At 43.8% G+C, this 72,089-nt stretch overlaps 2 protein-coding genes across 3 annotated transcripts; both read left to right on the top strand.

Annotated features, from left to right (window-relative positions):
* The first annotated feature begins 12,207 nt into the window (after positions 1-12,207).
* Positions 12,208-13,384, top strand: LOC123161473 (dormancy-associated protein 2). Its single transcript, XM_044579309.1, has 2 exons — positions 12,208-12,413; positions 12,613-13,384. The coding sequence occupies exons 1-2, from the start codon at positions 12,308-12,310 to the stop codon at positions 13,083-13,085; spliced, it is 579 nt and encodes a 192-aa protein (XP_044435244.1). The 5' UTR covers positions 12,208-12,307; the 3' UTR covers positions 13,086-13,384.
* Positions 13,385-27,736: 14,352 nt separating this feature from the next.
* On the top strand, positions 27,737-32,983 carry LOC123161832 (uncharacterized). 2 transcript variants are annotated; one of them, XM_044579655.1, is made up of 4 exons: positions 27,737-31,369; positions 31,446-31,524; positions 31,607-31,900; positions 31,966-32,983. In XM_044579655.1, the coding sequence occupies exon 1, from the start codon at positions 28,186-28,188 to the stop codon at positions 31,207-31,209; it is 3,024 nt and encodes a 1,007-aa protein (XP_044435590.1). In that variant the 5' UTR covers positions 27,737-28,185; the 3' UTR covers positions 31,210-31,369; positions 31,446-31,524; positions 31,607-31,900; positions 31,966-32,983. The 2 variants fall into 2 exon arrangements, with proteins under 2 accessions (XP_044435590.1, XP_044435589.1); XM_044579654.1 differs by having other exon boundaries at positions 27,737-31,524.
* Positions 32,984-72,089: the final 39,106 nt, after the last annotated feature.

Genomic DNA, 72,089 nt, shown 5'->3' with positions numbered 1-72,089 from the left:
AGATTGGTACATTGTACCTTCAAACGTCCAAACAATTCTCCCATCTGGGTAAAAATGTGTTGTGGAGTAGAATTGCATGATAAGTTCATCATTCCAATTTGTGAGCTTTTGCCCAACAAAATCTGCAAATCCACAACCAACAAAGCTGTCTTGCACTCCAGGATAGTGTTGTTCATTCTCCTTGATGTATTTCTAGTCAACCCACCTCATGTCACAAACTATGGGCTTCTTGTCCAATAAGATTGTCTCATAGAAGTCCTGCTGTTCCTTTGTATGGAACCTGTAATCAACAACATTTCTTCTCCTTGTGGCATATGGATCTGCCATTCTCCACAGTCTCAGCCCTGAATCCTTCCTGATTTTCATGTCCTCAGCCACAGGATGGGCATCATTGTGGTCTGGTATCTTGGGCTTGAGCTTTCTTAGAACCTGTCCTTCTTCATCTTCCTCCTCAGCAACATTGGGCACTGGGGCCTTGTTCTTCTCAACAGCTCGAATACTCCTGGTATTCCTCTTTGGTGCAGACTTGGCCTTGGGGCAGCTTTGGGTGCTTCCTTGGGCTTAGATGTTGCAGCCCCTGATCTGATTGCATCACCCATAAGCTTAGGTGCCTTTGGTGCTGGTGCAGCAAGCTCTTCCTCTTCCATCATGGAAGGTTGCCCAAAAACTCTGGCCATGGTCTTCTTGACCCTTTCCTTCCTCTTCTTGCTTTCATCAGCTGGCTCTTTGGGATCAGGATTTTCAGGTAGTTGAGTTGATGCTCTGGCCTTGGGCATAGGTTGCCTTCTTGCAGGCCTTTTAATCTTAATGCCTGGCTTTATATCCTTTGCTGAGCCATATTCCTTCTTGAGCACCACTTTCTTGGAAGTAGCCTCATCTTCCTCAGCCTTGTAGTCTTCATCCTCTGAATCTGAAGTTCTTTTCCTCCTTTGCCTAGTTGCAGCCTTAGGCAAATTGCTAGGAGTACTTCTGCTCCCTTCATCTGAAGTACTGGAGGGACTAGTGCCCTCACTCAAGTCCATCTGCTCTTCTGGACTGTTCTGGCTGTCATTTTGATCAGACATACTGCAAAAGCTGACTGTTAACCCTGTGAAGAGTTATAGATGAGATAGAAAAGATAACCATCACAAAATGCAGAAGTTTTTGCAAAAGAATGACTCAAAAGTTCAGTTTTAGTTTTTCACAGAAAGCATTTCGGATCCACCGATTTTGAAACTCGGTGATACTGAAGCAGTTTTGGAACCTAAACTGATGATCTCGGTTGGACCGAGTTTCAGTTCAGTGGTATCGAGACTGCTAGGGTTTCACAAAATCCTCAAATCGGTTGCACCGATTAGTAATTCTCGGTCAGACCGAGAGTCACTAGTGCAATGGCATAAGCCAAATCGGTGAGACCGATTTTTTCAACTCGGTGGGTCCGAGATGGTTTCGGCGGAAACCTAAACCTAAAAATTCGAATCACATCTAATCTATGAACTACTTTGGCTGGATAGAAGGGTTTCAATTGTGGCAAGAATCAATATGAAAGCAATGTGCTAGGAATCATACGTGGATAGCACAAAGATCAAGTCCATACCCTAACTTGGCGGTGGACTTGCTATGGCGGCAACAGCGGGGACAAAATCCGTTGACGGCAACGAAGACCAGCGACAGGAGGCTGCTGGCGACGAGGAGACAATCCGGAGACCACGATGGCAGAGCGAGCTGTTGCGCGGGCGAAGGGTTTCAGAGAAATTTCCAAAATTTTGCCCGTGGCTATATATAGCCCGACCCTGTCGGTGTGACCGAGCGAAACAACTCGGTGGCACCGAGATGCATTACTGCAAGCAGTTACTGCAACTCGTTGAGACCGAAATGTTCAAATCGGTTGCACCGAGATTGAAAACTCAGATCAACTTGATGATCTCGGTAGGACCAAAATGGAAGGATCGGTCAGACCGAGAATCACTAAGAGGTTTTGGAAGTTTAAGTCTATGACGAATCGGGGACTCCGAGTGCTCCTCACGCAGAGTGGTTCGAATCTAACTTGATCAAATTTTGTGATGTAGCATGAATAGAGTTTGAGACGAGAAAAGCATAGATAGCTAAAGAAGGTTCTTAGGCATTCTTGTCCATCCACTTGGCACAAAGGAAGGAACCAAACAATCAAAACAACAAGTGGATGTCCTTGAATGAGTAAAATATGCACCAACATGCTCACACAATAAGATGGCAATTGAAATATGTGCCAAACCATGCACAACCAATTCTAGCATCTATCAAACAATTGGCGATGACTAGGTCATCTATATATGAGTATATTGACTTAGGAGTCAAATGAGAACATTTGATCATAGGTCATACTCATCGTTTAAGCTCAAGTGGGGTTACCACTTTTACATAATGCATTAATGTGTTCACACCGTCGTTTAAGCTCAAGTGGGGTTACCACTTTTACATAATGCATTAATATGTTCACATGCTTTAATGTATTTTGAGTGCATAATTATGTACACGCGGCACAAAGTTCGCCGCTTGACTGGGACTAGGATGGAGGCCGAATTGCTAGGCGAGCTCTGGATGTGCCGGACGATCCTGTTGTAGGGTACTCCGGACTTGCTTGACGGTGTCCGGGGGCTTTATCGCCGAACTGGCAGTTTGCCTCAAGAGGCTGCTTTGTACTTCTGCTGCGAGGGCCGCAGTGTGCTCCTTCGTACGGAGCGAGCACTCTGTGTTTCCATTAACTGTTATAACCCCGCGAGGTCCTGGCATTTTGAGCTTGAGGTATGCATAATGTGGTACTGCATTGAATCTGGCAAATGCGGTTCGCTCGAGCAGTGCGTGATAGCCACTGCGGAAGGGGACGATATCGAAGATTAACTCTTCGCTTCAGAAGTTGTCTGGGGATCCGAGGACCACTTCCAGTGTGATTGAGCCCGTGCAACAGGCTTCTACACCTGGTATGACACCTTTAAAGGTGGTTTCTGTGGGTTTGATCCTTGAGGGGTCGATACCCATTTTGCGCACTGTATCCTGATAGAGCAGGTTCAGGCTACTGCCACCATCCATAAGGACTCGTGTGAGATGGAATCCGTCAATGATGGGGTCGAGGACCAATGCAGCCGAACCACCATGACGGATACTGGTAGGATGGTCCCTGCGATCAAAAGTGATCGGACAAGAAGACCATGGGTTGATCTTTGGGGCGACTGGCTCCATCGCATAGACGTCCCTTAGTGCACGCTTCCGTTCCCGCTTGGGAATATGGGTTGCATATATCATGTTCACCGTTTTCACCTGGGGAGGAAATTTCTTCTGTCCTCCTGTGTTCGACGGCCGGGGCTCCTCGTCGTCATCGCTATGCAACCCCTTTTCCTTGTTTTCGGCATTCAACTTGCCAGCCCGTTTAAACACCCAGCATTCTCTGTTGGTGTGGTTAGCTGGTTTATCGGGGGTGCCGTGAATTTTACACGAGCGATCGAGTACGCGGTCCAGACTGGACGGGCCTGGATTGTTTCTTGTGAATAGCTTTTTCCGCTGCTCGAACTTAGAGCCACTGAATCCGGCATTGTCTGCCGTGTCTTCAGCGTTGTCGCCATTGTTGCGATGCTTGTGTCTGTTGCGTCGTGGCTTGCCATTGCTATCTCTGGCATCTGAACTGTCAGGATTTCTTGATGTGTTGTTGCTTCGAGCCAGCCAGCTGTCCTCGCTCGCACAAAAGCGGGTCATGAGTGTCATGAGGGCTGCCATGGACTTCGGTTTCTCTTGGCGGAGGTGTCAGGTGAGCCACTCGTCGCGGATGTTATGCTTAAAGGCCGCTAGGGCTTCGGCATCCAGACAGTCGACAATTTGGTTCTTTTTAGTTAGGAACCGAGTCCAGAATTTCCTGGCTGACTCTCCGGGCTGTTGGGTTATGTGACTTAAGTCATCAGCATCCAGTGCTCGCACATAAGTGCCCTGGAAGTTGTCAAGGAATGCGTCTTCCAGGTTCTCCCAACTACCAATGGAGTTTGCCGGGAGGCTGTTCAGCCAATGCCGAGCCAGTCCTTTGAGCTTTAGTGGGAGGTACTTGATGGCATGTAGATCATCACCGCGGGCCATGTGAATGTGGAGAAGGAAATCTTCAATCCATACCGCGGGGTCTGTTGTACCATCATATGATTCAATGTTCACGGGTTTGAACCCTTCTGGGAATTCATGATCCATTACTTCATCAGTGAAGCATAGGGGGTGTGCGGCGCCTCTATGCCGGGCTACATCACGACGCAGTTCAAATGAGTCTGGTCTGTTGTATTCGGCCTGGCTGCACTTGTTTTTAGTATATCCGGCATGACGGTCCTCGTCACGCATTGGGGCGCGCCCCCGTGATCTGTAGATCGATCTTGACTGTCCTGCTTTGTTTTCCAGTACGTCTTGCATGTCCTGCATGTAGCCCCAGGCCTTAGTGTTTTTGTTTGATTGGCGATGGGGCGCGGGCTGGTGTTCGGGCTGATACGCTGCTTTGTCTCGGCCACGAGGTGGCCGGTCAGCCGCACCGTGCGCTGGTAGTGTGGGCTTTAATGCCTCCTCCTCGAGCTGAGGTAGCAACCTGCGCTTTGGGTAAATTTTGGTTGGGCGCTCGAGTCTATATTCCTCGGCTGCCAGGACCTCATTCCATCTATCAGTTAGCAGATCTTGATCAGCTTGAAGCTGTTGTTGCTTCTTCTTCAGGCTTTTTGCTGTGGCTATAAGCCGGCGCTTGAAGCGCTCCTGCTCGACGGGATCCTCAGGCATGATGAATTCTTCGTCGCCAAGGCTCACTTCATCTTCGGAGAGGGGCATGTAATTGTCATCCTCTGATTATCCATCTGTTGCCTATTCCTTAGGGCTAGCTTGCCCATCCTCCCGCTCGGCCTGCTTGAAGCCTGGCTGGGTGGGATTGTTTTCGTCTTTGGCGCCATCCGGATTGCTATCATCTCTTGTGCTGGTATCGCTATTTTTGCTATGGCGGGGCTTAGAGCAGCGCCTATGACACCGGAGCTTAGATTGCTTCTCAAGGGATTATCCTCCGTTGCCTCACTGCCATTGCTTTCTTTGGGGGTGTCCACCATGTATATATCATATGATGAGGTGGCTGTCCAGCGCCCTGTGGGCGGTGGTTCATGTTCCTCTCCAGCATCGTCGTCCATACCTTCGATGTCTTCGGAGTCAAAATCAAGCATCTCAGCTAGGTCATCGACAGTGGCTGCCAAGTGGGTGGTGGGTGGGCAATGAATTTCTTCATCGTCCGCTTCCCACTCAAGCCGGACATAGTTCGGCCAAGAGTCTCCTAACAGAGAGAGAGACTTTAATGAATTTAGCACGTCGCCCAAGGGCGAGTACTGGAAGATATCCGCGGAGGTGAACTCCATGATCGGTGCCCAATCAGATTCGATGGGCACGGACACACGTGGTTTGGAATCTATGGCCGGAGACGAGTCCGAGGGTCCGATGACACAGATCTCTTTGGAGGTGGAGTCTGTGTTCGGCTTCATTGTCGATGAGTGTGCGGCCTCCATGGCGGGGTCCATCCACCCGTCCTCGGATGGCACGATCTACTCTGGATTAAGGGCCGGGCCAGCCGCAGGTGTGATCTCCCGAACACCGTCTGATGGCAGATCTAAGTCATGCTCGTCGTGACTGTTCGGCGCACCTGACATGGGCTCGAATACGTCGAAGATCAAGTCTCCGCGGATGTCGACAGTATAGTTCAAGCTTCCAAACCTGGCCTGATGGCCAGGGGTGTAGCTATCGATCTACTCCAGATGGCCAAGCGAGTTGGCCCGCAGTACGAAGCCGCCGAATACGAAGATCTATCCTGGGAGAAAAATCTCACCCTGGATCGCATCATTGCAGATGATTGAAGGAGCCATCAAGCCTTATCACGATGTCACAGTGGAACTCTCAATGAAAGCACCAATGTCGGTGTCAAAACCGGTGGATCTCGGTAGGGGGTCGCGAACTGTGCGTCTAAGGCTAATGCTAACAGGAGGCGGGGGACATAATGTTTACCCAGGTTCAGGCCCTCTCGATGGAGGTAATACCCTACTTCCTGCTTGATTGATCTTGATGATATGAGTATTACAAGAGTTGATCTACCATGAGATCTAGAGGCTAAACCCTACAAGCTAGCCTATCATTATGATTGTTGTTGTCCTATGGGCTAAACCTTCCGGTTTATGTACACACCGGAGGGGGCTAGGGTTACGCAAAGTCGGTTAAAGAGAAGGAGATCTACATATCCGTATTGCCAAGCTTGCCTTCCACGCAAAGGAGAGTCCCACCCGAACACGAGACAAAGTCTTCAATCTTGTATCTTCATAGTCCAACAGTCCGGCCAAACTATATGGTCCGGCTGTCCGAGGACCCCCTAATCCAGGACTCCCTCAATGGGGTCGTCGTTTCCTTTGGAGTCCATCGGGGTATTATTCTTTCTTGTGTTGTTATCGCTGTTTTTGCTGAGGCAGGATTTGGAGCGGTGTCGACGTCGTCGCTTTGGTTGCTTCTCAAGAGGGTTACCCTCCATTGCATCCTCCATTTCTTCGCCGTTGTTTTCTTTGGGTGTATCAACCATGTATATATCATATGATGAGGTGGATGTCCAGCGCCCTTTAGGCGGTGGTTCCTGTTCTTCTCCTGCATCGTCGTCCATACCGTCGATGTCTTCGAAGTCGAAGTCAAGCATGTCGGTTAAGTCATCGACAATGGCTATTAGGTGGGTGGTGGGTGGGGAACGAATTTCTTTATCGTACGCTTCCCACTCAAGCCGGACATAGTTTAGCCAAGAGTCCCCTGACAGAGAGAGAGACCTCAATGATTTTAGCACGTCGCCCAAGGGAGAGTGCTGAAAAATATCCGCGGAGGTAAACTCCATGATCGGTGCCCAATCAGATTCAATAGGCACGGACGCATGCGGTTCGGAACCTATGGCCGGAAACGAGTCCGAAGGTCCGATGACACAGATCTCTTTGGAGGTGGAGACTGTGTTCGGCTCTAGCGCCGATGAGTGTGCGACCTCCGTGGCGGGTCTATCCACCCGTCCTCGGATGGCACGATCTGCTGTCAATTAATGGCCTGGGCGACCGTAGGTGTGTTCTCCTGAACACTGTCCGATGGCGGATCTAAGTCATGCTCATCATGACTGTTCGGTGCACCTGCCATGGGCTTGAATCCGTTGAAGATCAAATCTCCGTGGATGTCGGCAATATAGTTTAAGCTTCCAAACCTGACCTGATGGCCAGGGGCGTAGCTATCGATTTGCTCCAGATGGCCAAGCGAGTTGGCCCGCAGTACGAAGCCGCCGAATACGAAGATCTGTCCGAGGAGAAAAACCTCACCCTGGATCGCATCGTTGCAGATGATTGAAGGGGCCATCAAGCCTTATCGTGACGGCGCAGTGGAACTCTCAATGAAAGCACCAATGTCGATGTCAAAACCGACAGATCTCGGGTAGGGGGTCCCGAACTGTGCGTCTAAGGCTAATGGTAACAGGCGGCGGGGGACACAATGTTTACCCAGGTTCGGACCCTCTCGGTGGAGGTAATACCCTACTTCCTGCTTGATTGATCTTGATGATATGAGTATTACAAGAGTTGATCTACCACGAGATCGTAGAGGCTAAACCCTAGAAGCTAGCCTATGATTATGATTGTTCTTGTCCTATGGACTAAACCCTCTGGTTTATATAGACACCGGAGGAGGCTAGGGTTACACAGAGTCGGTTACAGAGAAGGAGATCTACATATCCGAATTGCCGAGCTTGCCTTCCACACAAAGGAGAGTCCCGCCCGGACACAGGACGAAGTCTTCAATCTTGTATCTTCATAGTCCAACAGTCCGGCCAAAGTATATAGTCCGGCTGTCCGAGGACCCCCTAATCCAGGACTCCCTCAGTGACTATGACCGTTCCCCTCTGCGCCAATCCGTTCTGCCGCAATAATGGTGGTCACAGTGCTCTCCTGGACGTGCCCTGTCCACCAAAGCAACTTATGGTTTTGCTGCAACAAGTCAAATACAGAGGCCACACCACATTCACAGCCACGCCGGCTCTGCCCAGCGTTTGCGAGGTGGATATCCGGTAGAGGCAGAGGGTTCAGTGGTGGCTTCAACATGTCTCGGTAATTTCCATCAAGGATGGGAAGAGGGAATACATATGCCAACATTGCTAGAGATCAACAAAAGTCTCATGTGGTTCAAAAATGCAAACCGACTTAGACGATATGCATAATTGTGGTACATCTGAGCTCAACGTTATGAGCTCTCAAGTGAGATGCGGCAATACATGGAGCCCCTATTTTGGTGGATATGAGCCACAACATGTGCCATTATATGTCCACTCCCTCTATCCCTATTTACATTGCGTTATCGTTAATTGTTATTAGACTTTGAGCATAAATTCACCGATAACACATGAATTATATGCCATACAAATTATGCCATTGGAAGTTGGTTTCCAATAAAAAAAACTAAGAAGATTATTTTATATGACATGTAATCCACATTTTGTTGGTCAATTTAATGATCAAATTAGCCAGCAAAATTATGTGTGAGTCACAATCTTCTATATCTAAATAGCTAGCCCCCACTAACTTTTCTCTATCAACATGCAAGCATGTCACATCATCGCACAACATGCATGTGAAAATGCCCACCCCCCACTATCATATGTCTCTTAACATGCAAACATGTCACTTCATCATGACATCCATGGAAAAAAGACCTATCTCAACATGCAACATACATGAGCATTTTCATTCTATTATGCTATATACATTTAATAAACATTTTACAACTACTCCCTCCATTCGGAATTACTTGTCTTGAAAATAAATGTATCTAGAACTAAAATACGTCTAGATACATCCATTTCTGCGACAAGTAATTCCGAACGGAGGGAGTATATAGTAATCAAGCACAATAAATTATATGTATTTTTAGTGTTAGCCTTTTATATTATTACTTCAAATATTCATGTTTCATGCAATGAATCACATTGAAATATGTTGCAAAATATTTCTGCAACAACGTGCGGAGTATCATCTAGTATAAATAGACTAAGTGAGTACACATCACAAACAATTTGTCGGTTGTGATCCATCTTTTGCTGTTTTCCTGGTTAAGCTGCATGAGATAGGTGTAACTCAGGTGGTCCATCAGATTCGTCGGCCAAAGATATGTTGCTAGAGATGGATCATGTTGTAGTGGTGTATACATCACTACCGGTACGTGGAAATTTGCAGGGGCATGCAGGTGTGAGGACACACACCTGCCCGACCGCGCTTAGCCATACGATTGCCTCGCGGTCCGCAAACTCGTTTAATTCCCTACAGTTCCCTGCACAATTTTAAGTTTTACCTTTCTGACTAGGCGTGGACGTACGAGCGAGCTTTTCGGCTCGGCCCGGAGCTCGCTCCAGCTCGGCCCGTTACAGCTCTGCCCGATAGGATAAACGAGCGAGCAGAGTTATGAAATGAGGCCCGATTCCCGACCGAGCCGAGCCGAGTTTCGCCCGGTCCAACTCGGTGACTCGCTCGAGGCCCAGCCCAATTCCCATCGGCCTTCGTCCCATTAGGGCACGAGCGACGCAGAGAGAGCGCAGTCCCTCCTTTTCTCTGTTCAGCGCCGCCGCATCCCTCTCCTCGCCGCGCCGCAAAACTAGACCGATGGCGACGAGCGACGCGGCCATTCCTCACCACCCCGAACACAGGCGGACGCTCCTCCTCTGGTTTCTCGTTGTACGTGACGAGTAGGTACTCTCTCCTTCCTTCCCATCCCTAGCAGTAGCTGGCGCACACACGCTCCCCTGCATGGCTGCGCACGCACGCGAGGGATGCATGGATGGATGTGAGGCACGCAGCTGTCGTCCTCCTTGCCGCGCGGGATGCCGCCGTCATCCTCGCCGCGTTGGACACTGGACAGCTTGCTCTCGGCACCGACGATGGACACGGCGATGCCGCCGTTCGTCCCTCCTATGGTGCCTAGCCAAGCGTCGGCTGCCCTGACGCACGCAAGCACACACTGCATAGACTTGTACACACATTAGCAGTGCACAGACGAGCTGCTCGGGCTGGACCGAGCCAGTGACAAATCGAGCCGAGCCACCAAAAACGGGCTCGTTCGACCAACGAGCCGAGCCGAGCTCGGCCCGCTTTAGGCGAGCCAAAGGCAGGCTCGGACTGAACTCGGCTCGGCTCGGCCCGTGTCCAGCCCTATTCCTGACTGGATGAATTTATCATTTGTTCCTACCAAGTTTTAGCAGGTGAAACTTAGTAAAGTTTTAAAAACTTGTTAAAAGGTATTCAAAAGTGGTTCTATTTTAAAGCCCTCGTTACAAGGAAACTGAACATGCAAACAAAATATAAATTAGACTTCTAAATATAACAGATTCAAATTTAGAAGTACAAAAATAGCATGAGAGATGGGTTGTGCCCCCGCATTTGTGTGCCACGAATCGCCTCCCCGCATGCTGAGACCTGTGCAACAGAGTGCAACTATTTTTGCAAATTGATCTGATATTAAATGCTTCCATGTCCCACTTTGCCGACCATTTTATGTATCACGTACCAGCTAGGGCACTTCATCCTTTCGACGTGTCCACGGGAAAGTGAATACTCCGAGTGCTGAGTCAATCCTAGCAAGCTCCATCACCGTATTAATTTAGCGGCAAATGGTCACATGCAGCTACTTGCTCGGACCGCGATAGAAAAGAAACCTATTATTCGTTCTTGATGCCCTGCACATATTGTTCGTGCCGACAGCCTACATCGCGTATGTATGGGCATGTAGTACACTTCTTGCAATTCAAAAATACCGGCACATTCAGCACCAAATACACACCGTTGATAAATTTTTCTATGCACACATAAACATTCTCGAAATACTTTTGATAAAAAGAGATTGTACTTTTCCTCCAAAAAAAAGAGATTTTATTTACTCTTAATGTTGCATCAATGTGATTTCTGGCCTCATCATATAATTTTTTTTGTGGAGCATAATATAGTTGCAGGCACTCACAAACACTTGCATAACTCACTTATATGAACACACACATGCATGGAGTCGGCACGTCCTGAACCCAGGTACATACGAACCTGCTTTTGAAAAAATGTACTCCAAACGCGTTTTGAAATGTCAACAAATTTAAAACAAAACCCCACGCATACATGTTTGCAAAAATATGTCTGTGGCATAAAGTTTTGTGAAAAATAGTCTTTTTGTTTTGTCACTGCAAAAAAGACAAATTTTAGTGCTTCTAAATAGTCTTTGTGAAAAATAGTCTTTTTGTTTCACGACACAATGTTTTATCTTTTTTGCACAGACCATAAAAAAAGTTGTTTTTTCGTGAAACTTTCTGTACAGACACATAGAATATGGAGATGTCCACGTGCACCTTTTCTCAGAAATTTTTGGCATTTCAAAATGTGATTTTCAAAGTGAGTTCATACGTATCCGGGTTCATCCATGCATTTCCCCGTATACATATACCCTATCTCTATGAGCTTATTCGAGAGACCGAGCCAGCGCGATGAAGTAGTAATATCCGCCTCATTATTGACGAGCGCACTGTTTACCACTGAAAAATAAAACCAATACACCCATTGCGAAATCTAGAATAGAACCTGACAAACCTAGGTGTACTCAATTCGCGTCCTCAGTGTAGCTACTGGTGGGCATGCCATACGGTAGGCTCTTACACATCGAGAACGCACATTATTGTAGCTCGACACAAAAGAAATACAGTCTAAGGAGGAGGACCAGTCCAAAGGCTAATCTCTCAATGCTAAGAATTTTTTATACTCCCTCTGATCCATATCAATTAACGCTACTTTAGTACAACTTTGGTACAAAATTGTATTAAAACAATGTCATTTAATTTGGATCAGACGAAGTACTTCATTTTCATGAATTACGCAAGTACTCTACAATATTTGCAAAGCCAATCAATTAAATTGGAGATGATATACTACTACATCGATCATTGGCAATTATCCATACATGCACGGATGCGCCACGGCGATCTCTACTTTTTTAGCTGCCCCAATCAGCAAGTTGGTCTTTATTCTCGATCACACGTAAACCCAGGGATGAATGTCAATGCCCGGCTCCATGGGCTACCTAATCAAGTTTGAAAACGAGATGTGCCAACGCCCAACCGTATTTGCTATGTAGTTAATGGAACTTTAGGTCCTACCATTATCTCAACTAGGCAAAAGCTGCATTGCTTCCTATAAATAGGGCTTAACTGGAAGCTTATACCATTACCAACTCATTCTAAGCTTGGTAGCTAGCTTGATCAATCTGATCACCCACAATGGCTGTTAAATGTATACTTCTGTTTGGTGTCGTACTAGTGTCTTTCCTGCTTCTCTGCCAGGATGGGGTAGATGCTAGAGAGCTCACCGAAGCTAAACCTAAAGGTCTCTCTCTCTCTCTCTCTCTCTCTCTCTCTCTCTCTCTCTCTCTACACACACACACACACACAAATAATATTTACCTACCCGCAACAATGGAAAAACATTTACCTAATATATATAGTCATCATTCATCCGAATATATATGGACACTGAGCGGCACCGCCACTTGATTGCTAAATGATATTTTCTTGTATGCATACAGAATTCGAGGAGAAGAATATGAAACCTGGGTATGGAAACAATGGGGGAGGATACGGAAACAACGGAGGATACGGAAACAATGGCGGAGGATATGGAAACAACGGTGGTGGGTACCAGCATGGTGGAGGATACGGAAACAACGGTGGTGGGTACCAGCATGGTGGAGGATACAGAAACAATGGTGGTGGGTATGGTGGAGGATCTGGAAACAATGGTGGGTATGGTGGAGGGTCTGGAAATCCTGGATATGGCGGTGGCTATGGCAATCCTGGCTATGGTGGCGGCAACAACGGTGGATATGGTAATGGTGGTAGTGACCCAGGAAGTGGTGGCGGGTACGGCAATCCTGGCTACGGTGGTGGCAACAATGGTGGGTATGGCAGTGGCTCTGGTGGAGGGTATGGCTCTGGTGGCGGGTCTGGCGGGGGTGGAGGTTACGGTGGAGGATCCGGTGGTGGTGGTGGCTATCCTTGAGCAGGATATTGTGGAAGAGGTCTAAATGGTGGATGTCACCAAGGAACAACTAGACATATATATGTGTTTTAAATAAAACATGTCCAGTCCCCCAAAAACATGCTTGATGTGCTTGAATAAAAATTGCTCATTATGCTCGCATATACGAGCAAGGTACCTATAAGAGCAAGAAATCAGAAGGATGCGTGATATGTCAAATAGATTCTTGATATTGTAGCACATGTTGTAAGGGGTTCCATAAAGGAATAATTGTCTAGTTTGTTTTCCTCTAGCTAGATAAACCATTTCATTACCGTGTATATTTTTTTCCATGATTTCCTAACAATTCAAGTTGGTCCGCGTGCTGAAACATGTGCGCTACAAGTTTACTGTTAGGGTGCAATGTATAGACGTGGAAAAAGATAGTTGAGATCGATGCTAGACAACACAGTATCAGGAATATGTTAAAATAAAAATAAACCTTATGTCACAAATGAGAAAAAAACATATATATGACTTTCTTTGTGTAAGAGGATATTACATACTAGCCTCTCAGCAACCCAAATTGAACAACGTGAACAAGCATAAGGACTGATGAAATAGACCATCCTGACTATTGCCCTTTATAGGAAGTATATAAGGTGGGTAAGTTCCTCAAATTCGTACCAACGTATTCCAAAAGTCTTGTTAATAATGATCTTCCATAGGAGTAGTAGTATGTGAAATCCGAAAGGGCATGCAGGTGCGGAAGCATGCATGCATATGACAACAGATCATTTGAGACTGGTGAACTTGTTTGGTCTTAAGCCCCTTCATGCATGTGCATGCTTTCGTCAAAGTTGCATCTGTCACCCATTCCGCCTCCCATGTCCACTAGTAGAAAACAGAGCTTTGGTCCTGGCCAGATCAGAGCATTAGTCCCGGTTGTGTTTTGAACCGGGACTAATGGAAGCATCAGTCCCGGTTCGAGCGGCCAGGGCGCCGACCGGGCCATGCTAGGCACAAGTCCCGGTTCGGCTGGGACCTTTAGTCCCGGTTCTAGCCACCAATCGGGACTAAAAGGCCTCGCTCCTGGCACAACCCCTTTAGTCCCGGTTGGTGACTGGAATCGGGACCAGAGGTCAGTCTTCAGTCTCAGTTCTAGACACCAACTGGGACTAAAGAGATGCCTATATATATGCTCGGCCCTACCTGCTCACTCCTTTGTTTTTTGTCCGGCCTGCGTGTGGGAGGTGTGCTGCTCTCTGTTCTCACCTCCTATGCACATGAGGTGTTCGATGAAATGCCCGAGTAATGACCCACAAGTATAGGGGATCTATCGTAGTCCTTTCAATAAGTAAGAGTGTCGAACCCAATGGGGGGGGAGGGCTGAAGGAAATGACAAGCGGTTTTCAGCAAGGTATTCTCTACAAGCACTGAAATTATTGGTGACAAATAGTTGTATGATAAGATAATTCGTAACGGGTAACAAGTAACAAAAGTGAGTAAGGTGCATCAAGGTGACCCAATCCTCTTTGTAGAAAAGGACAAGCCTAGGCGAACTCTTATATAAAGCAAAGTGCTCCCGAGGACACATGAGAATTATTGTCAAGCTAGTTTTCACATGCTCATATGATTCGCGTTCGTTACTTTGATAATTTGATATGCGGGTGGACCAGTGCTTGGGTGCTGCCCTTCCTTGGACAAGGCTCCCACTTATGATAAGCCCCTCTCGCAAGCATCCTCAACTACGAAAGAAGAATTAAGATAAATCTAACCATAGCATGAAATATATGGATCCAAATCAGCCCCTTACGAAGCAACACATAAATTAGGGTTTAAGCTTCTGTCACTCTAGCAACCCATCATCTACTTATTACTTCCCAATGTCTTCCTCTAGGCCCAACTCATGGTGAAGTGTCATGTAGTCGACGTTCACATAACACCACTAGAGGAAAGACAACATACATCTCATCAAAATATCGAACGGGTACCAAATTCACATGATTACTTATAACAAGACTTCTTCCATGTCCTCGGGAACAAACATAACTACTCACAAAGCATGTGCATGTTCATAATCAGAGTAGTATTAATTATCATTAAGGATCTGAACATATGATCTTCCATCGAATATGTTAAATTGTGATCCAAATTATACCATGTTGGACTAGACATAGTACAACCGGTGTGGGCCTTTGCGTTGACGTCGACGCGTACGAGTACAACTCGTTTACTTGTCCTCCAAGGACTCTCATGTATTGCCCTCTTATATACCCCATGTAGTCGCACCTCAGACGGTCTATCGTCTCGTGCTTGTAATACTCCTCCTCATAGTGATTGCGCCTTCGTGCGTCCGTGGTTTTCTCCCGTAAGGGTTTCCACGTAAAAATCCGTGTCTCTTTGTCTCGTTTATTATCTTTATTATCTAACAAGTGGTATACAGAGCCAAGTTTGCAGATACGAGATTTTTGAGACGAGAGATTAGGGTTCCGTCGTGTGCGCCGCCGCATGCGACCAGGCGATCCATCAGATGGATTTTGCTGCGCAGCCCTACGTATAAGCCGAGTCCGACAGGAATTCAATCTACCGAGCCGTCAAATCACAAGTCGCCAGATCTGCCGCTGCTACTACATCAATCGAGCCGTCCCTGGCCGTTTCGCCGAGTTGCAGCTGTTGGTAGCTTCAAGTCCCGAGGTAAACAACGATCAGCCGCCGCTAACTCCACGGGAAGACCAAAAGCAATCAAGTACTACTACACCAGCAGTATTAGTTCTCACGTGAAGGCTGCAAGTCCAGTTTTTTTTATTTCCCTCCATCAAGTGCTACGTCCACCACCCGTACAATATCCAGGTGCTATTTATCTTATTTTTTGTCTGCTTCGCATATTAAATTCTATCAAGAATTTTTCTACCGTCTTGTACTACTTTGTACACAGATTTATCTACTCATGGCTTCCATGAAGTACGATTTTCCGCTGCTGGACCGTGATACAAGGTTTACCCTATGGCAAGTCAAGATGCGAGCGTTGTTGACACAGTCCGACTATGATGAAGCACTGGATAGTTTTGGGAAGAATAGAATTCAGGACTGGACTGCTGAGGAGAAAAGAATTGATTGTAAGGCTTTGTCAAAAATTCAACTCCATTTGCATAATAATATCTTGCAGGAAGTTTTGAGCGAGAAAACTGCCGCCGCTCTATGGTTAAAGCTGGAAGAGATTTGCATGACTAAAGATCTCACTAGCAAGATGCATCTGAAGCAAAAATTATTCCTGCACAGGTTACCCGAGGGAGGTAATGTTTTGAATCATATTTTAGAATTTAAGGAGATCATATCTGATCTAGCTGCAATGGAGGTTAAGTATGAAAAGGAAGATACTGCTTTAATGTTACTTTGTTCACTGCCAAGTTCTTATACCAATTTTAGAGACACCATATTATACAGTCGTGATACTCTCACACTTAATGAAGTTTATGAAGCTTTGAACTCTAAGGAGAAGATGAAATTAATGGTGCCTCATGATGGTTCAAGTTCATCCCAAACCGAGGGATTATCTGTTCGTGGCAGGACAAAGGAGAAGAACTCCAATAATGGAAATAGAGGCAAAAGTAAGAACGGCCACAGGGGCCGGTCGCAATCCAGAGACAAGAAGTATTGCAGATATTGCAAGAGAGATGGGCATGACATCTCAGAGTGTTTCAAGTTGCAGAATAAAGAAAAGAGGAAAGGTAACAAACAAGGTGACAATTCTGCTAACGTTGCTCGTGATGATAGTTCCGATGATGCTCTTGTCGTTATTGCTGGATGTGTTGAGACCAATGATGAGTGGGTACTTGATACTGCATGCACTTTCCATATGTGCCAACATAGAGATTGGTTTAATACTTTTGATTCCACTACTTCTGCTGGTTCTGTTTTGGGTTTTGATAATTCACCATGCAAGATTGAAGGCATAGGTTCTATTCGAATCAAGATGTTTGATGGCATAATCAAAACTTTGGCAGATGTTCGGTATATTCCGAAGATGAAGAGAAATCTCTATGAGTGCCCTTGATGCAAAGGGGTACAAGTATTCAGGTGGAGATAGTGTTTTGAAAGTCACCAAAAGGTTCCCTTATTGTGATGAAAGGTGATTTAAGTTCGACCAATGGTCTTTACTACCTTCGAGGTTCTACCATTTCAGGTAACGCTACTCCAGTTGTTTCAAGAATTCTGATTGTGATGATGCTAACCTTTGGCATATGCGTCTTGGACATATGAGTGAACTTGGTTTAGCAGAGTTAAATAAGAGAGGTCTTCTTGATGGATATGAAACTGGTAAATTGAAATTTTGTGAGCATTGTATCTTCGGCAAGCACAAGAGGGTGAAGTTCAATACTTCGACCCATACAACCAAAGGTATTCTTGATTATGTGCATTCTGATTTATGGGGACCATCTCGCAAGAAGTCATTAGGTGGTGCAAGTTACATGCTGACTATTATTGATGATTATTCGAGAAAAGTTTGGCCTTATTTCTTGAAGCATAAATATGAAGCATTCTCAGCATTTAAGGAGTGGAAGATTATGATTGAAAGACAAACTGAAAAGAAGGTAAAAATACTTCGCACTGATAATGGTATGGAATTCTGTTCTAAGCAATTTAAGAATTATTGCAAGTCTGAAGGCATTGTCAGACATTACACCGTTCCTTATACTCCTCAACAAAACGGTGTTGCTGAGCGTATGAACAGGACCATTATTTCCAGAGCCCGTTGCATGTTGTCCAATGCAGGTTTGCATAGGCGTTTTTGGGCTGAGGCCGCTTCCACTGCTTGTTATCTCATTAACCGTTCACCATCTATTGCTCTTAATAAGAAAACTCCAATTGAGGTATGGTCTGGTTCACCTGCTGATTATTCACAGCTGAGAGTTTTTGGTTGCACTACTTATGCTCATGTTGATAATGGAAAGCTGGAGCCTAGGGCTGTTAAGTGCATCTTTCTTGGTTATAAGTCTGGTGTTAAAGGTTTTAAATTGTGGAATCCTGAAACCCAGAAGGTTGTTATTAGCAGAAATGTTATCTTTAATGAATCTGCTATGTTACATGATGTTTCATCTACTAATGTTCCCGTTGAGAGTGAACAGCAGTCTATTGTTCAGGAGCCTACTGTTCAGGTGGAGCATGTTATTGATTCAGGTGGTACATCTGGTAATGAAAATGTTGATGCACATGATGAACCCGTCGTTGATGATGAACATGTCACTCCCACTCCAAATCAGGCTATTGTTCCACCAAGTTGGAATCTTGCACGTGACAGAGTTAGGCGGGGTATTAATAAACCTGACAGGTTAATTGAAGAGTGCAATATTGTTTCTTTTGCTTTATCTGTTGCAGAAGAAATTGAAGGTAATGCTGAGCCTTCTTCATATTCCGAGGCTATTATTTCTGGTGATAGTAATAAGTGGATGACCGCTATGCATGATGAGATGGAATCACTTGAAAAGAATGGCACTTGAGATTTAGTAAGATTACCTAGAGAGAAGAAACCTATTCATTGCAAGTGGGTTTTCAAGAGGAAAGAAGGTGTTTCTCCTAATGATGAGACAATATATAAAGCAAGGTTAGTTGCTAAAGGTTATAGCCAGATTCCAGGTATTGACTATAACGAAGTCTTTTCTCCTGTTGTGAAGCATAGCTCTATTCGCACTTTACTCAGTATTGTTGCCATGCATGATCTTGAGCTTGAACAATTGGATGTTAAAACTGCATTCTTACATGGAGAATTAGAAGAGGATATTTATATGGAACAACCTGAAGGTTTTGTTATTCCTGGAAAAGAAAAGCTTGTCTGTAAGTTAAAGAAATCTCTTTATGGATTGAAGCAATCCCCTAGATAGTGGTACAAGAGATTTGACACCTTTATGCTCTCTCAAGGTTTCAAAAGGTCTAATTATGATAGTTGTGTTTATTTGAAAACTGTCAAGGTTCAACTATTTATTTGCTCCTTTATGTTGATGATATGCTTATTGCTGCAAAGAGTATGTCAGAGATTAATGAACTAAAGAAGCAATTGAGTAATGAATTTGAGATGAAGGATTTGGGTGCAGCAAAGAAAATTCTTGGCATGGAAATATCCAGAGATAGACCGTCTGGAAAAGTATATCTAAGTCAGAAGGGATATATTGATAAATTTCTTCGTTGTTTTAATATGCATAATACCAAGCCGGTGAGTACACCGTTAGCTGCACACTTCAAATTGTCATCAGCTTTATGTCCTAAGTCAGATGCAGATATTGAGTACATGTCTAGAGTTCCCTATTCAAGTGCAGTTGGTTCACTTATGTATGGCATGGTTTGTTTTCGTCCTGACTTATCATATGCATTGAGTGTTGCCAGTAGATACATGGCTAATCCTGAAAAAGAGTATTGGAAAGCAGTTCAGTGGATTTTCAGATACCTGCGTGCTACTTCTAATGCTTATTTACAGTTTGGGAAAACTGGAGATGGGCTTGTTGGTTTTGTTGATTCTAATTTTTCTAGTGATTTGGATAAGAGAAGATCACTCACATGTTACGTTTTCACCATCGGTGGTTGTGCTGTGAGTTGGAGAGCAACTTTGCAGTCTATTGTGGCTTGTTCCACTACTGATGCCGAGTATATGGCTATTTCTGAGGCATGCAAAGAAGTTATCTGGTTGAAAGGTTTGTATACAGAGCTTTGTGGAGATTTATCTTGCCCTACCATATTTAGTGACAGTCAAAGTGCTATATATCTTACCAAGAATCCAATGTACCATGAGAGAACAAAGCACATTGATGTCAGATATCACTATATTCGAGATGTTGTTGCTGAAGGTGATTTGAAGGTATGCAAGATAAGTACTCATGATAATCCTGCTGATATGATGACAAAGCCAGTTCCTACCAATAAGTTTGAGCTTTGCTCAGGCTTAGTTGGTATTTCTCATTAGTCCTATGGACTTTGACGCACAGCGTGTTTATGCTGATTTGGATGGTGTTATTCACTTTCTTCGACTACTGGAGGGAATTTGGATCAAGGTGGAGATTGTTAAATTGTGATCCAAATTATACCATGTTGGACTAGACATAGTACAACCGGTGTGGGCCTTTGCGTTAACGTCGACGTGTACGAGTACAACTCGTTTACTTGTCCTCCCAGTACTCTCATGTATTGCCCTCTTATATACCCCATGTAGTCGCACCTCAGACGGCCTGTCATCTCGTGCTTGTAATACTCCTCCTCATAGTTATTGCGCCTTCGTGTGTCTGTGGTTTTCTCCCGTAAGGGTTTCCACGTAAAAATCCATGTCTCTTTGTCTTGTTTATTCTCGTTATTATCTAACAGAATAAACCAACTAGCATCAACTATAAGGAGTAATCAACACTACTAGCAACCCACAGGTACCAATATGAGGTTTTCAGACAGAGATCGGATACAAGAAATGATCTAGGATTTGAAAGGAGATGGTGCTGGTGAAGATGTTGATGGAGATTGACCCCCTCTCGATGAGAGGATCGTTGGTGATGACGATGGCTTCGATTTCTCCCTCCCGGAGAAAAGTTTCCCTGGCAGAATAGCTCCACCGGAGCCCTCGATTGGTTCTGCCTAGGTTCCGCCTCGAGACGGCGGCGCTTCGTCCCGAAAGCTTCCTTCTAAATTTTTTCCAGGTCAAAAAACACCATATAGCAGAAGATGGGCATCGGGGCCTGCTAGGTGGCCCACAAGGCAGGGGGCGCGCCCTCCACCCTTGTGGATGGTAGGTGCCCCCCTCTGGTGCTTTCTTCGCCCAATATTTTTTATTTATTCTAAAATGATTCTCTGTGAAGTTTCAGGACTTTTGGAGTTGTGCAGAATAGGTCTCTATTTGCTCCTTTTCCAGCCCAGAATTCGAGCTACCGACATTCTCCCTCTCCATGTAAACCTTGTAAATAAGAGAGAAAAGGCATAATTATTGTGCTATAATGTGTAATAACAACCCATAATGCAATAAATATCAATATAAAAGCATGATGCAAAATGGACGTATCAACTCCCCCAAGCTTAGACCTTATTTGTCCTCAAGCGAAAGCTGATATCAAAAAATGTGCCCACATGTTTAGAGATAGAGGTGTCGATAAAATAAAATACGAACATGAGGGCATCATGATCATCTTTAGAACAACAACATATAATGTCATATAATTTCTTATGCCAAAGTAACAATTCATTCACAAGGTAAAGTATGAATCAAAAACTTCATTGAAAACTAACAAACTATGATCTCAATCATTGAAGCAATTGCAATTTATCATAACATCGGAAAGATTCAATTCAAGAGCTTTTCAACAAGTCCACATACTCAACTATCATTTAGTCTTTCACAATTGCTAACACTCACGCAATACTTATGGGTTCAAATCTTCAATCGGACACAGAGAAAGATAGGGGCTTATAGTTTCGCCTCCCAACCTTTTACCTCAAGGGTAATGTCAACAATAATACTTTATGATAACCTACATCCGAGTGGATATATATATATATATATATATATATATATATATATGGATCTCTCCAACACATAGTGCTTGCCAAAAGAAAAAAGTGTAAAATGGAAAGGTGAAGATCATCATGACTCTAGTATAAGGATAGAAGATTAAAGTAAAAGATAGGACCTTCACAAAGGGAAGCATAGGTTGTCATGCACTTCTATGGTTGGATGCACAAAATCTTAATGCAAAAGAACGTCACTTTATATTGCCGCTTGTGATAAATAACTATATTATGCAGTCCGTCGCTTTTATTTTTTCCATATCACAAGTTCGTATAAAGCTTATTTTCTTCACCCTAATAGATCATACATATTTAAGGAGCAATTTTTATTGCTTGCACCGATGACAACTTACTTGAAGGAGCTTACTCAATCCATAGGCAGGTATGGTGGACTCTCATGGCAAAACTGGTTTAAGAGATGTTTGGATGCACAAGCAGTATCTCTACTTGGTGCAAAGAATTTGGCTAGCATGAGAGAGAAAATCAAGCTCGACATGTTGGAGGATCCAAGACAATATAACTTCCATTAGGATATAAGAAAACATAAATCATTATGTTGTCTTTCTTGTCCAACATCAACTTTTTAGCATGTCATGTTTTAATGAATGCTCACAATTACAAAAGATGTCCAATATAGTATATTTATGTGTGAAGCCTCTCTTTCTTTATTACTTCCTATTAATTGCAACAATGACCAAAACTATGTTTGTAAACTCTCAAAAAAATTTAATTCATCATACTCTTTATATGTGAAGTCATTACTCTCCATAAGATCAATATATGATCCTTTTCTATTTTTCTTTATTCTTTCTATTATTCCCTCAATATCATAGTAGGATAGCAAAGCCCTCAACTCAAAACTACTCTTTATTATATATAACTCACAGACTCAATTACGTAGATAGAGATCAAAACAAAACTTAAAGCTGGATCATGCTAAAATTTTATTCTTCTAGATCAAAATATAACCAAAAGGATCGAACTAATAAAAACGATAAAGGTAAGGGTGTGATGGTGATACGATACCGGGGCACCCCCCCCCCCCAAGCTTGGCAGTTGCCAAGGAGAGTGCCCATACCCATGTATTTATGTCTCTTTCTTTGGAGGTGGTGATGATATGGAGTTGTTGATGTAGTAGGCTTGACATCCATCTTCCAAGGCATAGGCTCACCATCATAGAAAGATGAACGAGTCTCCGGGATCCTCAAATCTCCAGCCAAACTCATCCTCTTAAATCTGTATTCATACTCACAGTTTTGGTTTTGCAGGTCATAGATCTGGGCTTGGAGATGCTCGATTTTCTCATGAAGCTTGAAGATGGCCTCCCCGATGTTCTCGGCATCCAGCTTGTGATTGTTGGTGAACTCCAAGATCATCAAGTGATTGGCATTGAGTCCACGTTCCACCATCCCTTGACATTTGAAAACTTGTTGTTCAATTACTTCGAGTCTTGTCTCCATGCTTCCGGTCTTCTTCGGCCCCTCAACATCGCCGATGTGCAGCACCCCCTCACACATCTGAATGGTTTGAGGGTGTTGCAGCACCTCCGCGAGGTAAGGGTTGATGACCTTCTTGAAAAACTTGTCATTGGGGCGCTTGGAGACGTCATGGTGATCTAGAACTGTTAGAAATATAGTTTGAAACAAGAACAAAGGATTTTGTCGTGGTACGGTAGCCAAAAGCTCTGGGAGATTATATAATGAATTTTTACCAACCAAAAGAAGTATTGTGAAAGAAAACAGAGTCCGGAGGGCACACGAGCTGGCCACAAGGTAGGGGGCGTGCCCTCCACCCTTGTGGTCTCCTCGTGCCTCTTTCGGACTACTTTTAATTTTCCTATTTTTTTAAATATTCTAAAATAGAGAAAATTTTCCATTAGAACAGTTTTGGAGTCGGTTTACTTACTGTACCACATACCTATTCCTTTTCGGAGTCTGAAATGTTCTGGAATGTACTCCTCCAATGTTATGGTATTAATTATATTGGTTTCAACATTTATGGGAGTACTTGAGATATAATGTTTGATTCTTTAGACATTTACCACCTTTGGGTTTGTGCCTTTGGCATTGTTGGTTTTTATGGCACCGGAACAATAGACCTCCTCGACAATCTAAGGACCTTCCCATTTAGAGAGAAGCAACTTCCTGCAAAAAATCTTAAACGAGAGTTGTATAGCAAAACATGATCACCTACAATTAAACTCACGCTTTTGTATCCTTTTGTCATGCCATCCTTAACTTTTTCTTTAAACAACTTGGCATTCTCATAGGCTTGGGTTCTCCATTCATCAAGCGAGCTTATGTCAAATAACCTCTTCTCACCGGCAAGTTTGAAATCATAGTTGAGCTCTTTGACTGTCCAATAAGCTTTATGCTCTAGTTCAAGAGGTAAGTGACATGCTTTTCCATAAACCATTTTATATGGAAATATACCCATAGGGTTTTTATAAGCAGTTCTATAAGCCCATAATGCATCATCAAGTTTCCTAGACCAATTCTTTCTAGATCTATTAATAGTATTTTGCAAAATTAATTTAATCTCTCTATTGCTCAATTCTACTTGACCACTAGACTAAAGATGATATGGAGATGCAATTCTATGGTTAACATCATACTTAGCAAGCAATTTACGGGAAACACCATGAATAAAATGTGAACCACCATCTGTCATTAAATATCTAGGGACTCCAAACCTCAGAAAAATAACTTATTTAAGCATTTTAATAGAGGTGTTAAGATCAACACTACTAGTTGGAATAGCTTCTACACACTTAGTAACATAATCAAAAACAACTAAAATACGAGTATACCCATTAGAGGAAGGAAAAGGTCCCATATAATCAAAGCCCCAAACATCAAATGGTTCAATAACAAGTGAATAATTCATAGGCATTTCTTGACGTCTACTAGTATTACCAATTCTCTGACATTCATCACAAGACAAGACAAACTTACGAGCATCCTTGAAGAGAGTAGGCCAATAAAAACCAGATTGTGGTACCTTGTGTGCAGTTCTATCTCCAGCATGGTGTCCTCCGTAAGCCTCGGAGTGGCACTTGCGTAGGATCTGTTCTTATTCATGCTCAGGTACACAACATCTAATAACACCATCTACTCCTTTATAAAGGTGTGGGTCATCCCAAAAGTAATGTCTTAAATCATAGAAAAACCTTTTCTTTTGCTGGTATGTGAAACTATGTGGTATAAATTTAGCAACAATGTAATTAGCATAATCAGCATACCATGGAGTATTACAAGAAGCATTTATGACAGCTAATTGCTCATCAGAAAACTATCATCAATAGGCAGTGGGTCATCAAGAACATTCTCTAACCTAGGCAAGTTGTCTGCAACGGGGTTCTCAGCCCCCTTTCTATCAATAATATGCAAATCAAATTCTTGCAGCAAGAGAACCCGTCTAATAAGTCTAGGTTTAACATATTTCTTTTCCATAAGATATTTAATAGCAGCATGATCAGTCTGAACAGTTAATTTGGAATCTACAATATAAAATCTGAATTTATCACAAGCAAATACAACTGCTAAAATTCTTTTTCAGTAGTAGCATAATTTCTCTGAGCGTTGTGTAGAGTTTTACAAGCATAATGAATAACATTCAATTTCTTATCAACTCTTTGCCCTAGAACAACACCAATAGCATAATCACTAGCATCACACATAATTTCAAACGGTAAGTTCCAATCAGGTGGTTGAACAACAGGTGCAGAAATCAAGGCTTTCTTAAATATTTCAAATGCTTCTACACAATCGTCATAAAAAACAAAAGGAACATCTTTTTGCAAGAGATTAGTGAGAGGGCTAGAAAATACCCGAAGTAATTTCATAATAAATATTTTCAGTAGGCGCAGTAGGTTGAGGAGCAACTCTTTGCCACTCCGGTCGGGGTGAAAATACCCCGAACAAGCCCCTCAAAGGATTATTTTCCATAGTAACAAGTGACAGTAAATTTTAGCACGTAATAAAAATGTTTCCTTACCAAATTCCACTTACCAAAGACGCTTCACTCCCCGACAATGGCACCAGAAAAGAGTCTTGATGACCCACAAGCATGGGGGATCTATCATAGTCCTTTCAATCAGTAAGAGTGTCAAACCCAACGGGGAGCAGAAGGAAATGACAAGCGGTGTTCAACAAGGTATTCTGTGCAAGCACTGAAATTATCGGTGACAGATAGTTGTATGATAAGATAATTCGTAACGGGTAACAAGTAACAAAAGTGACTAAGGTGCAGCAAGGTGGCCTAATCCTCTTTGTAGCAAAGGACAAGCCTGGGCGAACTCTTATATAAAGCAAAGCGCTCCCGACGACACATGGGAATTATTGTCAAGCTAGTTTTTATCATGCTCATATGATTCACGTTCGTTAATTTGATAATTTGATATGTGGGTGGACCGGTGCTTGGGTGTTGCCCTTCCTTGGAAAATCCTCCCACTTATGATTAACCCCTCTCGCAAGCATCCGCAACTTTGAAAGAAGAATTAATATGAATCTAACCATAGCATGAAACATATGGATCCAAATCAGCCCCTTACGAAGCAACGCATAATCTAGGGTTTAAGCTTCTGTCAATCTAGCAACCCATAATCTACTTATTACTTTCCAATGTCTTCCCCTAGGCCCAACTCATGGTGAAGTATCATGTAGTCGACGTTCACATAATACCACTAGAGGAAAGACAACATATATCTCATCAAAATATCGGACGAATATCAAATTCACATGATTACTTATAACAAGACTTCTCCCATGTCCTCAGGAACAAACGTAACTACTCACAAAGCACATGCATGTTCATAATCAGAGCAATATTAATTATCATTAAGAATCTGAACACTTCCACCGAATAAACCAACTAGCATCAACTACAAGGAGTAATCAACACTACAGCAACACACAGGTACCAATCTGAGGTTTTGAGGCAGAGATCGGATACAAGAGATGAAATAGGGTTTGAGAGGAGATGGTGTTGGTGAAGATTTTGATGGAGATTGACCCCCTCTCCATGAGAGGATCGTTGGTGATGACGATAGCTTTAATTTCCCCCTCCCGGAGGGAAGTTACCCCGGCAGAATAGTTTCATCGGAACCCTAAATTGGTTCTCCCCAGGTTCCGCCTCGAGGCGGCGGCACATCGTCCCGAAAGCTTCCTTATGCTTTTTTCCAGGTCAAAACACATCATATAGCAGAAGATGTGCATCGAGGGTGTAACATCCCAAAATTCTGAATTTTGGAATATTAATAATTTAAATAGGATTAATTTTAAAATTTTGCTTGCGTTGCTTGTTGTTAGTTAAATTTGACTAGGACTTGGAACTTTTGGTAGTTTAAATGAATAATAAACGAGAGGGAATAAAAGGACTTTCCCATATATTCATTTGGTTCTTACTTTGTATTTATTGAATATTCAAATGAGAGGGTATAAAATGACTTTCCCGAATATTCTTCTCGGTCTTATTTTGAACTTTGAGAATATTCAAAAGTGTTTCAAATTGGATATGAGAGAGGATGACATGACTTCGTCAAAGAATAATATTGGTGATTGATTGAATATTCTCCCATTTTGGATTTTGAATATTTGAAACATTCTAACTCAAAAATAAATTTTATGAGAGAAGGATATATACTCCTTCAATGTTAAAAAGAGTTGGATATGTTTCAAATGTTATTTGCATTTTTCTTCGGAGTTGATAATTATTGAATGGGACATTTTATAAGTGTCAAAGTAAAGTTATGAAAATATTATATGTATTCTATACAAGTATTTTGGACTGAAAAAGTGATCACTATTTTTCTATATTAGTATATATACTTCTGTAAATGTTTTGGTATTATTTGTAAAATGATTTGGTTCATTTTGGAACCATAGTCATTTCTGTAAATAAAAATAAATATAGAAAATACTACACCTTTTCTACCCGGCAGTCCAACTGCCCACTCGCTATCTTTCGCTCGCGCGCAGTGCTGCGCACAAGCAGCACATCCTTTTGGCCCAGCCCAAGAAGCCAATCGCGCCAGCCCGCGTCAGCGCTGGACCCCCCTAAAAAAACAGATGCAGGCCCACTTGCAAGCCTCTCTTACCTCCTCTGTTTGACCGACATGCAGACCCCGCACGCGTCTTCAACCTCCGCTCGAACTTCCTTCCTGTACGACAACGCTGCCACGCCCAGATCGGTTTCCGGCGATTTTGTGCGACCCCGAACCCGTCGCGCGATCCCGCTTCTTCCTCTCGTCCGATTCCCACATCCATCCTTCTGTTAGCAGCCCTCCTAACATGTATGCACATGGGCTTGGCCACTCGGCCACTCATGGACTTGGCCCGCCCGCTACCCCATTGCTGCAGCTACAAGTACCAGATCAAACGCAAGGAAGAAGGTACCCAGTGGATCACAGACGAACCCGGCAGCGGCTACCTTCCTCTCTTCTCCTACCTCTGCTCCCCAGTTCATCTGTAACTCAATTCTTGTATCAGATCGTGAGTGTGTGAACTATAATCTAGTGGAGATATATCCCGTACCTTACATCTGGTATCAGAGACCAGACACCACTCCTTCCCCTGCGTTCCGTCAAGCTCGTCCGCATCGGGCAGCCATGGATCCATGGATGCAGGAGTATCTCGACCGGATTGACGCCATGCTCGACGCCTACACCGACGCCACCAGGTCCCTCGCAGAGAAAGTGGACGCTCTGGTCGTCGCCTGGCGGCCAGACCTCGAGAAGAGGTCCTCCCACACCGCCGTCGTCCACGATCCACCATCGCCGATTCCTTCGCTGGAGATCACTACTGAGGCGTCGGCGCCCATCCCAGGCGTCTCCTGCTCCACCACCAAGGCCCATAAGGTACCAGAGGTCATCCACAAGGCGGCCCCTGACTGCATCATGGCGGCGCCTGTGACCTGTTCGACGGATTGTTTGAATCAAGTTGTCGCCCACGCCAGCGTCAACGAGGTCCGAGATGTCGCCACCACCATCTTCCCCGTGGACGCAGTTGACCTCCAGGAAGCCTCCGACACCACCATCCACATCGCCAAGGGTGTAGGACCCATCCCTGACGACGCCACTCCAGAGCTCACTTCCCTGGAGGTGCGTGGCGCAGGCCTGGGCCACGAGGTTGTTGCCATCGACGTCCACGTGCCCACCGCATCGGCATTCACCGGGTCGCCGGTGTGGCCCAGCTTCAACTCTGGCACCTCTGAATCTTCATTGCCATCTACACACAAGGATGTGCAAGAGGTATGGAAGCCAATGCCTGGGCTATTTGACAAGCCTGAAGCTGTTGTTGCTAATGTGAAGGAGCACAAGGATGATGCAAAGCTGTTGGTAATTACACTCTTCATGAACCCATCAACCTGGTATGAACATTTCAATACCCGAGACCCTTGCTTGGTTTCGTTGGATGCCCAGTTGGTATTTGCGGAGCATATGAGTCCTGAACTGCGTTTAACATGGCCGACACTAGTGGGAACTAATTTCAGTGAGTTCTGTTCAGCAGGGCTGTCTAATTCATATTGTACATTATCCTTGTTCCCTTGGAATCCAGGTGGTTATTTTCTCATGCATAAGAATCGGGTGACCATGATGCTTATCACTACTAGTAGTAGTTCTCATTGGCATGTTACCCGTGTATTTGAGGAGTCTGGTCAGTGCTTTTCTCAGATTGCAAAAATACAATGGTTGTTTCCTATTTGTATGAAGGCGATGACACAGTGCTTGGTAATACTACCTCTTGTTAAGCTGGATTATGAGCTATGGCATCCACCTGATCAGCAACCAAGGATGAAGAGGAAGTTCCCTTGGACGTTCAGAACACATCCATTTCTGAATACCCAAGCGCGGGACAAGGAATTGACTAGTTACCTTTCTATGAATTTGTTCCATCTTGGAGATCTTGTGTACAATACATGGGGACGGTGGCTCAGTGTACTTGGACACTGCATCAGGATACTCCTAGGTCGGCTCTTGTGCTTGTGGTATTTGCAACAAGACGATGCTGATTCATGCTTCATTACACATGTGAAACTCTTTCATTACAGTGAATGGTGGTTTTCTGAACTCTGTCTGGTTACTAGCATTCTCACCCTTGAACTGTATCATTCTTGCCCGGCTGCTACGACTGTCCATCCATTTAGGAGCATGACAAAATGGGGTGCTTGGAACACGGCAAGAAGTTTTTGTTTGCGGTTAATACAGCTTGAGCCAGTACTACCTTCTAATCTAGCTAGCAGAACTGAACAACGGCAGCTTATCTCTGACACGTATCCATGGCAACATGTAGTGTTTGGGCTGCTATATGAACTAGCATACTGCAATGAGGCCAATCATTATTATTGGTATCTGAAGATCCTTACAATGCTGGTTGTTCAGACCGTACAAGTTGCAACAGAGATACGAGATTCAGAGTTAAGTTTGTTTGTTGCTGGTGCTTTCCTGCTTGGGCATAAACAAAAGTTTCTCTGGACTCCATACACTGCAAAGTTTTTGGTGTTTCACAGGACCAACTCAGCTCCTAGTTATTTTTCAGTCTCTGACAGAAGATCTTGCTATATTGTTCTGCTTGATGTGTTTAGAATTCTGTGCTATGAACCGATGCTAGCTACCGGTATTCAACCTAGACTCTCTGAGTGTCAACCTGGCGATTGGTTTCATGATGTTTTTCTCAGTGTATGCAACACATATACTCCTGAACCCACGCTCGCCAAATTTCAGGCTTTAAAAAAATGCGATTGCGAGCATCTTATATCAACCGGGGCTTGTAATCTATTCATGGACAAAGGATGCCTCAAGCGTCACATGGTTCACGAAGAAAACGATTCAATAGTAGTGCAAACTTCAAGGATTCAGTGTGTACAGCCAAGATGCTACTTGGAGGTTGGCTCTACTCAAGCATATCTGAAACTGAAGGAAGTTGATGTTGCTGTTACTTACATGTTTGAGCTTAGAAACAATTCGGATTGGGAGTTGCTTACCCATTTCAACCGTCCACCTGATCCAGCAAGTATTTGGGAGTGCATCACTGGCCGAAGCTTTCCCCGGGACCAAATCTTACTGATGATTTTTCATCCATGGCCACCAACTCATGTTACTTATCTGATAAAGTTTTGCTGTTGTGGCAGCCGGGCAGTGACTCGACAAATGGTTTTTCAAGGTGGGCAAGGTGTCGTTGCTATCACTGTCGGTTTTCCACAAGGCTCCGTCGACCACAAGTACTACCACGGCTTCGACAGCGACTACTTCGGCTTCTCATGTGATTGGATCGCCATCGGCCACGGCTACTACAACCCTGTCATTCAAGTCAACCCCGACTGTGGCTACCACAACGACTTCGAGCTAGTCAAGGAACATCGAGTGCAATGGGATCCGGGCGGTTCTCGGTGGCTTCGGCTTGGGGTCAAGCCGGATCTTAAGAATGGGGGGATGTTAGCAGCCCTACTAACATGTATGCACATGGGCTTGGCCACTGGGCCGCTCATGGACTTGGCCCGCCCGCTACCCCATCGCTGCAGCTACAAGTACCAGATCAAACGCAAGGAAGAAGGTATCCAGTGGATCACGGACGAACCCGGTGGCGGCTACCTTCCTCTCTTCTCCTACCTCTGCTCCCCAGTTCATCTGTAACTCAATTCTTGTATCAGATTGTGAGTGTGTGAACTATAATCTAGTGGAGATATATCCCGTACCTTACACCTTCGGATCCTTGTTCGAGATCAACCACATGGACCTCTCCGAGCTCCGCTACCCGAAGCTCCATCGGTCGTCGATTCCGTCACCACCAGCGGTGATGTTCTCCTCCCTTCTCTATATCGTTGCCTTAACTCACCCTTCTCTCTGAACTCTCTTTTCCCTCCAAGCAGTACATGAGCGAACTCACTGACCTCCGCCCGAACAGAACACTGCCGCCCGAGCCTCCCTCCAAGGCCAATTCCGGCGAGAGTAAGAAATCTTCGGCCCCCTATTTTTCTATATGGACCTCCACCACTCTCGGCTCCTTCCTGACCGAGTTTTCCCGTCGCAGGAGCTCGGATTCGAGCTATCCCGCCCACACCAAAGATCGCTGCTGCCGCCGTTGCTCTAGCTGAGCAGAGCGATGCTACCTGAAACTTCCTGTCACCGCCTCCTGTTCGTCCTCTCGTGCGGTCGTTGCAGGACCCACCAGAGAACTCACGACAAATACCCTGAGTCTGTCATGCCGCGCTTCATCCTCGTGCTATTCCCGAAGTCGCCCCCAATTTTTCCTCCGTGGAGACGAGGGCACGGATTCCATGAAGCTCCGCCACCGAGCTCCCTTCGTCGGTTGATTATGATGACTGTATGCATCCTCGAGCACGACTGATTCTGATGACGCATCCCCCTGAACCATTTTGCCTCTCGCAGATTGACACTGGAGCAAGCTACCGACGCACTCTCGATCCCATCGGAGTTTGGTGGCACTACCGAGCGACGACACCACCAACAGAGGGTACTTCCTTCGTCATTTTACGCCACCATCACCACCCACGTCGAACACCGCATCTACAATGCCGCCTCAACTTCGCCGGAGGACCACCGGAGTAGTGCCACCGTCCCTGCTCGTACCGCCGCCATCGTCCTTTGGCTCACGGTGAGCACACCACGCACATGACATCTCTCGACGAATCACAAACTGCCACATGACACATGCACAACACATCATCAGCATCTCCAAAACGCTGCCACGGCAGAGTTTTTAACACAATCTATGCACATATTGTTTATGCTATAATTTTTTGTCTACGCATCCAAACTCAGTGAAACTTTTCCTATGTGTTCATCTTGATCTTACCTATCCATTGGAATCAACAGTTTTAACTCCTAAACTCTTCAAATTCTAGCAATTCAAATTTGTTTTCAAATAATATGTTGACCATATCTTGCAAACCATGTGTTGATCCGGTTGATTCTTTTGGCATATGATTTCTTGTATCAAATACTTCCTAAACATATCATTTGAACTCCATATTGAACTATTCCTTGCCCTGTTTTGAATTTAAATTAAAGTCAAACTTCATTCTACTATAACTTGTGTTGTAGTACTTCTTTTCAAGTAATTCTTTTTGCAAATGAACCCATATGTCATATGCAGTATGTCAAACGACACATGTGTTGTTTTCAAAATACTTTTGACCATGTTCCATCTTATCTCCAATATAATCTTATATATCATCTTCTTCATGCTTTGACTCTTGTGAGTTGATTTCTTCACTTGTCCTTTATAGCACATAAAGACCCTATATAATATTTGTTGTTGTTGCTGTTGCTGTTGCTGTTGTTGTTGCTGTTGCTGTTGCTGTTGCTGTTGGTGATGGTGGTGGTGTTGCTGTTGCTGTTGCTGTTGTTGTTGTTGCTGTTGTCGGTAATGGTGACACGCACAGTACTTGAGGATTTATAACAGAGTTTCAATCACATACTTATTACATCGAATGTCTCAAAAGAGAACTTATTACAATAATATGGCTTAAGGCCAACTAAATAAGATAACAACGGAAGGCTTGGAAGATAAAGTGAGTCCATCAGCTCCAATAGCATAGTTGAGTGAACGACAACGACCTATGGCACCTTACTCATCGTCTGAAAAGTCTGCAACATGATATGTTGCAGCCCGAAATTGGCCAGCACATGGAATATGCTGGCAAAGTAACACATAGAGTAATGAACAGAATAAATGCTATCACTAAAGGCATATATGGCTGGTGGAAAGCTCTATGGTTAAAGTTTTTGCATAAAGCCAATTTTCCCCTAATACGAAGGAATGAATTTTATTTAACTATCATGGTGGTTGTTAAACATTGAGAAGGTTCCTCCAACTCAATCCCAATTAAACAGTATCAATTAACCCAACAAATTAATTTAGAGTGATGAGATCAACATGATAATCCAGGAACTAGATACTCAGGGCATCTCCAGCCATTGGCCCCCCCCAGGACGCATACAAATCGCCCCCTGGGGGCGAGCCGACGATACACTCGGCGCTGGGGACGGTTTTGCGCCTAGTCGTCGCCCCCAGCTCGCCCCCAGGCGCCGAAATTGGCCTACTTTGCAGCCCAATTTCGATGAATAAACGGCCCATATGGGCGAGAATAGGCTCATATTCGGCGTGGTTTCGCCGTGTCTCGGCGTTCAATTATGAACACAATTATTCCTTATCACATATTTCATCACAGAAAAATCAAATACTTCAACAGAATACTACAACAACAAATAGTTCAATACAAATTATATAGTTCAACAAATAAAAACTCGTATTTCATCACGCGGCGTCCCCCTTGAGCCTCCATAGGTGCTCAATCAGATCTTTCTGCAGTTGATGATGCACCTGTGGGTCTCGGATCTCCTGATGCATACTGAGATAGGCAGTCCAAGTTGCCGGTAGCTGGTGATCAACTTCGGCTAGAGGACCCTGCCTGTAGTATGGTTCAGTGTCAAACACTAGGTCTTCTTGCTCGCTCTTGATGATCATGTTGTGCAAGATGACACAGCAAGTCATGATCTCCCACATTTGATCTTTCGACCAGGTCTGAGCGGGGTACCGAACAACGACGAATCGAGATTGGAGCACACCAAATGCCCGCTCGACATCCTTCCTGCAAGCCTCCTGAAGCTTCGCAAACCAGGCGTTCTTGCCTCCTGCCACAGGGTTTGAGATCGTCTTCACAAATGTCGACCATCTCGGATAGATGACGTCAGCTAGATAGTACCCCTTGTTGTATTGGTGCCCATTGATCTCGAAGTTCACCGGAGGAGAATGGCCCGCAACGAGCTTGGCAAAAACAGGAGAGCACTGCAACACCTTGATGTCATTGTGAGTTCCTGGCATACCAAAGAAGGAGTGCCAAATCCAGAGGTCCTGTGTGGCTACCGCCTCAAGCACCACACTGCAACCGCCTTTGGCGCCTTTGTACATCCCCTGCCAACCAAATGGGAAGTTCTTCCATTGCCAATGTGTCACGCCCAATATGCGACCCTATCCAAAAGGAACTCGAAGGTCCCACCAAGGATAGACCCGCATATTGAAACGCTTTTGCAAGGTGGATATCATTACATCAACATTACATAATAGATGGGGATACATACAAGAGGCATACAATGCCACACGAATACAACATCACAATACAAAAGATGATCATCCGACTATGGATGAAACACAAACAGAAACTCAAACGACATCCACCCTGCAAGCCCAGGCTGCCGACCTGGAACCTATCCCCTGATCGAAGAAGAAGCAGAAGAAGAACTCCAAGACAAGCAAACATCTCTCTCGCGTCATGATCATCGCATAACCTGTACCTGCAACTGTTGTTGTAGTAATCTGTGAGCCACGAGGACTCAGCAATCCCATTACCATGGGTATCAAGACTAGCAAAGCTTAAAGGGGAAGGAAGGGGTAAAGTGGTGAGGTTGCAGCAGCGACTAAGCATATATGGTGGCTAACATACGCAAATAAGAGCGAGAAGAGAGCAAGCGGAACGGTCGTGAAACTAGCAATGATCAAGAAGTGATCCTGAACTCCTACTTACGTCAAACATAACCCAAAACCATGTTCACTTCCCGGACTCCGCTGAAAAGAGACCATCACGGCTACACACGCGGTTGATGCGTTCTAATTCGGACCTGGTGTCAAGTTATCTACAACCGGACATTAACAAATTCCCATCTGCCTATAACCGCAGGCACGGCTTTCGAAAGATTATACCCTGCACGGGTGTCCCAACTTAGCCCATGATAAGCTCTCGCGATCAACGAAGGATATACCTTCTCCTAGGAAGACCCGATCAGACTCGGAATCCCGGTTTACAAGACATTTCGACAATGGTAAAACAAGACCAGCAAAGCCGCCCGATGCGCCGACAATCCCGATAGGAGCTGCACATATCTCATTCTTAGGGCAACACCGGATAGGTCAGCCTACGAGTAAAACCAGCCCTCGAGTTGCCCCGAGATGGCCCCGCAGTCTGCCCGGTTCAGACCAACACTTAGACAAGCACTGGCCCGGGGGGGGGGGCTAAAATAAAGATGACCCTTGGGTTAATTACTCCCAAGGGAAATATAGGTGGTGGTGAGGCAAATGGTAAAACCAAGGTTGGGCCTTGCTGGAGGAGTTTTATTCAAAGCGAACTGTCAAGGGGGTCCCATAAATCACCCGACCGCGTAAGGAACGCAAAATCCGGGAACATAACACCGATATGACGGAAACTAGGGCGGCAAGAGTGGAACAAAACACCAGGCATAAGGCCGAGCCTTCCACCCTTTACCAAATATATAGATGCATTAATAATATAAGAGATATTGTGATATCCCAACCAAAATCCTGTCCACCATGGAGCAATCTTCAACTTCACCTGCAACTAGCAACGCTATAAGAGGGCTGAGCAAAGCGGTAACATAGCCAAGCAATGGTTTGCTAGGAAGGGTGTCAAAGGTTAGAGGTTCATGGCAATTTGGGGAGGCTTGAAGAACAGGTGATAGGTAACGCAGCATAGCGATAGAACGAAACAACTAGCATAGCAATGATAGTAGTGAGATCCAGGGTAGCGGTCTTCTTGCCTGAAATCCCGCTAGGAAGAAGAACGAGTCCATGAAGAAGACACACGGACGTAGTCGAACGAATCCTCACAATCGCAACATTACCGGAACTAAGAAGCAACACCGGAAAGAAACAAACAACATGGTAAATGCACGAGCATAATCATGGCATGATGCACAAACAAGTATGATGCATGTCCGGTTTAATAAGGCATGGCATGGCAAAGTGCAACAGACAATACTACAAGTTAAGTGGAGATCAATATGCAACGAGTTGCATATTGACGAAACACCACATCAATTATTTAGTTCTCTCTCGGATTTGTACCCAGCAATATTAAATGTTATTAAACATGGCAAGGTGTGAAGCATATGAAAAACTACCTATCTAGACAAGTTTAAATGAGGCCGGAACAACAAACAACAAGTCCGGAAAATCCCCATATGCATATTTTAGATTCGGTACTGTTCTGCCCTAAACACAATTTATTGTTGTTAAACAGGAAAATAAAGTGCACCATGTTAATCTAGGCATTTTTCCACCCCATTTACATATAAAGTTTATTTAAAACCGAGCTACGGTTATTTAGTTATGAAATAAATCATTTTAGCATGGCATTATGCAAAATAAACACAAACAACATGTTAAACATTTTTAACATAGATGAAAGTTGCATATTATTAATCTACACAATTTTCTGAGCATTTTACATGTTTAAACCATTTTAATCCGATGCATGGTTATTTACTTGTGAGCAATTTAAAATAATGGCATCCTCCTGTAATTATGCATGCACTGGATAAAAGACAAATTCGCAGATCTGAAAAAAAACTACACTGGGACGAATTTGGTTTGGCCAAAGTGCACAGGAGAGGGGGAGGGGTCTGCTCACCCTGGGCCAAGGCCCGGTTGGATCTGGATGAGTCCGGCAGGCCGCGAAGGAGCGCGCTGGGCCTCGCATGGGCTGTTTGGCCCACGCACGGAGGCGAACGGGGCTGGAGATCGCCGTCCTCCTCTGCTCGCTACAGAGGCAGGAACGGGCGCGGCGGCGGCTACCGGCGATGTGGAACGACGACGCGACGGGGAAGAGCTCCGGTGAGGTCGGGGATGGATGGATCCGGCCTCGGGGCGCCGGATCTGGCCGGAGTTAGAACAAGGACGGCGGGGAACCAAGCTTCAGGCGGCCATGGCGGCTTGCTGCGAGGAAGAGAGCGAGCTGGTGAGGAGAGGAAGGAGAAAGGGAAGGGAGAGAGAGGGGACCGGGCGGCAGCGTGACCTGCGGCGGAGGTGGTCGCCAGCGGCGACTCCGGTGAGGCGGCGGGGTCGGGCAGCCGGCTCGGGGATCTCGGGGAGGACGCGAGCGCTCGGGCGCTGGAGGCTGGGGCGCCTCGGGCCCAGATGGGCTTCCCAGGGCCCGATCTGGGTTCCTGGAGGGCCGCGGCGGCGGGGCTGGATGGGGCGACGTGGCAGCGCCTGGTTGGCTGCGCGCGTCGCCGGCGGTGGGGGTGGACAATGGGGGCGCGACAAGTGGCGGCGGGGTACTAGTTGGGCACGGATTTCGAGGAGAGGAGGAGGGAGGCGGCTGGCTGATGATTGGGGGGCATGGATTTCGAGGAGAAGGGAGGAGAAGGCCAAAATGGCATGTGGGGGGTGTATAAATAGGCAGGGGTCTAGGGTTTGAGGGGTTAGGAGGGGTTTCTGGACCCTCGGATCGCGATCGTGCGCTCCGGACAGAGAGGGGGACTAGGTGGCTGCAGGTGGGCTGTGTAGAATGCCTCGAGCTGAGAAGAGAGAGAAATAGAGCGACCCGGTGGCAGCTTCCGGATACCGAAAACGTCCGACGTAAATACCGATAACGGTGCCGCTATATATTTAACGGTTGGGCTATCAAACGAGCTCCGAATGTGACGAAACTTGACAGACGGTCTGTCTACACTATAATAAGACCGCACGACAAGTTGCAACCCATTCCGAGAATATTTTTATGCCACTTATAAAAAAATATTTCGGAGGTGCCGCGGGCGCGTGCGAGTGTGGTCGGGCTCAGAACGGACAACGGAGAGAACCGGCAGAACACGAACGGATGCAAGTTTTGAAAAACATGCAGATGAAATGCAGATGATGACATGAGATGAGATGCATAACAAGAACAAAATGCAAAACAACAGATAAAACCCAACCACGAAGGAAAAATCATATAGCATCTCCGAAAAAGGCAAGAGTTGGAGTTATGAATATGGAAAATTGTATCCGGGCCGTTACACAATGCATGCAGTCGATGCTTCCAAGCATCCCAGGAAATCCTCTTGCTGCATTCTGGGCTAGGATCCGAGCAGTGTCTTCCGCATTGGGTGTTCTCAAGTATTGTGGCCCAAACACTGCCACCACTGCCCGACAGAACTTGTAGAAACACTTTATGCTGGTGGACTCGGCCATGCGCCCATAGTCGTCGAGTGAATCACTAGGAGCTCCATATGCAAGCATCCTCATCGCTGTCGTGCACTTCTGCATGGAGGTGAATCCAAGAGCGCCAGTGCAATCCATCTTGCACTTGAAGTGGTTGTCGAACTCCCGGATGGAATTCACAATCTCGAGGAAGAGCTTTCGGCTCATCCGATAAGGGCGACGAAATGTTCTCTCGCCATGAAGTGGAGCATCGGCGAAGTAGTCAGAGTAGAGCATGCAGTAGCCTTGCAGACGATGCCAGTTCTTTGCTTTCACCCGCCCCGGCGCCAAGCCACCTCGACGCGGCTTTTCATTGCTCGCCAGCAGCTGGGCGAGGGCGGCGAGCATCATCAGATGCTCTTCTTCCTGGACGTCGGCCGCGGCTTCCTCCTCCAGCAGCGCGGCGAGCTCTTCCTCCTCATCCGAGTCCATCGCCGAGACAGTCAAAACACTGAACACCTTGCGCTCGGTGGGTGTGTACCCGCCGTTAAACCGCACCTCCGCGGCCGGAAACGGCGGCCGGAAACGCCCAGCTGCTGCGGGAGGGGCTGCCGCGGCGAAGCGCTGCTATTTTCCGGCGGGGAATGACTATCTAGCGGAGTAGGCCGGCGGCCGTCGCCGGGATATAGCTAGTGGTGGCCGAGGGCGCGGGGGGTGCGAGGCGAGTCAGGGGAAGAAAACCTTGACTTTTCCCCTGTCGGTGTGGGCCAGGCGTGCTTTTCCCTAGCGCCGGAGCCCCCAACGGCTCCCCAGCGCGCCAGGTTCGGGCTGGGTCTGCTAGCGCTGTTTTCGGCCCAAGCCGGCGAAAATCGGGCTCCTGGGGGTGCGACTGGGCCGTTTTTTCGGCGCCAGCGCGGAAAAAACACCTGAGGAGGCCTTCCTGGGGGCGCAGCTGGAGATGCCCTCAGGATGTCCATAACCGCGGACATGGCTAACCATGATTAGTTTGTACACTCTGCAGAGGTTTGCACACTTTTCCCCACAAGACTCGATCTCCTCTATTAGATTTCTCGCACTACATGGTGTTTGAGAAACAGATGACCGAGACACAGTCTTTCAGAAACATTAACTCTTTACTCTGGATGGACAGTTACACCTACTTTCCCCTACATCTGCTAGCCCATCGCTGAAAGAGGTCATGCAACATACTCAACTATGCTAGAGCCCATAATAGCTTGTGGCTGCACACGGAAGTTTCTAGCATGAATAATCTTATGATCCCTTTGAGCCTGGGTGGCGAACCATAAGATGATCACACGGGTACTTCGGGATCTCCTAGGACAACACTGGATTCTCCAGGTGCCCTGACAACCACTGGGTACTCCAGGGTGCCTCAACCAATCCACCCAGGTGTGTATTTAAGTAGCCACCTTAAGTTAACCATTAATTAACAATACTCATATCTGTCATGGATACACTCACCCAATCCACGTCTACGAGCATAGCATAGCAATCCTGACCATAACGTAGAAGTAACTCCCAAAGGTTTGATAATAAAAGGGCAATAGGTTCTACCTCAACATCTACTTCCCAAACCCACATGTTATTCAGATCCTAACCATGCAGTGTTTGAGGATTGAAACTAATGCATAAAACTGGGTGATAAAGGGGTTTGATCAAAGTGTTACTTGCCTTGCTGATGATCCGCGAAACCTAGAGACTCGTAGTAGCACGCTTCGCACTCCGGGTATTCTATCGCAAACAAACAAAGCATACATAAGCACTCGACTAGAAGCACGATTAAAACTCAAATAAGAAGATCTAACCAGTAAGTTCAACTGTAGAACTCTAGTTTGCAAAAGGAATCAAATCAAACGGAGCAACGAAACTCAAACTACGAAAGAAACAACATCTGCTTACTAATCTGGACTAAAGTCAAATTTTACAGTACCAAAATCTTGTTCAACTTGGTTAAACAGAAAGAGGGTTTCTAGATGAAGATCTACGCGCTTGTTTCATCTGATTCGGATAAACGAGCCAAAAGATAAACTAGAACGAAGATCAGGGCAGAATCGCGATCGAAAATAATCGCGGAAAGACCCTGGAAAAATAAAACGAGACGAACAGGCTAACGAATGAACGTTCGTTGCTGCGACTAACTGATGAACAACGTTCCTTAAAACGAACGTATGGACGAACGTCCGCTAATTAACTAAACCGGAAAAGCCGAACGATCTAATAAAAAAACTAGATCTAGGTTTCTAAAAAAACCGAACGGTTTTCCGAGAAAAACCGGGACGGCGGCGGCGGCGTCTACCTCCGGCGAGTGGCGGCGGTGGCGGTAGGATCGGGGCGGCGGCGCTAGGGTTTGGCGGGGCTGGCAGCGGGGTCGGGCATTGCCCTACAAAGGCCGGTCGGGCGGTGTCCGGGTCGGGCACGGCCCATTTGGTCGGTGCGTTGTTTTTGTTTAAAAAAAATAACTCTGACGCGAAACAAAAAAGAAATACTAAACGGGGTCCAAAAATCCTGAAATAAATTTCACGGTCCTCTAATAATATTACGGACAAAGTGAACATTTATTTGGGCCACTAATGCAATTTTGAAAAACGCATTTTTTTCCTAATTCAAATAAAATAGCAATAGAAGTCCAAATACATTTCTTATTTTATTTTAACATTTTTCCTCCAATAATTTTTTTTGGAGAAGTCATTTTATCTCCTCTCTTTTATTTTAACATTGGAAATATTTGGAGAGAAAATGATTAAAACCAAATGATCCTCTTTTCAAAATTTGAGAAAACTCAAATATGAAAATAACGAAATCCCCAACTCTCTGCGTGGGTCCTTGAGTTGATTAGAATTTCTAGGGTCAACCAAAATGCAATAAAATATGATATGCAATGATGATCTATGTATAACATTCCAAATTGAAAATTTGGGATGTTACGAACCTACCCCCCTTAAGATGAATCTCGCCCTCGAGATTCGGGTTGGCTAGAAAATAGGTGCGAGTGGTCCTTCCGTAGGTCTTCCTCTCGTTCCCAGGTGGCTTCCTCCTCGGTATGGTGGCTCCACTGAACTTTGCAAAACTTGATAACCTTGTTGCGTGTGACTCGGCTGGCAAACTCGAGAATCTTCATTGGTTTCTCCTCATAGGTCAAATCACTGTCCAGCTGAATCGCTTCGAGTGGCACTGTATCTCTGAGAGGAATATCGGCCATCTCTGTGTGGCACTTCTTCAACTGGGAAACGTGAAACACATCGTGAACTCCTGACAATCCTTCTAGCAGTTCCATCTTGTAAGCAACTTCTCCCATACGTTCCAAAACTTTGTATGGTCCCACAAAACATGGTGCTAACTTTCCCTTAACTCCAAAATGCTTAACTCCTCGAAGTGGGGATACACGAAGATATACTCTGTCTCTAACTTCGTAAACTGTCTCCTTGCGTTTAGAATCTGCGTAACTCTTCTGCCTGGACTAGGCTACCTTGAGTCTGTCGCGAATCAACTTAACCTTCTCTTCAGACTCCTTAATCAAATCTAGTCCAAACAACTGACGGTCTCCAACTTCATCCCATAACAACGGTGTCCTGCACCTCCTTCAGTACAAGGCTTCGAAAGGGGCCATCTTCAAACTGGCTTGATAACTGTTGTTGTAAGGGAACTCTGCATACGGCAAGTTGTCATCCCAACTAGATCCATAATCTAGCGCACAAGCTCTCAACATGTCCTCCAGAATCTGATTGACTCTCTCGGTCTATCCATCTGTCTGTGGGTGAAAGGCTGTACCAAACTCCAGCCTAGTACCCAAAGTTTCGTGTAACTGATTCCAGAACTTTGAGGTAAACTGGGTTCCTCTATCTAATATAATGGTCCTCGGAACTCCATGCAGGCATACGATCCTGGTCATGTATATCTTTGCCAACTTAACACTCGTATGGGTGGTCTTCACTAGGATGAAATGAGCTACTTTCGTCAACCGACCGACTACAACCCATATCAAGTCATAGCCTAAACGAGTCCTGGGTAATCCAGTGATAAAATCCATGCCAAGCTTGTCCCACTTCCACTCGGGTATCGGCAATGGTTGTAGCAATCCTGCTGGTTTCTGATGCTATGCCTTAACTCTCTGACATACATCACACACTGCTACATACTCGGCAATATCCTTCTTCATTCCTGTCCACCAGAAACTTTCCTTCAAATCCAGATACATCTTAGTGTTTCCTGGGTGAATTCTTATACGGCGAATCATGGGCCTCCTGCAGAATCAACCTCCTGATCTCGGGGTCATTAGGCACATATACGCGATCCTCAAACCATAAAGTATCGTGCTCATCCTCACGAAATCCTTTAGCCTTTCCTTTGCTCATCTCTTCCTTTATCTCAGCAATCTCCTTGTCAGTCTTCTGAGCTTCTCTGATCTTATCCATCAAAGTGGAATGAACTTCCAATGTTGCTACATAACCTTTCGGGACTATTTCCAAACATAGCTCGCGAAGATCCTCAGTTAACTCCTTGGGTAATTCTCCGGTCATGAGCGTATTAACATAACTCTTGCGACTCAACACATTTGCTACTACATTAGCCTTTCTGAGATGATAGTGCAACTTCATATCATAATCCTTAATGAGCTCCAACCATCTCCTTTGCCTGAGATTCAACTCCTTCTCCGTGAAGATATATTTCAAGCTCTTGTGGTCCGTGTATACCTCACAGTGGTTTCCGATGATAAAATGTCTCCATGTCTTCAATGCATGCACCACGACTGCTAACTCCAAATCATGAGTAGCATAACTTTGCTCATGAGGTTTAAGATGTCATGAGGCATATGACACAACTCTTCCCTCCTGCTGCTCGAAGTCCTCGACGTGAAGCATCGCAATACACTTGATAATCCTTTTGTTGATCTGGAAGAATCAGCACTGGGGCTGTAACCAAACATTTCTTCAACTCCTGAAAACTGGCTTCACACTCCTCAGTCCATTTGAACTTGGTATCCTTCTTCAACAACTCCGTCATGGGCTTTGCAATTTTGGAGAAATTCTCAATGAACCTCCGGTAATATCCTGTGAGTCCAAGAAAACTCCAGATCTCTCCAACTGATGTGGGTGCTACCCATTTAGTCACAAAAACAACCTTGGTGGGGTCTACTGCTATTCCTTCTCCTGATATGACATGTCCAAGAAATCGAACTTCCTTCAATGAAAATTCACACTTGCTGAACTTGGCATACAACGGATGTTCCCTGAGCTTCTCGAGAACCAAACGCAAATGCTCCTTGTGCTCCTCTTCATTCTTTGAGTGGACCACTATATCATCAATGAACACTATGATGAACTTATCCAAAAACTCCATAAACACCTTGTTCATCATGTTCATGAAATAGGCACGCGTGTTAGTCAGACCAAATGACATAACGGTATACTCGTATAGCCCGTACCTTGTGGTAAAAGCTGTCTTAGGTATATCCTGCTCTCGAATCTTCAGCTGATGATATCCTGATCGTAGATCGATCTTGGGAAACACTTTAGCTCCTTGCAACTGGTCAAACAAATCATTGATCATCGGCAGTGGGTACGTGTTCTTGATCGTCACTTCATTCAATGCACGATAATCAACAACCATCCTCAATGATCCATCCTTCTTCTCCACTAGAAGTACTGGGGATCCCCAAGGTGACGAACTTGGTCCAATGTAACCTTTATCCACTAACTCCTTAATCTTCTTCTTAATTTCTTCCAAATCCTGTGCGGGCGTCCGATACGGTCTCATAGATATTGGCCATGTGCCTCGCAAAAGCTCAATCAAAAACTTGATGTCTCTATCCGGTGGCATGCCTGGCAACTCCTCTGGAAATACATCAGGGAAATGCTTCACCACTGGTACTTCCTCCTGTACAACTGCTGATAAGGAATTCACTTGAGTCCTCTTCGGCATATGCCGGGATACATACTTAATCCTTCTTCCCTCTGGGGTGGTGAGCATAGTCGACTTACTGGCGCAATCAATGTTTCATCCATACATCGATAGCCAATCCATACCCAAAATCATATCCAATCCTTGCGACTCCAAAATGGTCAGATCCAAGGGGAAAACATGCCTACCTATGGTCAATGGCATCTGAAAACATCCTTGGCTTGCCATATGCTCCGCTCCTGGCGAGCTTACTAACATAGGTGTCCTAAGAACTTTGGTGGGCAACTTATACTTATCCACGAATCCCCTTGATATGTATGAATGCGATGTACCAGTATCAAAAAGAACAATTGCAGTAAATGACTTAACCAAAAACTTACCTATAACTGCATCTGGCTGCTCTTCAACCTCCTCCACGCTAACGTGGTTCACTTGTCCCCTGTTGAAAGGGTTGGGCTTCTTCCTAGAGCTTCCATTGCCATTTCCATTCTTTGCTTCAGAACACTCGATGGCGTAATGTCCATTGTTCCCGCACTTGAAACAAGTAATGTGACTTAGATCCTTCTTGGTGGGTGTTGCTGGATTGGAATGGTTTTTACCGTTGCTTCTTCCATTCCCATTCTCATTCCCATTCTTGGGGCCACTATGGTTATGCGAACTTCCTCCATTAGCATTATGGCCTCCATGGTTATGGTGAATGTGTCCTCCTGAGTTCGGGGGTAAAACGAGGTCTCTGCTGAGCTCCTGAATTGTACTTACCTTGTCCATACTTCCTCTTGCGGCTGTCTATCTGCTGCTGCTTCCCTTAAATCATGAGAGCTCTATCTACCAACTCCTGGTAGTTGTTGAATGTTTCCACCATCAACTGCATGCTTAGCTCATCATTCAGTCCTTCCAGAAACTTCTCTTGCTTAGCAGCATCTGTAGCTATGTCATTAGGGGCATAACATGCTAACTTACTAAACTCATCCACATACTGGCCCACTGTGCGTCCTCCTTGGTGCAAGTTGTGAAACTCGCACTTCTTCATGTTCATAGCTCCTGCTGAAACATGGGAAGTATGGAAAGCCTGCTGAAACTGGTCCCATGTAACAGTGTCAATGGGGTAAGTGGCTATGAAATTCTCCCACCATGATGCTGCAGGTCCATCAAGCTGATGTGCGGCAAAATGCACTCTCTCCGCATCTGTGCATCCTGTAGTGGACAACTCCCTTCCAATCTTGCGGAGCCAATCATCTGCAACAATCGGCTCGGTGCTACTAGAGAACACCGGCGGATTCAACCTTAGGAAACGGGCTAAGTGATCAACAGGTGGTGGTGGCGGTGGGTTGTTGTTGTTGTTACCTTGGTTCTGATTCTGAACTAGTAGCTGCATCAAGGTATTCTGTTGCTGGATCAACTGAGTGAGCTCCGGCGGGAAAGCAAATCCATTGTCACGTCTTAGAGGCATCTGATGGGTTTAGAAAAGGTGAGAAAACAGAATAGGATGAGGTCTAGGGGAAAACACTACCCATATGCACATGAGACAAACGCAATAATATCACTTCAATCAATTCACACACGGGCTTACAATCGGTCTAACTATCATTACAAAAGTGCTCGGACTATACTATATACATGGGGGAATACTACTACTGATATGGTGGTCGACTAGAAGTTTTAATCGGTGGAAGACTCCATGATATCTGCTCCAGCTTCATCAACATAGTCATCATTGCTATTGTCGGGGTCTGAGTCGGTGTCATCGATGATGATGTAGTCCTCTGAACGAATGTCCTTGGAATTGTCGTCATCTCCTCCTGGCGCGGGGTCTTCCATGAATACTCCTAGCTTCCTCGTCAGGTCCTCATTCTTCTCCACTAGTATAGTCATTTCCTCCTCATATCCGTCGCGTGTAGACTTGAGTTCCTCCTCTAGATCTGTGATCCTGGTCATTGCCTTCTTTAGATCTATCATGCCTGCGCACATCTGGTTCTCCTGGCGACCAATGTGCTGGTTTAACTCCTGGATGAAAGTTGCAATGGACCTGTCTCTCCTGGTGCTGACCATCTCCCATTGCTCATCTCGGCGCCCCACATATCTGGTAGATAGTGTCCTTGAGATCCTTGTGTTAAACTTCTCCAATGCATCCCATGGAGATGTGGGCTGCCATGCTCTTTCCTAGACTCCAGGTTGGTGCATCAAAGGAAAACTCTATGGGCTCAGTGACTGACATGAATGTCCTTCCTGGAACTTGAACTCGAATCATCCAATGCTCCTCTTCTGGTAAACTGGCAATGTAAGTCCCGGTGAAGCTTGGTATTCCGATGTTCAGGTACCTAGTAACTTCCTTCAAGTGTCGTCCAAAAGGTGTATCTTCATTCGGTTGTGTAAACTTGTTCCTTGAATCCGCCATCCTATAGTGTAGAAAAGGGAGAGGAGTTAGAATTGAGTAGAGAAGAGTGACCTATGGTTTTAGCTTAGTGGTCGTGTCCTACAGTCAGCATGTGCTCTGATGTGTAATTGTAGCGACCAGACCACAAACAGTCTAGTCTCTGTGCATCGGTGTCATCCCTGGATCGGTAATGCTGACACACATAGTACTTGAGGATTTATAACAGAGTTTCAATCACATACTTATTACATCGAATGTCTCAAAAGAGAACTTATTACAATAATATGGCTTAAGGCCAACTAAATAAGATAACAACGGAAGGCTTGGAAGATAAAGTGAGTCCATCAGCTCCAACGGCACAGCTAAGTGAACGACAACGACCTATGGCACCTTACTCGTTGTCTGAAAAGTCTGCAACATGATATGTTGCAGCCCGAAACTAGTCAGCACATGGAATATATGCTATCACTACATGGATATATGGCTGGTGGCAAGCTCTATGGCTAAAGTTTTTACATAAAGCCAATTTTCCCCTAATACAAAGGAATGAATTTTATTTAACAATCATGGTGGTTGTTAAACATTGAGAAGGTTCCTCCAACTCAATCCCAATTAAACAATATCAATTAACCCAACAAATTAATTTAGAGTGATGAGATCAACAAGATAATCCAAGAACTAGATACTCAGGATGTCCATAACCGGGGACATGGCTAACCATGATTAGTTTGTACACTCTGCAGAGGTTTGCACACTTTTCCCCACAAGACTCGATCTCCTCTATTAGATTTCTCGCACTACATGGTGTTTGAGAAACGGATGACCGAGACACAGTCTTTCAGAAACATTAACTCTTTACTCTGGGTGGACAGTTACACCTACTTTCCCCTACATCTGCTAGCCCACCGCTGAAAGAGGTCATGCAACATACTCAACTATGTTAGAGCCCATAATAGCTTGTGGCTGGACACGCGAAGTTTCTAGCATGAATAATCTTATGATCCCTTTGAGCCTGGGTAGCAAACCGTAGGATGATCACACGGGTACTCCGGGATATCCTAGGATAACACTGGATTCTCTAGGTGCCCTGACAACCACTGGGTACTCCTGGGTGCTTCAACCAATCCACCCAGATGTGTATTTAAGTAGCCACCTTAAGTTAACCATTAATTAACAGTACTCACATCTGTCATGGATACACTCACCCAATCCACGTCTACGAGCATAGCATAGCAATCCTGAGCATAACGTAGAAGTAACTCCCAAAGGTTTGATAATAAAAGGGCAATAGGTTCTAGCTCATCATCTACTTCCCAAACCCACATGTTATTCAGATCCTAACCATGCAGTGTTTGAGGATTGAAACTAATGCATAAAACTGGGTAATAAAGGGGTATGATCAAAGTGTTACTTGCCTTGCTGATGATCCGCAAAACCTAGAGACTCGTAGTAGCACGCTTCGCACTCCGGGTATTCTATTGCAAACAAACAAAGCATACATAAGCACTCGACTAGAAGCATGAGTAAAACTCAAATAAGAAGATCTAACCAGAAAGTTCAACTGTAGAACTCCAGTTTGCAAAAGGAATCAAATCAAACGGAGCAACGAAACTCAAACTACGAAATAAACAACATCCGTTTACTAATCTGGACTAAAGTCAAATTTTACAGTACCAAAATTCTGTTCAAGTTGGTTAAACAGAAAGAGGGTTTCGTGATGAAGATCTAGGCGCTTGTTTCATCTGATTCGGATAAACAAGCGAACGGATAAACTAGAACGAAGATCAGGGCAGAAATCGCAATCGAATAATCGTGGAAAAACCCTAGAAAAATAAAACGAGACGAACAGGCTAACAAACGAACGTTCGCTGCTGCGACTAACTGACGAACAACATCCGTTAAAACAAACGTATGGACGAACGTCCGCTAATTAACTAAACCGGAAAAAACCAAACGATCTAATAAAAAAACTAGATCTAGCTTTCTAAAAAAACCAAACGGTTTTCCAAGAAAAACTGGGACGGCGGCGGCGGTGTCTACCTCCGGCGAGTGGCAGCGGCGGCGGGATCGGGGCGGCGGCGCTAGGGTTTGGCTGGGCTGGCGGCGGGGTTGGGCCTCGCCCTATAAAGGCCGGTCGGGCGGTGTCCGGGTTGGGCACGACCCGTTAGGTCGGTGCGTTGTTTTTTAAAAATAAATTTTACGCGGAAAATCAAACAAAATAAATACTAAACAGAGCCCAAAAATCCTGAAATAAATTTTCACGGTCCTCTAATAATATTGCGGACAAAATGAACATTTATTTGGGCCACTAATGCAATTTTGAAAAATGGATTTTTTTCCTAATTCAAATAAAATAGCAATAAAAGTCCAAATAAATTTCTTATTTGATTTTAAGATTTTTCCTCCAATTTTTTTTGGAGAAGTCATTTTATCTCCTCTCTTTTATTTTAACATTGGAAATATTTGGAGAGAAAATGATTAAAACCAAATGATCCTCTTTTCAAAATTTGAGAAAACTCAAATATGAAAATAACGAAATCCCCAACTCTCTCCATGGATCCTTGAGTAGCTTAGAATTTCTAGGATCAAGCAAAATGCAATAAAATATGATATGCAATGATGACCTATGTATAACATTCCAAATTGAAAATTTGGGATGTTACAGTAGTAACAACCCATAATGCAATAAATATCAATATAAAAGCATGATGCAAATGGACGTATCACCGAGCCACACTTAAGCTTTCTCCTCTCCAAGATCGACCTCCAAGCTACATTTCCCCAAGATTTGTCTAGGTTTGACGGTGCACCAACTACACAAATGTTCTAAAATGTTAGCAACTTCATCCTTTCATCTCTCACTGCTAGTTTAGCTCATTTCAAATGCTCTAGAAGTAGAGTGGTTTGTGGGTTTTACTGGAGGAGTGTATGTGGGAGTTCTTTTGATTTAGATGCACAATTTGAGCTCAAATTAACTTCTTAGAGTCTGCACATGTGTAGGGTGCGGTCCCATCATCGTCCTCACCATCGTTGATCGCCCACGCCGATCTCGTCGCCGGCACCACCGTGGTGAGCCTCTTGTTCTTATCTTCTTTTTAACCGGAATAATTCTTACTTGTATGATTTAGATAGCTACTTGTATAATTTTCTTACTTTTATTATTGTTTGTTATTATATAGTACCATGGTTTTGGTATCTGCCCCCGTCGGCTTTCGTCCGGTCTATGATTCGGATGTGGTATATTATCTTTTATAACTATTTGTTTCATTTAGTGTTTATGACAATTATGCCGACCTACGTGACATAGATGTTTTTATCTAGGAGGTATGTGAATCGGAAATTCAAACCGTCCCTCTTGTCGAGAGGTTAAATTTAGTTGAAAACAAAAACAATTATTTGAAAGAAAAATTGAAAAGAATTGAAGAGGAGAATATGAAATTGGAGTTGCATGTTGTTGATGTCGTCTATGATCACAAGATCCAGATGGATGCAATGCACTTGAAGATTAGAAAGATTAGAAAATATGCCAATGATAATGAGGCTTGGTATCATTATGCTATTGGATCAATTGTTACCTTAGTTGCGATTTTAATTGCATTTGTTGTTTCATTTAAATGTTCTACATAGTTGTATGTTAGTTTCAATGTATGTTTTAATTAGATGCTCTAGAGAGCTGTATGTTGTTCTATGAGAACTATATATGAAATTTATGTATTTATTTTTTTAGTAATAACATTTGATCGCTACTATACTTTGGTTTTAATGTGATGATGAACTTGTATTAATTTGGTCATTTCTCTATTCATGAATTATGTAATGGTTTTGGTATACTTAATTATATAATGCATGCAGATGAACCTACAATGGATGTACGATGACCGACGCACCTCCGACTACATTGAGGGCCTGCATAATTTTCTCGAAGTGGCTGAGGAAAACAAGCAGAATGGTTTTATGTATTGTCCATGTACTGTCTGTGGGAATACGGAGGATTACTCTGACTCGAAAACCCTTCACTTGCACCTGCTTGAGAAGGGTTTCATGCCACACTATAATGTTTGGACCAAGCACGAACAAAGAGGGGTTATGTTGGAAGACAATGAAGAAGAAGAGGATGATGAAAACTATCATATGTTCCTTGAATACAATGATACTACAACAGGGGACGCTGAAGATCAAGAGGCACCAGATGTACCCGATGATGATCTTCGCCAGGTCATTGTTGATGCACAGAGAGAATGCGAAAGTGAAAGGAAGAAGTTGAAGTTCGATTGCATGTTAGAGGATCACAAAAAGGGTTGTACCCTAATTGTGAAGATGACAACACAAAGCTCGGTACCCCACTGAAATTGTTGCAATGGAAAGCTAACAATTGTGTATCTGACAAGGGATTTGGTTCGCTACTGAAAATTATGAAGAAGAAGCTTCCAAAGGATAACAAATTGCCTGACAGTACGTATGAAGAAAATAAGGTTCTATGCCCTCTAGGATTGGAGGTGCAGAAGAAACATGCATGCCCTAATGGCTCCATCCTCTACCGCGGTGAGTATGAGAATTTGAACGCATGCCGTGTATGCGGTGCATTGCGGTATAAGATCAGACTAGATGACCCTGGTGATGTTGAGGGCGAGCACCCCAGGAAGAGGGTTCTTGCCAAGGTGATGTGGTATGCTCCTATAATACCATGGTTGAAACGTCTGTTCAGAAACAAAAGAGCATGCCAAATAGTTGCGATGGCACAAAGAAGACCGTAAGAAAGACAAGAAGTTGAGAGTACCCGCTGATGGGTCGTAGTGGAAAAAAATCGAGAGAAAGTGGCGGGACTTTGCAGATGACTCAAGGAACGTATGGTTTGGTTTAAGTGCAGATGGCATTAATCCTTTTGGGGAGCAGAGCAACAATCATAACACTTGGCCGTGACTCTATGTATCTATAACCTCCCTCCTTGGTTGTGTGAAGCGGAAGTTCATTATGATGTGAGTAATGAACAGAATAAATGCTATCACTACATGGATATATGGCTGGTGGCAAGCTCTATGGCTAAAGTTTTTACATAAAGCCAATTTTCCCCTAATACAAAGGAATGAATTTTATTTAACAATCATGGTGGTTGTTAAACATTGAGAAGGTTCCTCCAACTCAATCCCAATTAAACAATATCAATTAACCCAACAAATTAATTTAGAGTGATGAGATCAACAAGATAATCCAAGAACTAGATACTCAGGATGTCCATAACCGGGGACATGGCTAACCATGATTAGTTTGTACACTCTGCAGAGGTTTGCACACTTTTCCCCACAAGACTCGATCTCCTCTATTAGATTTCTCGCACTACATGGTGTTTGAGAAACGGATGACCGAGACACAGTCTTTCAGAAACATTAACTCTTTACTCTGGGTGGACAGTTACACCTACTTTCCCCTACATCTGCTAGCCCACCGCTGAAAGAGGTCATGCAACATACTCAACTATGTTAGAGCCCATAATAGCTTGTGGCTGGACACGCGAAGTTTCTAGCATGAATAATCTTATGATCCCTTTGAGCCTGGGTAGCAAACCGTAGGATGATCACACGGGTACTCCGGGATCTCCTAGGATAACACTGGATTCTCTAGGTGCCCTGACAACCACTGGGTACTCCTGGGTGCTTCAACCAATCCACCCAGATGTGTATTTAAGTAGCCACCTTAAGTTAACCATTAATTAACAGTACTCACATCTGTCATGGATACACTCACCCAATCCACGTCTACGAGCATAGCATAGCAATCCTGAGCATAACGTAGAAGTAACTCCCAAAGGTTTGATAATAAAAGGGCAATAGGTTCTAGCTCATCATCTACTTCCCAAACCCACATGTTATTCAGATCCTAACCATGCAGTGTTTGAGGATTGAAACTAATGCATAAAACTGGGTAATAAAGGGGTATGATCAAAGTGTTACTTGCCTTGCTGATGATCCGCAAAACCTAGAGACTCGTAGTAGCACGCTTCGCACTCCGGGTATTCTATTGCAAACAAACAAAGCATACATAAGCACTCGACTAGAAGCATGAGTAAAACTCAAATAAGAAGATCTAACCAGAAAGTTCAACTGTAGAACTCCAGTTTGCAAAAGGAATCAAATCAAACGGAGCAACGAAACTCAAACTACGAAATAAACAACATCCGTTTACTAATCTGGACTAAAGTCAAATTTTACAGTACCAAAATTCTGTTCAAGTTGGTTAAACAGAAAGAGGGTTTCGTGATGAAGATCTAGGCGCTTGTTTCATCTGATTCGGATAAACAAGCGAACGGATAAACTAGAACGAAGATCAGGGCAGAAATCGCAATCGAATAATCGTGGAAAAACCCTAGAAAAATAAAACGAGACGAACAGGCTAACAAACGAACGTTCGCTGCTGCGACTAACTGACGAACAACATCCGTTAAAACAAACGTATGGACGAACGTCCGCTAATTAACTAAACCGGAAAAAACCAAACGATCTAATAAAAAAACTAGATCTAGCTTTCTAAAAAAACCAAACGGTTTTCCAAGAAAAACTGGGACGGCGGCGGCGGTGTCTACCTCCGGCGAGTGGCAGCGGCGGCGGGATCGGGGCGGCGGCGCTAGGGTTTGGCTGGGCTGGCGGCGGGGTTGGGCCTCGCCCTATAAAGGCCGGTCGGGCGGTGTCCGGGTTGGGCACGACCCGTTAGGTCGGTGCGTTGTTTTTTAAAAATAAATTTTACGCGGAAAATCAAACAAAATAAATACTAAACAGAGCCCAAAAATCCTGAAATAAATTTTCACGGTCCTCTAATAATATTGCGGACAAAATGAACATTTATTTGGGCCACTAATGCAATTTTGAAAAATGGATTTTTTTCCTAATTCAAATAAAATAGCAATAAAAGTCCAAATAAATTTCTTATTTGATTTTAAGATTTTTCCTCCAATTTTTTTGGAGAAGTCATTTTATCTCCTCTCTTTTATTTTAACATTGGAAATATTTGGAGAGAAAATGATTAAAACCAAATGATCCTCTTTTCAAAATTTGAGAAAACTCAAATATGAAAATAACGAAATCCCCAACTCTCTCCATGGATCCTTGAGTAGCTTAGAATTTCTAGGATCAAGCAAAATGCAATAAAATATGATATGCAATGATGACCTATGTATAACATTCCAAATTGAAAATTTGGGATGTTACAGTAGTAACAACCCATAATGCAATAAATATCAATATAAAAGCATGATGCAAATGGACGTATCACCGAGCCACACTTAAGCTTTCTCCTCTCCAAGATCGACCTCCAAGCTACATTTCCCCAAGATTTGTCTAGGTTTGACGGTGCACCAACTACACAAATGTTCTAAAATGTTAGCAACTTCATCCTTTCATCTCTCACTGCTAGTTTAGCTCATTTCAAATGCTCTAGAAGTAGAGTGGTTTGTGGGTTTTACTGGAGGAGTGTATGTGGGAGTTCTTTTGATTTAGATGCACAATTTGAGCTCAAATTAACTTCTTAGAGTCTGCACATGTGTAGGGTGCGGTCCCATCATCGTCCTCACCATCGTTGATCGCCCACGCCGATCTCGTCGCCGGCACCACCGTGGTGAGCCTCTTGTTCTTATCTTCTTTTTAACCGGAATAATTCTTACTTGTATGATTTAGATAGCTACTTGTATAATTTTCTTACTTTTATTATTGTTTGTTATTATATAGTACCATGGTTTTGGTATCTGCCCCCGTCGGCTTTCGTCCGGTCTATGATTCGGATGTGGTATATTATCTTTTATAACTATTTGTTTCATTTAGTGTTTATGACAATTATGCCGACCTACGTGACATAGATGTTTTTATCTAGGAGGTATGTGAATCGGAAATTCAAACCGTCCCTCTTGTCGAGAGGTTAAATTTAGTTGAAAACAAAAACAATTATTTGAAAGAAAAATTGAAAAGAATTGAAGAGGAGAATATGAAATTGGAGTTGCATGTTGTTGATGTCGTCTATGATCACAAGATCCAGATGGATGCAATGCACTTGAAGATTAGAAAGATTAGAAAATATGCCAATGATAATGAGGCTTGGTATCATTATGCTATTGGATCAATTGTTACCTTAGTTGCGATTTTAATTGCATTTGTTGTTTCATTTAAATGTTTTACATAGTTGTATGTTAGTTTCAATGTATGTTTTAATTAGATGCTCTAGAGAGCTGTATGTTGTTCTATGAGAACTATATATGAAATTTATGTATTTATTTTTTTAGTAATAACATTTGATCGCTACTATACTTTGGTTTTAATGTGATGATGAACTTGTATTAATTTGGTCATTTCTCTATTCATGAATTATGTAATGGTTTTGGTATACTTAATTATATAATGCATGCAGATGAACCTACAATGGATGTACGATGACCGACGCACCTCCGACTACATTGAGGGCCTGCATAATTTTCTCGAAGTGGCTGAGGAAAACAAGCAGAATGGTTTTATGTATTGTCCATGTACTGTCTGTGGGAATACGGAGGATTACTCTGACTCGAAAACCCTTCACTTGCACCTGCTTGAGAAGGGTTTCATGCCACACTATAATGTTTGGACCAAGCACGAACAAAGAGGGGTTATGTTGGAAGACAATGAAGAAGAAGAGGATGATGAAAACTATCATATGTTCCTTGAATACAATGATACTACAACAGGGGACGCTGAAGATCAAGAGGCACCAGATGTACCCGATGATGATCTTCGCCAGGTCATTGTTGATGCACAGAGAGAATGCGAAAGTGAAAGGAAGAAGTTGAAGTTCGATTGCATGTTAGAGGATCACAAAAAGGGTTGTACCCTAATTGTGAAGATGACAACACAAAGCTCGGTACCCCACTGAAATTGTTGCAATGGAAAGCTAACAATTGTGTATCTGACAAGGGATTTGGTTCGCTACTGAAAATTATGAAGAAGAAGCTTCCAAAGGATAACAAATTGCCTGACAGTACGTATGAAGAAAATAAGGTTCTATGCCCTCTAGGATTGGAGGTGCAGAAGAAACATGCATGCCCTAATGGCTCCATCCTCTACCGCGGTGAGTATGAGAATTTGAACGCATGCCGTGTATGCGGTGCATTGCGGTATAAGATCAGACTAGATGACCCTGGTGATGTTGAGGGCGAGCACCCCAGGAAGAGGGTTCTTGCCAAGGTGATGTGGTATGCTCCTATAATACCATGGTTGAAACGTCTGTTCAGAAACAAAAGAGCATGCCAAATAGTTGCGATGGCACAAAGAAGACCGTAAGAAAGACAAGAAGTTGAGAGTACCCGCTGATGGGTCGTAGTGGAAAAAAATCGAGAGAAAGTGGCGGGACTTTGCAGATGACTCAAGGAACGTATGGTTTGGTTTAAGTGCAGATGGCATTAATCCTTTTGGGGAGCAGAGCAACAATCATAACACTTGGCCGTGACTCTATGTATCTATAACCTCCCTCCTTGGTTGTGTGAAGCGGAAGTTCATTATGATGCCAATGCTCATCCAAGGCCCTAAGGAACCCGGCAACGACATTGATGTGTACCTAAGGCCATTAGTCGAAGAACTTTTACAGCTGTGGGATAAAAAAGTGTACATGTGTGGGATGAGCACAAACAGTAGGAATTTGACCTATGAGCTTTGCTGTTTGTAACCATCAATGATTGGCCTGCTCTTAGTAACCTTTCAGGACAGACAAACAAGGGATACAACGCATGCATGCACTATTTAGATGAGAATGAAAGTATATATTTGGACAAATTCAAGAAGGATGTGTACCTGGGACATCGTCAATTTCTTCCGACCAAGCATGCCTTAAGAAAAAAAGGCAAGCATTTCAAAGGTGGGGCAGATCACCAGAAGAAGCCTGTCCTCTGTACTAGTGATGATATACTTGATGTGGTCAAGGATTTACAAGTAATCTTTGGAAAGGGTCCTGGCAAACAATGTGTTCCGAATGACACTGAGGGACACACACCCATGTGGAAGAAGAAATCTATATTTTGTGACCTACCCTATTGGAAAGACCTAGAGGTCTGCTCTGCAATCAACGTGATGCACGTGAAGAAGAATGTTTGTGTGAACCTGCTAGGCTTCTTGGGCATGTATGGGAAGACAAAAGATACACTAGAGGCATAGGAGGACTAGCAACGTGTGAACTAAAAAGACAGCATGCATCCAAAGTAGTATGAAGGTCCTGCCAGCTACGCTCTTACCAAAACAGAGAAGGAAATCTTCTTTGAACATCCACTTAGTATCAAGGTCCCATCTGGCTTCTCGTCGAATATAAAGGGAATAATAAATTTGGTAGAGAAAAAAATACTAGAACCTAAAGTCTCATGACTGTCACGTGATTATGACGTAACTGCTTCCGGTTGCATTGAGGGGGCTTCTACCAGAAAATGTTCGTTTATCCATTGTGGAGCTATGCGCATTCCTTAATGCAATTTCTCAGAAGGTAATCGATCCAGAAATCCTACCAGGGTTACATAATGATTTGGTCCAATGTCTTGTCAGTTTCGAGTTGGTTTTCCCACCATCTTTCTTCAATATTATGACGCACGTCCTAGTTCACCTAGGTAACGAGATTGCCATTCTGGGTCCTGTATTTCTACACAATATGTACCCCTTTGAGAGGTTCATAGGAGTCTTAAAGAAATATGTTCATAACTGTGCTAGGCCAGAGGGAAGCATCTCCACGGGCCATCAAACAGAGGAGGTCATTGGGTTTTGTGTTGACTTTATTCCTGACCTTAAGCCGATTGGTGTCCCTCAATCGCGGTATGAGGGGAGACTGACCAGAAAAGGCATGCTAGGAGTGTTTTCAATAATATGTAGGGATGGGCATTCTTGGGCGCAAGCACACTACATAGTTCTACAGAATTCTACCTTGGTGGTCTTGTATATCATGAACACAAGAATATTCTACGCTCCAAACACTCGGAGCAGTCTGACGACTGGATTACAGATGAACACATCGAGACTTTCGGCGGTTGGTTGCAAACACATCTCATGCATAACAAACACTATTGGAAATGAGTTTTACTTGTTGGCCAGGACACCATCTTCGACCGTATTGACTTACCAAGGGTACGAGATAAATGGGAATACATTTTACACTATCGCCCAAGATAAAAAGAGCACCAACCAAAACAGTGGTGTCCGCTTTGATGCAGCAAACACCAATAGGGCAAAGGACACACATTATGGTTACATAGAGGAGATATGGGAACTTGACTATGGACATGAATTGAAGGTCCCTTTGTTTCGGGGCAAATGGGTCAATCTGTCACGAGGCGGGGTACAGGTAGACCCACAGTACGGAATTACAATAGTGGATCTCAACAATCTTGGGTACACAGACGAACCATTCGTCCAGCCAATGATGTGGCGCGGGTTTTCTATATTAAGGACATGTCTACGAAACTGTGAAAAAGATAAGGTAAGGAAGCGAATACATCATACGATGAGTCAAAGTGCCACATAGTTCTTTTAGGGAAAAGAAACATCATGGGAGTGGAGGACAAGACAGACATGTCAGAACATTATGAAAAGTTTCATGAAATTCCTCCCATCAAAGTGAAGGCTGACCCAAGCATCCTGTTAAACGATAAAGATTATCCATGGTTACGGTGCAATAAGCAAGGGACACACGCGAAGAAAAAATGAAGACTTTCTCTCTAGTGAAGACAACATATCAGATGGTGGTACGATTGTTCAAGTAACTATTCAACATATACAAGATAACTGAATATTCTGATGATGGCATAGTTATGCTCCACAACTATTCCGATGATGGCTTTGATCTAGAATATCACTGCAGTTACATGTCAAAAAATGAAATCCCTTTGTAATAGATGAGTTTTTGTCCAAAACCCTGATACTTCGAAAGAGATTGTCCAGTTTGTATACAAAGTGCATCCATTTTTTGTTGTAACCCTCTCAACTTTTTTGCACATGCTATGTGGGTGAAATTATGATACCATGCCAAGTTTCAACCTTTTCAGAGTTCATTTGTAGTGTTTTCAATTTTAGGGTCATTTAGCTCAAAATAAATCATTAAACGCATGGAAAATAGCAAATGAAGTCAGAAAAGGGCTGAAAATTGATGATGTGCCTTTGAATGGTGCATATTGAACACGCAAAAAGTCTGGCGTTAAAATAAGTTAAAAATATATAATCCCTTTGTAATAGATGAGTTTTCGTCCGAAACCCTGATACTTCAAAAGGGATTGTCCAGTTCGTACATGAAGTGCGTCTAGTTTTTCTCGTAACCCTCTCAACTTTTTAGCACATGCTATGTGGGTGAAATTATGATACCATGCCAGTTTTCAACCTTTTCAGAGTTCATTTGTAGTGCTTTTCAATTTCAGGGTCATTTAGCTCAAAATAAATCATTAAATGCATGAAAAAATAGCAAATGATGTCAGAAAAGGGTTAAAATTTGATGATGTGCCTTTGAATGGTGCATATTGAACGCACAAAAAGTATGGTGTTAAAATAAGTTAAAAAATAAAATTCCTTGTTATGATCAACTAAAACAAAACTATAATATTCTTCAATAGCAAAAAGAATCAACTAAAAAGCTTTTATAAACCTCTAGTTATGATCCAAATAATGTTAACTTAAACTTATATAAAATTATGCAACTAAAATTATCAAAGTATTTTTTGTTAAAAACTTTAATAGCAAAATGAATTTTCATAAAGTATTTTTTGTAAAAACTTTAATAGCAAAAAAATCATAAAGTACTTTTTAGAATTTCATATATTTTAATGATTTTCTTTGATAATCATGTGCGTTACACATAGGTGAGTGTGTATAAAAATTAGAATGTGATTTGAAGAAGGTCAAAAAATTGACATAACATATGCAAAAAATAACATAACAAAATGAAAAAATGCCCGCCTACTAGGCCACCACGGCCTGCATACAACTAGAAATCCATCTGTACATGGGCCAGAATGCAGGCCCGTCGGGCAAGCAGGCCCAACAGGGCAGAGACGAATGTTAGGCATGTACTGACTATATTAGAGAGGAGCTCGAGAGGGTAGCAGCAGCAGGGCTTATAAACTAGTGCGGGCGCCTCTCGCCAGGCGAGGTGGGACTAAACTCCCACCACCCTGTGACTATGCCAGGACCGGCCCTTTAGTCCCGGTTGGTAGCTCCAACCGGGACTAAAGGCATGGGCTTCCCGCCGTTTAGCATGGTGAAAACGATCTTTACTCCCGGTTGGTGCCTCACATCGGGACTAAAGGGGGGCCTTTAGTCCCGGTTGGAGCCACCAACCGGGACTAAAGGGTGGGGTATACAAAGGGGACTTACGAAATTTCCAATCTCCATCCAGTTTCTCCGATCCTCCTCTCCCCCAATGGCGCCGACGACCACCTTGACGCTGCCAGGCTGCCGATCTCGCCGTCGACACCCTCGCCGCGCCCTTCCCCTCGCCGATGCCCACGACGCCCTCGCTGCACCCTGCCCCTCTACCCTGATCACTGGTACGCGTCGGTGCTATACAAATGGTTTTTAACCCCTTTCCATGACGGCATTCAGAACCGTCACCTAGTGAGTGACTGCGATAGGGGGGTCCTTCCCACACGACCTAGAAACCGTCGGGGATATGCCCTCCTAGCACTCACGCTCGGCAAAATGTGGTCATGTGCGACCGGCGAGCGACCAAATATAGTTATACGTACAGTAGTGCTAAAAAAATACAATTATACAGGCAAAATCGTTTCCGGTCGTAAGTACATTCCACATAGTCAGTCCTCGCTAAAAGTTTCCGTTGATATATACATCCTACACAGTCACTCCAAGGAAAACGTTTGCGCAAGGTGGCATAACGCAAACAGTTTTCAAGAGGATGTCGTGTGTGACTGTTCATTGATCCAACATGGTTTATTCCTAGAAATTGTGTGCGTTGCTTGAGGTCATCGCCCACGGTGTTTTCTCAATAACCTTTTGCAATAGCAAAACCCAATTAGCAGGCTAATTACCCTATTATTAATAATCCATTTATTAATATAATTGACATTCATATTAAGCACACAATATATTTCATTTCTATATTAAGGAAGCAGGATTTCATAATTGAAATACATCCGAGTACAACATAATATAGGTTCAGCACTCAGCTACCCCATTACACAACTGCACCGGCACCAAGTTTCACATGCAACATCTAGAACCTTTCAAAATTAGCTTCATAGACGGTACATAGACAGATGCATCTCATCTGGAAAACTGCTGAAGTGGAAGGCGAATATTGAGCCTTCATTCATGTTGAAGGTCTTTGCAACTTTAGGCCAGTGCCTGTGGATGATTGACCGTCCATCCTTCGTCCTCTTCAGGAACACTTCAATATTGAACCGTGGGTGTTGTATGAAAACTTTCCTCGCCTCCTGACCATAGAGGTGGTTTGAGCGGTAATCATCAGTGAACTGCTTTGGAAAGGCCTGAAAACAAGGATGTGCATAAATATGTTCTCTATATTGGAAATGGGGAAAAGAATAAAAAAAGGCAAGGTATAATAGTTAGTACCATCTTGTAAACCTCAGTGCTTCCCATTGTTTCCCTTTAACACATATAAGGCAGTTAGTCATCAAGTTAAGTAAGGTTCGCATGCTATCAGTACTATTAAATTGTACGTGCTTTGCACGTCATTTAAATATATATATAAACATGGAAAAATACATTTGAATATGCATTTCCTTTTCTAGAATCATACTGGACAAGATCCAACTTGGTTCTTACCTCTCTAGAATCCAGATTGTTCTAGCCTCTTTTTATTAGAGTATCGGATAAGCATGTGGATAGATACTTCTAGAACACATGAGATGGTAGAGTTTGATTTTCAATTAGAAGGCCACATGGCAGTGTCCTATGAGTTAAAAACTATATCCAACGGATGATAATGCTCAGATTTGCCATCTCTTGACCGTTGGATGGGCATATCCAACGGCTAATATTTGAAGCTATTGGAACACTATATAGTGGTATAGAAAATATGTTGGAAAAAATAAGCACACTGCAGATTCATCAGATGATTCAAGCCACATGGAAAACCCATTTATCCAAACCAAGTATGATTAAGAACTCGAAAATATAGCACTTGTATATGTTCCTCATGTATTAAGTGCAGCCAAATTCGATTTATTCCTCACATGGTATAGAATAACATAATGCAGCCACAACAATTGAACATCACATTGCAGATTTGATCCAAGCAGTTAACTAAACACCAAAACAAATGAACCAAACGTTAACTGAGCACGACATTGCACAATATAACATACTCCTAATAGAAGATCAGACAGTTAACCAAACCAAGCATGCTTAACAACTTGGAAAATTGCACCCTAAAGAATTCAACATCACATTTGCATAATTGAACCAAAAAGTTAACTGAACACCATATTGCACGACATATAGAACATATACACTAGAGCATAAGATTGCATGGTAAAAGTAGATATCACAATTCACTAGAATTTGTTAAGGAAAGGCAGTAACTAGCAAACTAAACATGGTTCCTTATAGTGATCTAATAAGACAAGCTAGTCATTGTCGGAAATATTGATGATGATTGGCTTCTTGGACATGGAAGTGGGCGAGGCCTCCGCATCGTGGGTGCCCTCGTAGTAGTGGTGAGTTGCCTGAGCCGCTCCGGGAACCAACCTGCTGGCTCTCAAGATGAGGTAAGCACGTGCACGGTGAGAAAACACCTCATAGTCTTTGTCGAAGGCATCGATGATGGCCTAGAGAAAACGCCACGAACTATCGTTTAAAGCAGCCAACCACGTCGCGGCTTCGGCGCGCGAGGCATCAACGGTGGCCTCGACGGCGAGGTGCTCCTCCAAGATCTGGGGGTCGGCACGAATGGCAGCCATCGCGACCTCATCCGCGCGTGCGGCCGCGATTTGCTTCTCCGCTGCCAAATGCTCCTTGAGATCCTAGCTATACTGCGTGCACCATGGATTAGGGCGGTGCTTATTTGGTGGAGGGGTCGGTGATTTGTATGGAAGGTGTCACGCTCGCGCCGGCGGTCGAGGCATGTGGGATGTGGAAGGAGGAGGAGGATGGGGGTCGAGTGTGGATTACCTGCCTGGATAGGCGAGGCCGAGCAACGTGAAGGAGGGTCGCCAGCGAGGAGGCAGCGTTGCAAGCAAGGAGTGAACTTTTCAACTTGGAAAGGAAGGCGGAAATAGGGGAATGTGGCTTTTGGTAAGGGGGAGGGGTGGGGAGGTAGATATTTCCGTGGAAGCCGAAAATTTGGAATTGCTTCAGCGAAAAAACTTGCGCACAAAGTTTCATCAGACACGGTCCCTTATTTAGAGCGGGTTGTGGACTGTAGCTATCGCACCTTCTCGCGTAAGGTGTATGCATACTATACTCCAACGGTGCTCCAGCATATTTTGTGTTGCATCTCACACGGTTGGTTATAATAAACTGTGTGGGATCTACTTGATTTTTCTTCTTGATTTGAATTACATAATGGGGTCACAGCGGCAATGGACGGTGTTTGAATTGCTAGACCTTTTATCTACAGTGAACATTCAACTATATGTTTGTCGTAAAAGAATTGGAATTATTCAAGGTTCATTTGGACATTTTATACATTAAATTGGTTTTCTAGCCATTTCAGGTGCACAATTCAAAATTAAACTACATGCACATGCTCTGGTGCACCAACATGGGTTGTAAAATCATATATGTGTCCATGGGTTTATGCTTATGTCCCATGCAAGAAATGGAGATGAATTTCGAACACCATGGCATCATCGCTCTCTGGCAAACGACGATGTACTTGCTTTTGTAATTATAATAAATCCAAAAGTCGTCCTAAATTCATGAAACTTGGCATGCTATCATGGAGCGGCATCAACATGCCGCGGTAAAATTTTTGTCCCATTTGGGGCAGGTTTGGGTATAAGCTTCTCATAAACCAGAGTTTCTCAACAAGTGTGATGTTTTCGGTAGGGAACGTTTCACCTTTCTGGACGAAACGATATCCGTTGCATCTTCTCGATTTCAAATTTTTTTCCTAGTGTCAACATAGAACAACAGGAGTGTTGTGTCAACTTTTTGGATTTTTGGGGTTCGCTTGGACATTTTTTATACATTAACTGAGTTTTCTATGCATTCATGTGCATAATTCAAATTTGAACTACATGCACATGCTCTAATGCATATAAATTAGTTGAAAATTCAAATATGTGTCCTTGGTTGCATGCTAAGGTCCCATGCAAGAAATGAGAATGAATGTCAAACACCCTGCCACCGTCACTCGGCCGCAAACATTGAGATACTTGGTTTATAAATTCTAGTAAATCCAAAGCTCGTCTGAAATTCATGAAACTTGGCATGTTGTCATGGAGCGGCATCAACATGACGTGGTAAATTTTTTGTCCCATTTGGGGCAGGTTTGGGGATAGGCTTCTCACAAACCAGAGCTTCTCACAACAAGCCCGATGGTTTCAGTAGGGAACGTTTCACCTTTCTGGACGAAACGATATGCATTGCCTCTTCTTGATTTCAATTTTTTTCCTAGTGTCAACATAGAACAACAGGGGTGTTGTGTCAATTTTTGCGATTTTTGGGGGTTCGCTTGGACATTTTTATACATTAACTGAGTTTTCTATGCATTCATGTGCATAATTCAAATGTGAACTACAGGTGCATGCTCTAATGCATATAAATTGGTTGAAAATTCAAATCTGTGTCCTTAGTTGCATGCTTAGGTCCCATGCAAGAAATGGGAATGAATGTCAAACACCCTGCCACTGTCACTCGGCCGCAAACATTGAGATACCTGGTTTTTAAATTCTAGTAAATGCAAAACTCGTCTGAAATTCATGAAACTTGGCATGCTATCATGGAGCGGCATCAACATGCCGTGGTAAAATTTTCGTCCCATTTGGGGCAGGTTTGGGGATATGCTTCTCACAAACCAGAGCTTCTCACAACAAGCCTGATGGTTTCAATAGGGAACGTCCCACCTTTGGGGACGAAACGATATCCATTGCCTCTTATTGCTTTCAAAAAATTTCTCGTGTCAACAAAGAACAACGGGAGTGTTGCGTCAATTTTTGGGCTTTTTCGGGGTTCGTTTGGACATTTTTGTGCATTAATTGAGTTTTTCAATGCATTTATGTGCATAATTCAAATTTGAACTACATGCACATGCTCTAATGCATATAAACTTGTTGAAAATTCAAATATGTGTCCTTGGTTGCATGTTGAGGTCCCATGCAAGAAATGGGAATGAATGTCAAACAACCTGCCCCCGTCACTCGGCCGCAAACATTGAGATACCTGGTTTTTAAATTCTTGTAAGTCCAAAACTCGTCTGAAATTCATGAAACTTGGCATGCTATCATGGAGCGGCATCAACATGTCGTGGTAAATTTTTTCCCCATTTGGGGCAGCTTTGGGTATATGCTTCTCACAAAACAGAGCTTCTCACAGCAAGCATGATGGTTTCGGTAGGGGTCCCACCTTCGGGGATGAAACGATATCCATTGCCTCTTATCACTTTCAAAATTTTCTCGTGTCAACATAGAACAACAGGAGTGTTGTGTCAATTTTTGGGATTTTTCGGGGTTCGTTTGGACATTTTTATGCATTAATTGAGTTTTCAATGCATTTATGTGCATAATTCAAATTTTAGCCATTCACGTGATGCCACGTGTCTTGGTTTTAATGGCTATAGGTTTTAACTGCTCTTGATCGCAAACGTTTTAGAAAGAACACCCGTATGCAAAGTGAGAGCAGGATTTGTGCATCTCTTCAATGCAAACGGTTCTTTTGGATGACCCGTGTGCAACCACTTACAAACAATTTGGTAAGATTTGCATTTGTCATATTGGGTATGTTGCATCTCTCACATTTGTTGATCTAGTAGCCACCTATGAAATTATGCATGTAATAGTTTACTTTGGTGTGTGCAAATGCCATGGTTGTAGTTGCCACCTATGTAATTGGATGTTTGATTTGGTTATGCAACCATGTCCTTATAAGTGTGTGTGTGTGTGTGTGTTGTTCTATATGCAATCCCATCGCACAACACACACGTCATATTAGTAGCAACCGTCTGTGTTATTATCGGTCTTCGCACACATTTTTGATTACAGACCTGTTTGCCGCGTATCACACACATCTTGTTATATTGAACCGTTTCTGTTCTCTTGTCTCCACACAAACAGTTCATCCGAGTGAACCGCATGCTATATATTGCACACACCTTGATCTGGTTGACCGTTTCTTTTGTGTTGCCTAGGCACAAACAGTTCATCCGAGTGAACCGTATGTTGTGTATCGCACACGCCTTCATCTGGTTGTCCGTTTCTTTTGTTCCTCCTCATCACAAACAGTTAATTGAACAGAACCGTATGCCCTGCATCACACATGCAAGAAAAATCTGAACCGTGTTTGATGCATCCGTCATCGCAAACATTTTGCACCATTTTTGACGGTTTTTTTACACCACTGTTTGCGATTAATGCATCACACGTAGTTTCGTCAAAGGGTCTCTGGTCGTAGTGTCACGTTAGCAGCATCCTACAGTAGTGGATGCACGCCCTGCCCCGAAGTCGCCGCTCCCTGCGCCCCTGCTCTGCCCAAGTGCCATCGCGCCCCTGCCCCGACGCCGCTACTCCATAGCCGGCCAGGTACTCCCTCCTCCCTTCACCCCTATCCTCCCTCCTTCCTCCTTCCCCCCGAGATGATGCTGTCAAAATGTTGTTATGTCAAAATTGATGCTGTTTTCATGTAAAAATGGTTCTGAAATGCTGTCAAAATGCTGCTAAAATGTTGTTATATTGATGCACAATTATGTAAACTCATATTATGATGAATTGGTGATGTTTTCATGTCAAAATGCTGCTGAAATGCTGTCAAAATGCTATTGAAATGATGTCAAAATGGTGCTGAAATGTTGTCATATTGATGCTCGATGATGCAAACTTAGATTATGTTGAATTTGTGATGTTTTCATGTCAAAATGATGTTGAAATGATGTCAAAATGCTGCTGGAATTTGTCAAAATATTGCTCAAATGTTGCAATCTTGTTGTTGGATGATGCAAATATTATGTTGAGTTGGTGATGTTTTCATGTCAATTGGCTATTGAAATGTTGCACTATAGCTGCTCTTTTTGTTGTTGAAATGTATGCTTGGGCTATGAAGAGGTAAGGGTATATAATTCTTTATTGGATGGTGTTAGTCTCAGTTAGGCACTAGTGGTATTTTGGCTAGAGAGAATAGAAAGTAGTGGTATATTGGCAAGTTGGTTTTTCATAGTGGTATTTTAGCAAGTTTGGTTTTTCATAGTGCCATGCTTCCAACTTTGCATGAGAAGGGGGGGGGGTTCTATTTATCGCATTTCCTTTCTGAATTCATAAGTTGAATTTTTCTGAATTGATTTTTCTTTTCGCATCATGAAGTGATATTCAGTTTTGTCTAACAAGATTTAGTTAGTTTCAGCTAGAAAGTGGTTGTTTTGCATCATGAAGTAATATGGCAAAGTTCTGTCGAGTTTATTCAGAATAGTTTTAGTTTAATAGGAGCATTTCAAAGTCTGAGAAATGCTCAGGTTCAACAGGATCTATTTTCTCCTTCATAATTTTTTTTCTTACCATGTCAAGTGTTGTATTTTGGTGACGAATATACTTCTTTTTACTATTTTTTTTGCCGTGCAACCGCTACTATACTTGGGTTTTGCCTAATTTTTTTTTCAATCGGTGGAATTACAGGTTGTGGTGTCGCATCTCCGTTGAGTTGGTCCCTGATTGTCCCTCCGCTGTTCGACAAAAGGTGTCCATTTTTGTATGTTGAGTTTTGTTCATAGGATGATGGTTGGTTCATTTCTTGAGTTGTGTTTTCATCTATGTGTATAAATCTTGTATTCATCTTGTCATTAAAACATAACCCCGATAACTTTGATTTTAAAGCATATGAAAACATGAGAGAGGGGGTCGTTAAAACATAACCCCGATAACTTTGACATGAGGGGGGAGGGGGTTGTTAAAACATAACCCCGATAACTTTGATTTTGAGGCATATGAAAACATGATTTGCACGTCGGACATGCATTAGAGAGGCGGTCCGCAAAGTATTTCCTCTCTCGAAAGATAAGACGACTCATAAGACATGAGGGGGGAGGCGTCCTCGACGATCGTCTGAAACTGACTGTTATAAAACTTGTCAACTTTGCATGATGTTTGTCACTAATCCATTGCTCATATGCATATGATTCCTTGTTTTGATTAGGTCTATGTTTGCCACTAATTCATCTCTCATGGTTGTATATTGCCATGCATGTTGTAATATTTGCAGAAACTATGGACATAGAGTTAGAAAAAAAGAGTTGTTGGGGGATATAATCCACGACGGAGGTGATGATATCACCTTGTCGTTTCTCAACGACACCGATGGTGAGGGAAGATAGGATGATGACTCCGGCGATCGAATGGAGGAGGGAAGATAGGATGATGGCTCTGGTGATCGAATGGAGGAGAGAGGAGATGACGGCTCCGCCGGTGTTGGAGCCTTAACCATTGCAAAGTCTGGAGAGGTATATATATATATATTAATTAAGCCTCTGCTGACTAGATGCATTAATTGTTTTGTATGTACATATATTAACGCTTCTTTCTTCTTTTAGCCCTTTAGATCGAGCCAAACTTCTGTAAGGAGACAAGGCCCGAAGAAAAGGTTGGGCTAGGATGAAAGGTTCACGATCGAAGAAGTCGCTCCATATGGCCAACCGATTGCTCCCAAGCGGACCAAAGACAAATTTGTACATTCGTGCGGAGTTGTTGTTAGGGACAACATCTCGATCAGCATCCAAGAATGGAATAAGAAGAAGGACGGTGAAGTTTCTTATGTTGATGATAGGCAGAAAGATGAGCTTTGGAACTCGCTGATGACAAATTTCAGCCTACCGCCAGAGGAGGATCCAAATAACCCAGTTATACAGCGATAAGTCAAGGTGTGGGCTCTTAAGAAGATGGTAGAACTATTCAAGAACTGGAAGAAAAGATTGAACGAGTTTGTTGACAAAGATGAGACTCCAGAATTCACCAGTCAATATGCGAAGATAAAAGATCACTGGCCCGCATTGTGGCGTACAAGAAATCAGAGAAAGGTAAGAAAATGTCAGAGACAAATAAGCTAAATGCTGTAAAGAAGTTGTATCACCATGTTATGGGGTCAGGTGGATAGACCAAATCCCGGCCTACATGGGACAAAGCTGAGAATGACCTGCTTGATAAAGGGGTCCGACCAGCGACATTGAACTAGCCCAATCGGGCAAGGACTTGGTTCTTAGGGAATGGGGGAACTTTGGACCTAGAAAGAGGGAAGTGTGTTTTCACAAAAGCTCAACTTGAAACACCCGTCATAAAGATTTAGGAAGCAATCAAGGAGGTGAAGGAAGGGAGGTTCCATACCGACATAGAGAAGGACAAGCTGTCAAAGGCTCTCGGGAATTCTGAACACCTTGGATGAACACGAGGCATATCAGCTTCTGTTCTGTGGAAGTATGGGTTTCCGGAAAACACTGAAGCCGAGGGAGAAAGAAGAAAGAGGAAGCAGGCCGGATGCAGAATATGGAAGAAAAAGTATCGCTGCATGAGAAGAAACTAGAAGCACTTACCAGTCAGCGACCTTCTCAGTAGCATGAAGATCCTTCATTCGATAATGCCCATGAAGCTACCCCACTATCTCAACGGAAAAGCAGCGTGGCTTCCAAGGAGCTCGTTCAGCCTGATATCACGGATCCTCGCTACCCTGTGGGTGATATCACGGAGAGGGAACATTATGAGCTAATTGCGAAATGCCATAACCTAACCTTGAAGGTGGCAGTCAGCTATGTCTTACCTCGTTGACCTGATGGAACTTTCCATTTTGCTGCAATTCTAGATAGCTTTGGTGTTGTTGGGGTGGATGAAGTAATGAACGAATTTGAGGGGCTGGAGCTTGACTACAATACAGGTGAAGGGGAGATTCATTTGGAAAATGCCTTAAGGACTACTTGTCTATGGGAAAAGGAAAACATTGTGCTTCCAAACTGGACGCCGCTTTAGCAGACTTAGCCGGAGGAGGCCCATCAGCAGACTCCTCACAGTCCATCTCTATCTCCGCTGCCTCAGTCGTCTCCGGTGCATCGGCTGTCTCCACCGCCTCAGCTGTCTCCGCCGCATCAGTGGACTCTGATAGAGGAGGTCCCTCAGTAGAATCCTCCTCTGCCTCAACTGTCTCCACCGTGTCAGCGGACTCCTCCTCCTCCGCTGCGTCAGCGAACTCCGCCGCCCCAGCAATGGCGGAAGAGAGCCGCCGCCGCTCCGGCGGCTAGCAGTACAACATGGAAGAAATTCAGAGCTGGTCCAAGCCTCAAGGCTCCTGCCAAGTTACCATATGAGATGGCTGAGGAGGAAAACAAGGACATCATGGCTTCCAAAGTGAAGGGCTATTTTGCACGGAAACATCAATCTTCAAAGGACAAAATATATCCGGTAAAAGCGAAGTGCTCTCTGGATGCCCTTAGGAGACGACCACCGCCTCCGCCGCTATCATACTATGACTTTTGTATTGCAAAGACATTTGATGAAGCGCAACGGTCGTGAAGTACTAGCAGTGTTGCAAGACAAAGTGGGAAAACAATTCCCCGGCTCGGCGAATAGGAAAAGCAATCGTGCCCCCTGCTCAAGGTCTTTACTGATATCGCTAATGATCTGGAGGTAGCGGCCGATGGTCTTGCTATTACTCTTGGTGATTACTTAGGCGATGATGTATAGTTCGAAATGGCTGAGGTAGTAGCGCCCTTTAGATAAGAGCACAGGAAGCCTCTCGTCAAACTTGAGCAGCTCCCGCATCTATCAATGATGATGCGCAGATTACATGACTGGTACTTGAAAACCTGCAAGAATGGGACCAACAGTATCTTGCTGGGAATTAAAGATGAGCACGACTTCATTGGAGTCGACTTGTTGTATGTTGAATTTGAAGAATTATTTCAGTTATACAATCAAGACTCCCTTGATAAAACTCTCATAAGTTGTTATTGCCTGTAAGTATTATTTATGTAATTAAGTCTCTAGCTCAGCTCGTTCATTGCATGTATATATAATTATCCTCACTATATTATGCAGATTGAAGATCGTCGAATGCAAAAGAGGACAAATCTATGACATTGGGTTCATTAACCCAAATACCGTAAATGGATATACGGTACAAAAGAGACCCGACGATACTGAGGAAAACTTGCTAAACACGTTACTTCGACAACAAAATAGAAGAAAAATACTCTTTTCTTACAACTTCAAGTGAGTGTTACTATATTGTGCATATTATGTTTCCCTTACTCGAGGTTAAGTGTAATTGATGAGTTATGCATGCGCAGCTTCCACTTTATTCTGCTATCCATTGAGCATTGGAGTCGAACATGAGTAAAATGCTCCAGAAGTAAGTTCAATCACTACCGCACCATGTCGACAACATTCCTTCATTCCCTGATATCAAGTAATCATTTTATTTGCTAGGCAGGGTTTGGAAAAAGTTCACCAGCAAGGTACCGGGTCTAGAGAAAAAGTAGTTGCGATTTAAACACCCCAAAGTAAGTAGTACTAGCTAGTTCCGCCCATCTCTCATTGACTCTAGTTTCAATACCATTACCATGCTTGATTATCATTTTGATTGAACTCTATTATCGTAAAGTGCTTGTGGCAGGCACCCAGGAATAATTTATGTGGATACTACGTTTGTGAGTTCATTCGCCGCTCGACCTCTAAGCGGGGCATATCTTCACGACAATTTAAAGTACGTAAACAATTTTCACAATTTTATTTTATTACCATCAATTGTGTTGAGTTTCATTCATATATATATATATATATATATATATATATATGTATTGACCCCCTTCCTTAAATTAGATCTGAGAGAAGCGGAACAAACTTCTACCACATGATCGCATACGAGCAATTCAGGAGGAATTGGCAGGATTCTTTATTGAGCACGTCATACATAAAAACGGAGAATACCATCGGAAATTGCAATGCGATTTTGGTAGATGATGTTAGGGATCATAAGAGATGTTATATTGTATATATGCATGATCGGGTACTCTATATATGTAGTAGCGTCGAATAGATATACGAAAACTTGTTGTTCAACCAAGCCTGGAGAAAGAGAGGTCACTTCTCTATGCTCATGAAGATGTTGTGTAATGGTTCCCTCATTATTGTATGTAGTAGCTAGTGTC

The sequence above is a fragment of the Triticum aestivum genome, chromosome 7B, assembly GCF_018294505.1.
Source record: "Triticum aestivum cultivar Chinese Spring chromosome 7B, IWGSC CS RefSeq v2.1, whole genome shotgun sequence".
In the NCBI taxonomy this organism is placed as follows: domain Eukaryota; kingdom Viridiplantae; phylum Streptophyta; class Magnoliopsida; order Poales; family Poaceae; genus Triticum; species Triticum aestivum.
Note: the sequence above shows the minus strand (reverse complement) of the source record. Positions and strands in the feature narration are given on the sequence as shown.

Coding starts and splice junctions, on each gene's coding strand:
- LOC123161473 (XM_044579309.1), top strand. CDS start 12,308: ATGGCTGTTAAATGTATACTTCTGTTTGGTGTCGTACTAGTGTCTTTC. Junction 12,414..12,612: donor CACCGAAGCTAAACCTAAAG/GTCTCTCTCTCT, acceptor GTATGCATACAG/AATTCGAGGAGAAGAATATG.
- LOC123161832 (XM_044579655.1), top strand. CDS start 28,186: ATGGATCCATGGATGCAGGAGTATCTCGACCGGATTGACGCCATGCTC.